The sequence below is a fragment of the Impatiens glandulifera genome, chromosome 6, assembly GCF_907164915.1.
Source record: "Impatiens glandulifera chromosome 6, dImpGla2.1, whole genome shotgun sequence".
Classification (NCBI taxonomy): Eukaryota; Viridiplantae; Streptophyta; class Magnoliopsida; order Ericales; family Balsaminaceae; genus Impatiens; species Impatiens glandulifera.
This window is the reverse complement of record NC_061867.1, coordinates 22,832,432-22,904,520: the sequence shown is the minus strand read 5'-3', so window position 1 is coordinate 22,904,520 and position 72,089 is coordinate 22,832,432. Positions and strand designations below refer to the sequence as shown.

The 72,089-nt window shown below is 36.8% G+C and overlaps 2 protein-coding genes across 3 annotated transcripts; both read left to right on the top strand.

The window, feature by feature from the left end:
* Window positions 1-11,793: 11,793 nt before the first annotated feature.
* Window positions 11,794-13,264, top strand: LOC124942520 (E3 ubiquitin-protein ligase RMA1H1-like). Its single transcript, XM_047483041.1, has 2 exons — window positions 11,794-11,910; window positions 12,267-13,264. Exon 2 carries the CDS (start codon window positions 12,328-12,330, stop codon window positions 12,916-12,918), a length of 591 nt encoding a protein of 196 aa, XP_047338997.1. The 5' UTR covers window positions 11,794-11,910; window positions 12,267-12,327; the 3' UTR covers window positions 12,919-13,264.
* An 11,829-nt stretch (window positions 13,265-25,093) lies between these two features.
* Window positions 25,094-28,269, top strand: LOC124942089 (pentatricopeptide repeat-containing protein At1g03560, mitochondrial). Of its 2 annotated transcripts, none has more exons than XM_047482506.1 (3): window positions 25,094-25,248; window positions 25,372-25,458; window positions 26,097-28,269. In XM_047482506.1, exon 3 carries the CDS (start codon window positions 26,137-26,139, stop codon window positions 28,054-28,056), a length of 1,920 nt encoding a protein of 639 aa, XP_047338462.1. In that variant the 5' UTR covers window positions 25,094-25,248; window positions 25,372-25,458; window positions 26,097-26,136; the 3' UTR covers window positions 28,057-28,269. The 2 variants fall into 2 exon arrangements, with proteins under 2 accessions (XP_047338462.1, XP_047338461.1); XM_047482505.1 differs by having other exon boundaries at window positions 25,104-25,260.
* The last annotated feature ends 43,820 nt before the right edge of the window (window positions 28,270-72,089 follow it).

The window sequence follows — 72,089 nt, the reverse complement described above, 5'->3', positions numbered from 1 at the left end:
TGTACATTTTGCAGGATCCAAAGAATCGGCTAGGAAACTCCGAATGGTTCTTGGACAGCGGTTGCTCCAGGCACATGACCGGAAACAGCAACTTGTTAACCAATATCAGAACAGCAACCGGTGCTCTAATCACCTTCGGTGACAACTCAAAAGGTAGAACTGTGGGCAAGGGTAAGATTGTCCATGGTAACCTAACTATTGATAATGTACTTTTAGTTGAAAACCTAAGTTTTAACTTACTTAGCATTAGTCAGATGTGTGATGCTGGATACACGGTAGAATTCCTTAAACATGCATGCTTAGTTAAGAATTCTCAAGGCATCGTACTACTAACCGGAAATAGGATAGGTAACATTTACAAGGTAGACTGGAAAACTAGAGTAGAATATCCTATATGCATGATAGCTAAGACTGATCAAACCTGGCTGTGGCATAAGAGACTAAACCATCTAAACATGAAAACCTTAAACTACATTCGCGGTAAAAAGCTAGTTGAAGGTATTCCTGACATAGTATTTAACCAGGATAAGGTTTGTTCAGCATGCCAAATGGGTAAACAAACTAGGTCATCTTTTAAGAGTAAAGGAAATATTCAATCTAGCCGATGCTTAGACCTCCTTCATATGGATTTATTTGGACCGATTCAGGTCATTAGCCTAGGAGGTATGCTCTACACCATGGTAGTTATTGATGATTATTCTAGATATACATGGGTAATATTTCTACCATCTAAACGTGAAACCGTATCAAACCTGATCACACTTCTTAAGCGCCTGCAAAATGAAAAATCAACTCGTATTAATAGCATTCGAAGTGATCGAGGTACCGAATTTACCAATAGTACATTAACTGCATATCTTGATGAATCCGGCATTATACACGAGTTGTCTAGTGCTAGGACTCCTCAACAAAATGGCCTGGCCAAGAGAAGAAACCGGACTCTCAAGGAAGCCGCACGGTCCATGATAGCCGACTCCGGCATTGCTCAGAAATTTTGGGCTGAGGCTATCAACACTGCATGCTATACACAAAACCGCTCTTTGATAAACAGATTTCACAACAAAACACCGTATGAGGTTTATTTTAACAGAGTTCCCAAACTCAAGTACCTCAGGATTTTCGGTTGTAAATGTTATATTCATATAAATGGTAAAACCCAACTCACCGTTTTTGATGCAAAAACCGATACCGACATCATGCTAGGGTACTCGGCAGTAAGTAAAGCATATAGAGTATATAATAATAGAACTGCAACCATGGAGGAAACAATTCACGTTGTTTTCGATGAATCGGTTGAAAGCAACACTGCTTCATGTTTTGATCTACACAACAGATTGGAAAATAACGATATTCATTCTGATAGTGAAGATGAGACTCCGGTCTTCAGGCGGTTTGTCCATGACCAAATGGGTAATATTGAAACCCAGCCGGATCAAGCTGTTCCACAACAGGAAGCTGACACTTCGGTCCAATCCGAGGGAGTCGGTCGGTCTGACAATCTCGGTCAGCCTACCGACATGTCTAGCCTTGATCAAATAAACGGTAATTTGGTAGACATCCCTGAATTGAATCTCAGAAGAAACAGTAAACATCCTCCTGAGCAAATTATAGGTGACCCTTCAGAACCTGTTCGAACTAGGAGTCAACTTCTGGAAGGCTACTTTAACTCAGCCTTTATATCCCAGATTGAACCGAAAAGAATAGATGAAGCATTGTCAGATCCGGATTGGATCTTGGGAATGCAAGAAGAGCTAAACCAGTTCGAGAGTAGTAAAGTCTGGTACTTAGTTCCCAGACCGAAAGATCAATCGGTCATAGGAACAAGATGGGTATTCAGAAACAAACTCAATGAGGACGGTTTGGTCACGAGGAACAAAGCCAGATTAGTGGCTCAAGGTTACAAACAGGAAGAAGGCATTGATTTTGAAGAATCATTTGCTCCTGTAGCCAGGATTGAAGCCATTAGGATTTTTCTGGCTTTTGCAGCTTTCAAAAACTTTAAGGTTTTTCAAATGGATGTTAAAAGTGCATTTCTGAACGGTGATCTACGTGAAGAAGTGTATGTTGAACAACCACCCGGCTTCAAAAGCGCTGCATTTCCAAACCATGTATACCGGCTAAATAAAGCTTTATACGGTCTAAAGCAAGCACCTAGAGCCTGGTATGATACCTTAACCGCATTTCTATTAAAACATGATTTCACCATCGGTTCGGTAGATAAAACACTGTTCAAATTTGAAAAGAAGGAACATATCCTACTTGTTCAAATTTATGTAGATGACATTATTTTCGGTTCCACCGATCCTAAGCTATGTGACAAGTTTTCAAAAATGATGACTGACAAGTTTGAGATGAGTATGATGGGAGAATTAAGTTTCTTCCTAGGTCTTCAGGTCAAACAACTCAAAGAAGGAACATTCATCAGTCAACCTAAATATATCAAGGAGCTGCTAAAGAAATTCGAGATGGACACCTGCTCCTCGGCGGCTACTCCAATGAGTTCATCCATTAAACTGGACAGAGATGATGAGGGCCAATCGGTAGACCAGATTGCATACCGGGGCATGATCGGTTCCCTACTATACCTGACAGCGAGTAGACCGGACATCCTGTTTGAAGTTGGTGTTTGTGGGAGATTTCAAGCAAATCCAAAGCAATCCCATTACACAGCCGCAAAGAGGATACTGAAGTATCTAAAGGGCACACCTGATGTCGGTCTGTGGTACCCAAAGGACTCGTCCTTCAATCTAACAAGTTACTCAGATGCAGACTATGCAGGGTATAAGATTGACAGAAAAAAGCACCAGCGGAACATGTCAGTTCCTTGGTGACCGGCTCGTTTCATGGCACAGCAAGAAGCAGACATCTGTGGCCACATCCACTGCAGAGGCTGAATACTTGGCGGCCGGAAGTTGTTGTTCTCAACTCCTCTGGATCCAACAGCAGCTGAAGGACTTCGGTGTCATAGCCGAAGAGTCCCCGATCTTCTGTGATAACACGAGTGCCATAGCGATCACCTACAATCCGGTTCTCCACTCCAGAACCAAGCACATCGACATAAGGCATCACTTCATCCGGGAGCATGTCACGCTGAAGCATATCCGGCTGGAATACGTACCGACCGATCAACAAGTAGCCGATATCTTCACAAAGCCGCTACATGAAGCTAAGTTTTGTCAATTCAGGCTTACTCTCGGCTTAACCGACATTAGCCAAATCCTTCCAAAGGATGCTTAAAGGGAAACCGGTTCAGACAGACAAAACCGGTAATTCTTCCTAAGCTGTTGAATTTCGAATCCTCAGGGTGTCTATGGAAGAACCGCCCAGTTTATCAGATAGAGTAAACCGACCGGCTACTTGGTGCATGCATCAAATAACCGCATCGGGATAAACAACTGATGACTGACCGGCTCGGAAGCAGGTCACCCTAGATTATTTGAATTTCAAACAGAAGAGGAATAGTTATCAGGGATTAAGGATATCTGTTCTGCAACATTACCCTCTCAAAGTAAAATAGGTCGCGCCTAAAAAGACGTGAAGATCTTTTGATATCTTTCACAGTTCAGGCCTATGACCGACACCTAGGCTGCAAACCTGCCTATTTCATGCAAAATCTTTTATCATGCGGTTAATACATATCATCTCATTTAATGCCTGGACAATAGGATAGTCCCTAAACTAGTATTTAAGAGAAGCAAACACTCACCACATCATTCACAAGACAAAAGAATACTCTCTCACTAAGGCAAAAATGTCTCAGTATCCCAATATCCTTCAGGTTGATTTTCAATCCTGCTCAACCACAGATCAATATGAGATATATAAGATGATTAAGTCTCTAGAGGAAACCGGCCTTCAGTGTTTCCTAGACGACAAACATACCATCTATCCGGAATCCGTTTTGGAATTTTTCTACCACGCAAAGGTGTTTAGGGGCACCCCCCATTTTGAAACCCACATTCAATCCAAAGTGGGAGGCATTGTCTTTGATTTCACCGAACGGGACTTTGCGCGGTGTCTTAGCCTGCCAAGGCACGGAATAACAGATCTAGACATTCCGGCAGATGTCAAGGCCGAGATCTCCATCGCCTTTTCTCGGTCTGACGAACCAGTTGAAGACCATGGAGCAAAATCACGTCTGAGAGCTGAATATCAGCTTCTAAATGATGTGATCGGCAAAAGCATTTTTGGTAGGGACGTCACAAACACCTACAGTGTCTCGAACTTCAACATGATGGCGGCCATAATCACCGGCACACCAGTAAACTGGTCTAGGGTGCTCTTTGACACCCTTATCTGGATGGTCGGCATCCGATCAGTTGGTTTCATTCCTCAAATAAGCAGCCTCCTTGTGGAGCTTGGAGTCCCAACCTGTCCCGGCGAAGGTTTGAACCAAGCTCAGGTGCTCACCAAAGAAGTAACCGACCCATTCTATAGGCGGTTCGAGAGGGCCTGGAGGAGAAGAAACCGCAACAACGGTGATGTCAACCCCTATGCACCCTAAGTCACTCCTTCCTACACCCGGTCGTTTTGCTTCATGCACCGGGTGTACTCTTAACCAACTCAAGTTTGATCATTTCGGCCTCTTCTATGTCTCTTTCGGCTTTATGTGTCTTTCTTGATTTCATGTTTTCTTCATCGCTCTTTATGCCATTTTCGGCATTGTCTCTGTTATTTTCGGCCTTCAATCTAATTAATCTCGGTTATGTTTAAGTGCATTTAATGAGATAATCCTAATTAATGAGATAACCCCTAACCACCCGCACATTTAAAATTCAACTAACCTGGTTACTTCCCAACTAACACTTACCTAGGGCTTTGCAATTTACCGCTTCCCCATGCGCCCTAAAAAGGTAAAGATTCTTTTCCTTAATAAAACAAAACTGACCATCAATGCTAAGATTTTCCCTCCAAAACTGATCCTATATAAGGAGCCATCCTCTACTCATTTTATCACATCCGAAAGCACAAGATCACATCTGATATTCTTGAATCCCGTCTCTCTCTCAATACCGAAATCATGCCGAGCAGATATCTGGGAAACTTCCTAAGCATTGATTTCAACTCCTGCACGGGCGAGAGGGACTGTACTTCTGAGCAGAAACTCATGTATGACGCTCTCACTGAAACCGGTCTTCAACCATTTCTTGAAGAGGTCGGACCTATTCTCCTAGACGATGTCAAGGCCTTCTTTCGAAGCGCCTGCATCAGAGGGAAATATATCGTCTCTACTGTCAGAGACCATACGTTCTGGATCGATGAGGTTGAATTTGCCTCACTATTCGGTCTACCCACTGAAGGTTTCTCTGATTTTCCGACTATTCAGGACCTTGCGGGATTTGAAACCGCGCAATACCTTTCGGCCACCCATGCTCCGGTGGAACACTTTGGGCCAAAAACCCAGCTTGCTATTCACGGTCAGCTACTGCTCGAAATCGTGACCCGATCGATTCTGTGTCAATCACCGAATCAACGGTATTCTAGGAACACCTACAATCTTATGACCCACATTCTTTGCGAATCGGCCATCAATTGGTCAACGGTCATATGGGAAAACCTAAATAATATGGTGCTGACCAAGAAAGGTCTCGGGTATGCACCGCATATCAGCAAACTGATTCTTGGGTACCGACCAGAGTTCGGACCGGGCACACCGGCTTCTTCCTCAAACATCCTCGACAAGGATTCTGTAATAGACCGAATCTGTAGAATGTCTTTTCAATAGGCTGTACTTTGCATTATTTCTGTATGCCTATCTCTGTACCGAATCCTATGCTGGTTTCCTCTCTCTACTATTTGAATTTTAATATCACTTCAGTTTAAATGACCGGGTCTTCTTAACTCTTTGAACATTTATCTAAGTAACCGGTTAACATCTTCAAACTATAACCGCGTTATTATCCGGTCACATAAACTCTGCTTAAAATAATCTGTTAACACTGATCACTCAAAATAACCGGTTAGACTTCGAAACCGCATCATCAATCGGTTTCAAGAAGAGTGCGTCATCAATGACATTAGCAAAGGTTTTTGGAGGGAGATTTCCCGCCCAAAATTGCCGCCCCTCTGTTTGCCGCCCTTTGTTTGGCGCCCTTTGTTTGGCGCCCACGGTTTGGCGCTCATCTCAATTCGGAGGGAAAATTCCCGCCTTTTATTGATGGGACGGTTGGGCTTCCAAACCGCATCTATAAAAGGGATTTTCGGTCATTTTACTTCATTCTCACGCGAATCTGCTTTCTCTCTCTAAGCTCTCTCAATCTCTTAAGCGGTTATCTCTTATATTCTCAAATTCTTAAACATGGGGCGTGATTCGGCTTTGTTCAGACTCTACTCTCAGGTGGATTTCGAGGAAATCCGGTTGAATGGTACGCCCGAGGCGAAGGAAGTTATTGACCGGCTAATTAAAACCGGTCTGGAATATTTCCTCGGCGGTCCCCATATTATATACAAAGATGCGGTCGAAGAGTTCTTCAAAACCGCAAACGTCGCCTACGACAAGATCACCGCGACTGTATGCGGTTCACAAATAGAGCTCACCGAAGCATTGGTGGCCGAGAGCTTGCATCTTCCAACAACCGGCCAGGATGCAACAGCAGAAATAGAGCAGGACACCTTTGAGACGGCCTGCCACATTCTATCGGCAACCAATGAGCCGATCAAAACATCCGGGAGTAAACAAATGTTGAAGCCGGAGTTCATCCCGGTGTGTGACATCTTCGCAAGGGCAATTCTGGCGAGGGGAGGAAACTTCAGCAACCTCACCAAAGACAAAATCAAGATGTTGATCGGTCTGATGAAGGGAAAAGAGGTCAACTGGGCAAGATCGGTGTTCAGTAACCTAATGGACATGGTGAAACCGGATTCAAACCGGTCGTGGGGATACGCTGTGCCACTCGGTAAGATCTTCCTCCACCTAAATCTCGACGTCGGTCCCGGCGTTGCGGTAGCAGAACGCTGCCTCATCAGATCAAGGCAATTCCTTGAAAGGACGCAGCCGGCCCCCAGTTCCACAGGTGGCCAAAAGAAGAAAACCGCCAAGAAAGCTGCCTCAGCCAAAGCAAAGGCCGAAGGGAAAGGCAAAGAAAAGATAACCTTCTCAGAACCACCTCAGCACACAGAAGATGAGGAGTGGGCCTCTGAGAGAACAAACACCGAAAAGACGGAGGATGATAGAACGGTCCTCAATGAAGACGGCTCGGCCCAGAGTCCTAAGGATGCCGCACCGAACACCAACCCTGAGACCACCGAGGGTGGAGAAGAGGTTGATAAGGAAGCCGATGATGAAGGCGACAACACAGAGAGGGAGGAGGCCGAAGAAGCAGAGGCCGATAGGTTAACTGGGAAACTCCTTCAAAGCATCAGAAGAAAAGCCGAGTCGGTTGAAGAACTATACCTGGAGTGGCACGAGCACCGGTTTGATACACCGTATAGACAAATCCTACCGGGCCACACAGATGAGCAATGCATGAACAGACTGGAGGAAGTGGAGGACCTGATGATGAACGTTACGAACTCCAACACACTCCAGGAGGTACAACACCGAACTTGTCTCTTGTTACCGAAGGTTCAACTTCGGAAACTTACGACAAAAATCCGGAAAATTAAGGAAGAGCTCAACAAGATGGAATCGGTGTACACCGTAGCACCGCGGGTGTTAGCAAGGCTTGAAAAAGCCAAAGGGGAACTAACTCAAGAAGTCGAGCGGCTGGAAGCCATATGCAGCCGAATGCAGGTACCGGTCTATACTGCTCCCAAGATCGAAAGGTTTCCGGCTAACTGCCCAACACCTCCACGGGAGAATGCGGCACCGATAGAATCCAGTGAAAGAGCCGATCCAAATCTCACCGAGCAATCACCTCCCCCACCACCGGAAGTCACCGCTTCAGACATCACTAAAGAATGGGTTGAAGACCGCATTAAAGAGTTCGACGAGACCGCGGTTCAGCCGTTCAAAGATAGATACGGCAGGATAGTTGATTCGGCCCTAAAATTCACCGAAGTCACAAAGAATCTACTGGAAAGACATCAAGAACGGTTCTCAAACCTCGGCAAAGGTCTGTGGGACGTGGCGGTTCAGCAAGATAAATGTGTTCAGCGAACCACAATTCTGGAGGATGTGACCTCCGAGTTAAAGAAAGACCTAGACCGGCTTGAGAGAGATACCGATCAACGGCTGAATGCGATGAGTGAGGATCTGATCGGCACGACACTTAACCGGGTCTCCGAACTCGAGAAGATAAATGGGAGTCTCGTGGGCGAAGTGAAGGCGCTTTCCGAACAAATGGCCGAAGTTCTAAGGGCTAAGGTGAACGCGGACGCCGCGGCTGTAGCGGCTGATGCTCAAGTAGCTAAGAGGGTCCAGGATGCGCTGGATGCCGAAGCAGGAAAAGATAAAGAGGCACCGCGCTCATCTCAGCTGACCGAAGCGAAAGAGGAAGCCGCGCGGATTAAAAGAGAAGAGGCCCTGTTCCCAGGGTTTGCTGAAAAAGTAGCCACTCTAGCAGCAGAGGATGCTGAACGGTTGGAAAGGGAGGCACGGAGGCTGGAAAGCTATGCAAAGGAAAACGAGAAGAAGAAGAAGGCCGCCTCCGCCTCAGCGCCGAAAAAGCGGAAGAGGGAAGCTCCTAAAAAGGAGGCTCTTAAGAAGGTTCAGATTGCCGAGCTGCTCAGAGAGGTCTCTGAACCGGTCATCCCGAGTACATCGCAGCAGGACGACCAAATCGAAGATGAAGTCGAAGCACAACTGCGGTCTCGGTCTACAAGACGACGATCTTCCGAACCGACCGGTCGACAGCAACCAAAGAAGAAGAGAATATATGAACTAACGGACTCTAAATAGGGACTACCTTTCCTCTTATTGCCTTAGTACTTTTATATATATTCTGTCTCTTTCGGTTACCTATATATATAAAGTTACTTTTTGAAACCGGTCATTCTTTGCATTTCTACTTAGTTTTGATAATTTTAAGTAAAATAATCAAAAAGGGAGAAATTGATAAGATAAAAGATAAAGATTCTTATAAAAACTCTTCCAAAATTTTTTTCTCAAACATTTTTCGAAAAATTCTCCCAAGTCAGTTTCAAAAATCCGGCCAAACAAAACAATCGGCCTACGGTTGCAAACTTACATGATTTTGATAATTTTAAATAAAATAATCAAAAAGGGAGAAATTGTTAGATAAAATAAGACTGGTTCAAATAAACCTAACTTAAAATAAACTTTCTATGCAGGAACAAGGAACCGGACCGGATGAACAAGAGAACCGACTAAACAAACCTAACCGGTCAAGCTACCAAACCGATCAAGAGTATTCGGAACGTGACCGCACAAAGAAAGGATCGGCCAAAGCTCAAAACCGGAATCATCAAATAGCCGATCATCCAAAAGGCAGAGAAACAACCGGAAGAAGTCCGGTTACATCACTCATACCAAAAGCCTTTCGGCTAAGTCAAGCGGCCGACCAGTACAAGAAGACAATTTGGGTATCTGTTGAGAACGATACCAAAGGAACAGACTGAACACTTCCATATTCATGCAAGTCTGAGGAAAGACTGTAGGCTGCAGAAGACAGTACTACCGGATCCTTCCACTTCGGGATAAGCCAGAAAGGAAATCTTCCAAGTATAGACAACTGTCCAACAGACAGTGCCTACATCAAGTAAAAGACAAACCCGACAGGTTTGTCTTACAGACCGGCAGGTCTGAGGTTGACCATCAGGTCTGAGAAAACGACCGTAGGTCTGAACCTCTGAAACACTGAATCACTACACCTCTGCTCAGCCAATCAGATTCAAGGAAGTGAAATATGACCGTTGGCATATTTCACCTATAAAAGGAGGCAGTTGCAGAAGAGTAAATGCGGGATATTAAGGGACAACAGTGTGATATTGAGATAGCACTAAGAGCATTTACTACAAGTGATAAGAGTGTGCTGTTTTAGAAAGCCTAAGTGTTGAAAGTTAAAGTGTGTTTTACAATTTCGGTGTAAATTGTAAGAGTGTTATCGAGCAGGAAATAAGTCTCGATCGGCCTGTACTTGTATTCCTTAGTGAATATCCTTCTCGCGGTTTCGAGAGGAAGGGGTGACGTAGGAGTTTTATCTCCGAACATCCATAAAATCTGTCTTGTTATTTACTTTCTGCCGGCTTCATTATCTAACCGACTAACCTAACCACACCGCTCCAAACCGACTCTATACTAACCATACCGAATATCCAGATTACCAAAACCGACCCACCATTTCCAAATCTCCATCATCCGAAACCGGCTTTGTCTATCAAACAAGCGTGCCGCTTCAATCTGAAAGCAAACCTCTTCCGCGCTTGAACCTAGTTCAAGGGTTTGTGACAGGTTGTGTAGTATTGAAACCCCAGTGTTAATCTCTAACCAGATTAACCACCACCCTTCGAGTGTGAACCGCTAACCGGTCCAACCCCCGGTTCCCCAGCGGCGACCTAGATCCTAACAATATATAATGATAAAATAATTATAAAAAAATATATAGTATTTTTATATTTTAATTAATGAATTAAATAATAAAATAAATAAAATAATTTTTTATCATAATTTGAATTAAAAAATGCTAACTTTCCTACCAATTTCAATCTTATCAACATATGATATGTGTATCCTTCTAATTCTTTTGTTTATCCTCCATGTCATCATCTCTCATTCAAATATCTTATATTACCCTATTTAATTTTTAATATTATCTTTTCTTTTATTATATATTCTATTTCGGTTCATTTCCATAAACCACATTGTCATCATCTCTTTAAAAGCAAATTTTTAATAATGTTGAGATGATTCAAAAGCTTGTTTGAGTTACTCTTTAATCACTTTCTTTCTTCATCTTCTTGATATGTTATTACTTTACAACTAAATAAATGCAAATAAGCTTAATCAAATTAACTCTATAAGATAAAAATTATTATGCTTAGTCTATTTTAAAAATACAATTCCAAATTAGAATTTTAATAGAATTAATATATATATATATATATATTTATAACAATTTACATTTCAATAATATCTGAATTTCTTTTAACTACTTATTAGTTGACTACAATAAATTTAAATAAAGAAAGTAAAATAATTCTCTTAAAAATTACAAAAAATTGTCTTAAAAATTACAAAAATTTGTCTATTTGATTGAATTATAACATATATCAACTCTTATAAAATTAGAAGTAAAATTAAGGATTATTTAGAGAAAAAAATAAATAATAATTAGTGATAATTTTGAGTAGGTAAATATATATATTTTGTTAAGATGTATTTATATATTAATAAAATAAAAAAATAATTTAAAATAGAAGACATTTTAGTATTTTAATTAATGAATTAAATAATTAATTAATAAAATAAGTGAAATGTTGGTGGTTTAAGTTATTTAATACCTAAAATATGAATTCACTCCTATACATATAATATTTAAAAGAGAAATAATTAGGTGAGAAATTTGGTGAGAAATGACTTGACATAATTTTATTTGCTAAAAAAAATCAAATAATTTCTCTATTTTCTCTCTTTTCTTCTACTTTTACATTTTCCAACCAAATAAGATGATGCCAAATCATTCCCTCACCAAATTCTCTCTCTATTAAAATAAGAATATCTTACTAACCAACCAAAGTAAAAGTGATATGTTAGTTCTCCTTTATTTGAAAAGGTATATTAAAATAATAAATGAATTATATGAATAACTCAAACAAGACCTAATAATAAACCGTGTACGCGTATCCAAGCGATTATATAAATGCGTAACTATCTCAGTGAATATTCATTTCTGAACCATCTTTCTCTCTCTGCAGTCTGCACAACTTCGTATAGACGACGACTAGTCCGAACTCCGAACCAATGGAGGATTAACTCATTATTCAGATCGAGGAAGTTATCGTTGATTCTAGGTAAGAATCAATGCCTGCATTTGATTTGCGAATCTTTCATTTATGAAAATGTTATTCCATCTTGTTAGACCTTTTGATTTCAGTATTCAGGAAGGATTATACTGTGCTGTGATTAAGTGCTGCCTCTTTCTGTCATTGGGTTTGTTCCTTCTTTGATTTTTAGGTTGGAGTTTACTTTGTAGGTGATTCAGATTAGGTGATGATTACTGGTGTTTGTTTAGATACGCGCTTTGTAGGTCTGAAATCTAAGGATTGATTTGATACATGTTTCGTTGGTTATAATAGAGTTTACCCACATGAAGATGAAGGATCTGCTTATGAAATTTGGCTAACTGTTTTCTATTATTTGCTTATAGGAACTTGTTCGTTTATGATTGATTAATCATATGTAGCAGTATTAATTACCAAGAGGAATCTATGACGTGCTTTGCTAATTATGAAAGAAGAGATGGGGTTGCCCAAGAAAAATGCAAATCATTCTCATCTGGAAAGGAAGAAGCCAATTTGACCTGTGGTGGTGGTGGTGGTGGTTTCGAATGCAACATCTGTTTAGACAATGTGCAAGATCCGGTGGTAACACTCTGTGGTCATCTCTATTGCTGGCCTTGCATTTACAAATGGATCAATTTCCAAACCTCTGATCAGAGGCCGGCGCAGTGCCCTGTATGCAAATCAAACATTTCTGAGAGAAAGTTAATCCCTCTTTATAATAGTACTCAAGAAGGACAAACTGAGAAACCATGTATGAGAAATATTCCTGATAGACCTTCTTCAGGTCCAACTACTTCAATGGTGCCTGTTTTGGAAAGAGATGAACCTGTGTTTGGAATGTATGGGCAAATGGTGTATGCTAGAATATTTGGGAACTCTGAGGCTTTGAATTCTTATCAACTTGTTGAAAACAGTAATCCAAGGTTGAGAAGACATTTGGTGGAGATTGACAGGTCTTTAAGCAGAGTTTGTTTCTTCCTCTCTTGTTGTGTTATATTTTGTTTGTTGTTGTTTTGAGATAGTAATAATATAGGAAGAATCATCATAGGAATGATCAAAAGTCAAAACAATACATACAATAGTTTAGATTGTTGCTTGTTTGGTGTGATATGCTCACAGAGAGGCCTATTGAGTTGTAATTGAAAGATGTTGAGTTTATTCAATACCATGTTTCATGTTAAGTTGTTTGCTGGAAGAAGAGAAATTGGCTACTTTTAATGAAAATTAAGGAAGAAGAAAGGTGTAGTTGTAGATGTTGTTGAAATGTCATTTCAATCTTGTGTCATTTTCTGTTGTTGGGAAGAAAAGTTGGCAACTTTGAATAAGTTTTTGTAAATGCAGATGGCCACAATTTCAGCTGTCATTTTTTTTTGCATTTAAGGTATGGGATTTGTGGTGATTAGTGTTAGAAATGTCTATTTAGTGGAGGGATTTTATTACAACCAACTCCAAACAAGGCCTTACCTTGGATGGTTGTGAAAGAGACATGGAACTAACCTCCCACATTGAATGACATAAGTTTTTTTTTTATTCATATTTATGCAAATGTGTATATCTGATATGAAAATAACCCAACATAAATAAGACATTATAAGGGTTGTTATGACTTAAAGTAAACAACAAATGAACAAAGCAAAAAATAGAGAACAAATCAAAATTGTTGAAAAGAAAATGAGTGGACATGACTCTATCTTCGTCATGTTGTTCATTTTTTTTATCACTCAAATTTGAGTTAATTTTGTGTTTTTGTTAACTATCATATTTGTCGTCAATTTTTTTTTAAAATTCTAATAATACTTTAAATTTTTTTCCAGAGGTATACCAACCACCGTATTTGAATGAAGAGCTCAAGGAGGAATTTAGATATATAATTTATTTTAAGAAATAACTGGCAGAGATTAAAAGGAAACTCAAAATATTGTAACACAAAAATAAATAAATAAAGCGGGCAGACTAAATATTGAATTGGTAAGAGAGGTGTTTGAATTCATAATATTTATGAATAAACAAACTAGTGTGAAGACAAGACAACTTACATATTTCTAATTTTGTTATCTTCATTTTGCAGATATTATTTTGCATAGTTTGTAGATTAAAATTTTATATTATTATACAAATTATAAGGTATGTAAATCTCTAATTTTTGAGCCCTCACTATTTTGGCCGGGAGAATACTATATTTTCTATTTTGTAAAGCCTTTAAGGTCAAACATCTTACTCAAATGTAATTTCAATCATGAAATATTTTTGAATGACTTTGAGATTCATTTTAATATCCTGAATAAAAATAAAAACAAAATAAATAGTATTGAATTGGCCAACTCCAATTGGTTTAAAGGTACCTCAAGATATACAGTTGATCCATAAGAGCATTCTTATCCATGACAAAAAATGGTTAATCTTGTGAATTTATCATGACCAAATGAATGACCAAATGGTTGGTCATTCCATAACCAAAATCACAATCATGTCATTGGGTCTTGGTTTTTGTCAAATTATGACAAAAATCACAACCAAACTCATCCAATAAAATGCTGTCATTTGTCAGCATCTGATTGATTGCCCAAATTTTCTTTATCTCTTATCTTTAAAACCCGATTTTAGTATTATTTATAATTTTAAAAAATAAATAAAATATATTAAAATTCATATTTTTTCGAGAACTATAAATAGAGACCACTCTTGTTATATTTCGGAGCACAAAAAAATCACAATTTTCTCCATTTTTACTAATTATCCTCATTTGTTTACAATTATTCATAATTAATACTAAATTATTATGGATAACTATAATAATAATCCAAACACTTCCGCTGATTTTGATCCCGAATATGAAAGTTTTCGACAGTTCAAGCATAATAATTCAACCGGGTGGCAAAATATGACGTCGCCGGGAGATAATTACGGTATATCTCAGAATTCGTCCCAAAACTCCTAACAAAATTTTGATACCTACCTACAAAATTACCATAATTCTGAAGATAGCAATTATATGGAGCAACTGATATGTGAAATATAGTTGTTGGTGTTGTTCTCTTAATTATCGCCGCCTGTTTTAATTTCTACTTTCGCTATGTTAAAAATTAATTATTATTTTTAATTTAAAAATTAATTATTATTTTTAAAATTTAAAAAACATTATTATGTATAAAAATTAGAAATTAAATATTATTATTATATTTAAAAATTATTTATTGTTTTTTTAATTTAAAAATAAAAATAAATTTTTTTAATTCATGATCAAGATTTTGTTGGTCATGAATAAGCATAATGACCAAAATCTTGATCATAAAGCTGTTTTCATGATCATGACTATAATCATGACCAACAAATGGGTCATGAATAAAAATACTCTAAGAAAACCTTGCAAAAAAAAAAAAAAAAAATATTAGTGTTGACCCACATAATTATGTTGTTTTTAATAAACTTATTTGAAATTGGAATAAATTGATTGTTTAAACCAAAACTATTAACATCTAAAAACTATAGTCTGTTCAATTTAACATTTTAAAAAATTCATTTCAAATCAACTTTTTAATGAATCATTTTTCAACCATTATATCATTAATTTCATTAACCAAAATACTAAAATACCTTATATTTTAAATTATTATTTTTTTATTTTATTAATATATCAATACGTTTTAAGTCTTTTTACCAAAAATAATAATCATTTTCTCAAAATCATTACCAATCATAATTTTTTTTCCTCTCTATATTTTTCCAAAAATTCCAATCCAAACATGCGTATAGGTTGCTGAACTTCCTAAGATCTGTTATATATAACAAGTTCTCACACATTTCAAGTAAATTATTTGTTGATTTATTTATTACTAAGAATGTCAGTACGGCGTGAAAAAAGAAAAAGAAAATCATAACTCAACTAAATAAATAACTTACTTGTTTATTTATCAGTTTTAACGGTTTCAATTTGTGATTATGAAAATTTAACATGTTCTAAATTATAATAGTATTATTAATTTATAATAATATTAAAATAATATTTTAAGTTTTTCCATTTAAAATAATTTCAAAAAGAAGTTAAGAATAAATTAAGGTTAATTATTGTGATAAATAAACCTTAATTAGAAAAATTAATTAAAAATTAAAAATAATTTGAAATTAAACTATTGTATTTATTTTACTAAAATTAAACTAAAAAAGATTAAATAATTTAATTATGATTTTAAACATAAATTATGTATAACTTATAGTTTAAAACAATTAAATAAATACCCCAAAATAAAATAAATGAACATCATTTTATTATGTTGTAAAAAATATTTGTGTGTATTAATTTGGTGAAGAAAAATGTTAAAATTCGATTTCAAATAACTTTTTTATTAAAAATAAAAACTAATAATCAAGTGTGGCAGAAATTATGTTTAAACTTTGCAGCAGGATCCGTAGCCATCAGATGAGCGTCTGACCTTCATCAACGCACTAGGACGTTACACGCATCCGGTTGTAACTAAGGAATCGTGTGCCCGGAACCACACAAGATTAGCTAACGGGACGCTAACCCCGTTAGACCAATCGTACGATTGCTGACGGGCCGCCAACGAAACACAACAGTGTGTTTCATATTAAATGAAACGGCGTCGTTTTGTTCGTCTTTCCCGATCGATAAGACGAACGCCGGAGGCTCGTGATCGATGTTGACGATGCTTCCAGATATCTCTGCCATCTTCCATCCTTATCCCTTCAAATTTCACCCATGTGCACGTCTCTCCCTCGCCATCATTTCCCCTAGGCTAAGAATTCAAATCCTACTCTAGACCATAACCATAAGGACAAAACATAAATGAGAAAGAAGAAATTCAGAAGAAAAATTGAAGTTGAATTTAATCTCAATAAAAGACCTAGCTTAGTATAAATAGTCCGAGTTTTTCTTCCAATCCATCGAACACAATCTCAATATTACAACCAATTCAAAGAATCTCTAAGAATTACGACAACTGTCTTTTTGAAGAAATTGTTTCGGCGATCTAGTCTTCGATCTAGAGCTTAAGAAAACTTCCTACATATCACTATAGTGTTCTCCATTGTAATTCGAATTGTGATTCAAAATTGGATTTTTCCAAGTTCGATCATGTTGATCTTATTTAGGGCTCAATTTTGTTCTTTTCTATAGTCGAAATCAATCCCTAGATGTTTTCTATGTTTTCTGTCGAAAGAGATTTCATCAATTCAACCTTAATAAAAAAACTCAAATTTGATTTGAAAATCTGGAAATTTCGAATTTGGTGTTCTTTAGTTTTTAAGCTTGAATTTTGATTCAAATAGTTGCATAACATGTTAGGATGATTTCCAGATCATAAAACAAACATTCTGATCATGTTTGATCCAACTGAAATTAAAAAAAAAAGTTTGAATTTCAGTTTTAAAAATTGTTACCGAGATTGATTGATAATCTTATTTTGGTTGTGTTCGACTATAAACACCATTTGAAAGTTATAAGAATAAGAATTAGGCCATGAGATAACCTAAATTTAAAGTTTCCAATTCTTGCCCTAGAAATCGGGTTGAGAAATTGATCAACTTAGAGCTCGATTGGAATTATAAAGAAAAATTAATTTTACGGAAGAGTGTTGAAAATTAAATTAATTAATAAATTGAAGAGTCATCTAAAAGTTTAAAGTCTAGTTAATATTAGAAGTTATTATCCTTTGTTTAATAAGTTTTTTAATAAACATTTATTCTGAAAGTTTGAGAGTCATGCAAGTTTTAAAAGATTAAGAGTTTTTGTTCTATTATAAATAGAATAACTGTACATGCAAAAAAGATGAAATGAAATAAAATCTCTTTTCACTTCTTTTGAATCTTATTATCTTGAGTTTGTGAGAGAATACGTCGATTGTCCAGTAATGTTTTCAACATTATATCTTGGTTGATGATTAATGCATCTATACAAGACATTTGTGTCTTAGTACTAAGAAGATATTATTTTGAATCAAACGATGATTTTAATTTTTTAAAAGCTTAATATTATTTATCTTTTATTTCTGGATCCAACTTCAAAAATATTTCATTTTCTTATTGAGCATTGTGGATCATCCCTTTATATATATATATATATATATGCTTTTTCGGATAAAGATCGAAACTAGACAAAAAAGATTACGGGATAAACAAAGATTATATCTAGACTAGCTGGTAAATCAAGTTAAACTCTTGTCTGCATAACAATATAGAGAGTATGTATTAGGAAATGAATGTTTTTTGTTGATATGTGACAAGAAAATTGTTGAGGTGTTCCTTGCCATTGCGGGCGGGTTTTAAATTCCGGGTAAACGGGTCAGAGTTTTCTTTTATGAAAACGGGTTAGAGTATAAATACTTTTTTTGAGTATTTTTCTCATAACAGAGCAAAGTTGAGAGAGAGTGAATTACAGATCTAGGGTTTTCTGGTTTCCTTCTTCTTCTTTGGATGATCTAGAGAGAAAGATTGAGGGAGCTTTTGATTGTGGAGTAGTCCAATCATTCCTAGTGTAATCACTTCTTTCATTTGAGAGTAGGGCATGTAAGTTTCTACTATTGATATTTCTTTGATTTTGTGAAACTTATCCCTCCCGTGGACGTAGGTCGATTTTGACCGAACCACGTATATTGTGTTGTCGTTTATTGCTTTGTGCTATCCGTCTTCGTAATCTGTTTGTCGTCATAGACGATTTGGAAACTGATTTGTTACAGGTTTGATTTCGAAGAAGATCCATAGTTTTGTTGTTACAAAATCCAACAGTGGTATCAGAGCAGTATTGATTGGTTATCTGTTTTAACATTGGAGCAGAGTGTTCTGCTGGTTATTTGGCGAAATTCATAGAAGAGATCAACTAGTTTCTTTGCTGGGGGTTTTGTCAGTTGTTAAGGCAGTAATAATGGGGAAATCTAGACCTGATATGGTGAGTATGAATGGTACAAACTACAGGCAATGGAAACTGATGATTAGTGATCTATTAGTTTCAGATGATTTGAATGAAGCAATTGAAAATGAGGGTGTTAGACCTGAGACTACAAAAGAGGCTGATTGGAAAAAGACAGATAGAAAGGCCTGTAGCTTTATTCGTTCTTGGGTTGGTGTAAATGTTGTGCACCATGTTGAGAATGAGACTACGGCGTATGGTGTGTGGAGCAAATTTGAAGCTCTCTATGCTGGGAGGTCAGCAGGGAATAAAGTAGCACTGGTACGAAGGCTGGTGAATCTGAAGTACATTGATAATAAATCAATTGTTGAGCACTTGAATGAATTTCAAAATATTTTGAATGAGCTGAGTAGTATGAAGATAAACTTTGATGATGAGGTGCAGGCACTTTTAGTCCTTGGATCTTTGCCTACAAGTTGGGAGACACTTATTATCACTCTTAGTAACTCAGCACCAAATGATAAAGTCAATATAACATTTGTCACCAGTTCCTTACTTGATGAGGAGAATCGAAAGGGGGATAAACCATCTAAGTCTGAAATGTTGGTGGCTGATAGAAGAAGATCAAAGGATAATAGAAGTGGTTCGAGCATGGGCAAGTCTAGAAGCAAGTCTAGAGCTCCAAAGAAGGATGGTGCTTGTCATTACTGTGGAAAATTGGGTCACTGGAAAAACGAGTGTTGGAAATTTAAAAATGATAAAGTGAAGGGTACAGTGAAGCCCAGAGAAAAGAAAGAACAGAGTGCAGATACATCTGCTTATGCTTCAGATAGTGAACTGACATATGCTTCTAACTGTCAAGACTCTTGTCTTAGCACATCTTCAAATGAAACAGCATGGATTGTTGACACAGATGCCTCATTCCATATTACTCCACACAAAGGTTACTTCTAGTCCTACAAAGCTGGTGATTATGGTGAGGTTCGCATGGGTAACAGTGGTGTTTCCAAGATAGTTGGTCTTAGTGATGTTAGAATCGAGACAAACATGGGTTATTTCCTGACATTGAGAGATGTAAGACATGTTCCTGATTTGAGAATGAATTTGATTTCAGCAGGTAAGCTCGATGATGGAGGCTACCATAATGTTATCAGTGGTGGAGCATGGAAGCTAAGCAAGGGTTCATTGGTTATTGCACGAGGTAAGAAATGTTGTTCCTTATACAAGACAAATTTGAAAATTGTCTATGATGTGGCATATTCTGTTTTGATGGAGTCATCCTCTGAGTTGTGGCACAAAAGACTAGGTCACATTAGTGAAAAGGGGCTGAATATTTTGATCAAGAGGAATGAGTTGCTGAATCTCAAGGATGCTCATCTTGAAAATTGTGAGCATTGCTTGAAGGGTAAGTAGAACAGAGTCTCCTTCAGTAAGTAAAAAGTTGAACTAAAAAAGAATGTCCTTGAACTGGTTCATACAGATGTTTGTGGTCCTATGAAGATTAAATCCATAGACGGTGCTTCCTATTTTGTAACCTTCATAGACGACGCATCTAGGAAGGTTTGGGCTTATGCTATAAAGTCCAAGGATGAGGTTGCAACAAGGTTTGAGGTCTTTCACAAGCTGATTGAAAGAGAGACAGGAAGAAAACTGATGAGGGTGCAGTCAGATAATGGGGGAGAGTACATAGGCTCATTTGATGATTATTGCAAAGAGTAGGGTATTCGACATGAATAGACTGTGCCCAAGACTCCACAACAAAATGGTGTGGCAGAGAGGATAAACAGAACAATGTTAGAACGAATGAGGAGTATGCTCTCCCATGCCAGGTTTGCTAAGCATTTCTGGGCTGAAGCCATGAGCACTGCAGTGTATGTGATCAACCGTTCTCCCTCCAAGCCATTGAATAATAAGTGTGCAGAAAGCATCTGGTCTGGTAAAGATGTTAATTATGACTATTTACGTGTTTTTGGTTGCAGAGCTTTTGTGCATGTTCCAAAAGATGAGAGGTCTAAGCTAGATGCAAAAACCAGACAATGCATATATTTGGGGTATGGTGATGAAAAGTGGGGATACAGGTATTATGACCCAGTTGATAAGAAGGTTTTGAGAAGCCGAGATGTGGTATTTCTTGAAGATCAGACTATTGAGAATTTTGAAGATGGTGAAAAGCTTGATGCATACACACCTTTCTGGTCTTGAGCTGTCACATGATGTTGAGGAGACAAGGCCACATGTAGCTTCAGACTCAGATAGTGATGATGATGTTCCTCAGGGTCAAGTTGTAGGCCATGGAAATGATACTAATACTGAAACTGATCTTGGTGATAATGTTGAGGTTGATTTTGAAGTTCAACAAGAAGATGGAAATCAACATAATCAACAAACAGAGGTACTTAGGAGGTCTACTAGGGAGAAAAGATCAAGTTCTAAGTACCCTGCTACAGAGTATGTCCTTCTAACTGATTGTGGGGATCCTATATGCTATAAGGAGGCTCTTGAGGATGCTCATAAGGAAGAATGGATAACTGCCATGGATGAAGAGATGAAGTCATTGATGAAAAATTGCACATATGAACTGGTTCAAAGACCAAAGAACAGAAAAGTATTACAAAATAAATGGGTGTACAAGATCAAGCAAGAAGGTGATGATAGCAAGACAAGATACAAGGCTAGGCTGGTTGTCAAAGGTTTTGGCCAGAGACATGGAATCGATTATGATGAGATTTTCTCACCGGTAATGAAGATGACTTTTATCCAGGTGGTGTTAAGTCTAGCTGCTTGTATGGATCTTGAGGTTGAACAGCTAGATGTCAAGACTGCATTTCTCCATGGTGATTTGGATGAAGATGTTTATATGGAGCAACCTGAATGTTATAATAATAAAGGTAAGGAAAACAAGGTGTGAAAACTAGTCAAAAGTCTGTACGGTTTGAATCAAGCACCAAGGCAGTGGTATCTTAAGTTTGAGTCGTTCATGACCATCCATGGGTACATGAAGACGTCTATAAATCATTGTGTCTTTGTGCAAAAGTTTGCTTCTAATGATTTTATTATACTTCTCCTATATGTTGATGACATGCTGATTGTTGGGAGAGACAAGCTCAAGATTGCCAAGTTGAAAAAGGATTTGGCTAAGTCTTTTGAGATGAAAGACTTGGGTCAAGCAAGACAAATTCTTGGGATGTAGGTCATTCGTGATCGGGTGAAGAAAAGGCTATGGTTGTCTCAAGAGAGATATATTGAGAAGATTCTAAAATGATTTTGTATGGACAAGGCAAAGCTAGTTGCTTGTCCATTAGCTACACACTTGAAAATAAACAAGACAATGTCTCCCAAGGATGAAGAGGAAAGACAAGAAATGTGTAGTGTTCCATATGCTTCAGCAATAGGCAGTCTGATGTATACGATGGTCTGTACAAGACCGGATATAGCTCATGCGGTTGGAGTAGTTAGTCGTTTCCTTTCAAATCTCGGTAAGATACACTGGGAAGCGGTTAAGTGGCTAATGAGATATCTTCGAGGGACCTCCAAATACGCTTTGTGTTATGGTACTGGAAAGCCACATGTTGAAGGGTTTTCTGATTCAGATATGAGTGGTGATATTGACACTATGAGATCAACTTTAGGGTATTTGTTTACCTTTGGAGGAGGGAGGAGGAGCTGTATCATGGCAGTCTCGTCTACAGAAATGTGTTGCTTTGTCTACTACAGAAGTTGAATATATTGCCATTACTGAATGTTGTAAGGAAATGAGATGGATGAAAGAATTGTTGAAAGAAATAGACATTACACAAGACAGGTTTGTGGTGTTTAGTGACTCACAAAGTGCTATACATGTGAGCAAGAATCCAAGTTTCCATTCACGTTCAAAACACATCCAAAGAAGGTACCATTGGATCCGTGAAGTACTCGAGAAGAAGGAGTTATACTTGGAGAAAGTGCATACAGATGAGAACGGGTCAGATATGATGACAAAGGGCTTGCCAAGAGGCAAGCATGAGATATGTTGTGCCAAAGCCGGAATGGTTCTAGTAGAAGCGTCACGATGATGAATGTTTATAGCAACATTCTCCCATGGCTCGGAAGGGGGAGAATTGTTGAGGTATTTCTTGCCATTGCGGGCGGATTTTAAATTCTGGATAAACGGGTCAGAGTTTTCTTTTATGAAAACGTGCTAGAGTATAAATACTTTTTTGGGTATTTTTCTCATAACAGAGCAAAGTTGAGAGAGAGAGTGAATTACAGATCTAGAGTTTTCTGGTTTCCTTCTTTTTCTTGTTCTTTGGCTGATCTAGAGAGAAAGATTGGGAGAGCTTTTGATTGTGGAGTAGTCCAATCATTTTTAGTGTAATCACTTCTTTCATTTGAGGGCAGGGCATGTAAGTTTCTACTATTGACATTTCTTTGATTTAGTGAAACTTATCCCTCCCGTGGACGTAGGTCGATTTTGACCGAACCACGTATATTGTGTTGTCGTTTATTGCTTTGTGCTATTTCAGTCTTCGTAATCTGTTTGTCGTCATAGACGATTTGGAAACTGATTTGTTACAGGTTTGATTTCGAAGAAGATACATAGTTTTGTTGTTGCAAAACCCAACAAAAATTATGTTAGCTTGGAAATTGTTGATGATGAATGAAAAGTTTAATTTATTATGTCAATATTTAAAGATTTTGTTAGCCTAGCATGTTAGGGGTATGACATGCAAAGTTACACGCCTTAAGGGGCGTGACATTCGTTATTAAGATAATCTCCTCTCACATGTTTATAACTTAAAATCACAAATTGAACTAAAATTACACTATTTCGATCTTTTAAGTGTTATGAAGGAAAGTTAAATTTAGTTTTCATCAACTCAAAACAAGATTATTCCATTCCCCAATTGGTTAAAAAATAAAAATAAAAATTTTCCTCTTTTTCTTATTCATTCTATCTATATAAACTATTGGTTAACTTAGATCTATGCTAATGTTTTATACAAAAGTAAATTAGATCATTCAATAATAAATATATAGGAAATTTAGTTTATTATAATTGAACATTGTTGTATATGTGATCATCTAAACTCAACAGTGATTCAAATGAAATTAGTGGCGAAGCTTTTTGTACACGATAAGGGATAAACTGATCAAACATCCCAACCGAATTGAATATCAAACTGAATGTTTAAAACATAAGGTGGTAAATAATTAAGTTGTGAATATGAATCAAATTTTAAACTAACAATGATGAGTCATGAATTACAACGGCTAAGTCACACCACATTTAAATTAAAAATAATGATAGAGCATAAGAACATAAATACATATTAGTAAATTATAAAAAAATATTAGCTATAATTAGTAATAGATAATAGATAAATAATAAAACTTATTAAAATATAAATGCACATGCACAATTTGGGAGGTGACATAAAATAAATTCTCTTTCGCGTTCGCGTTTAATTGCATTTTCAAATTGTTCTTAAAAATATGGATTGAATCTACAATGAAATAGAGTAAAAAGTCATTTTGTTCTTAGCTCTTCCAATGAATTTTTTAGCATCGAAGGTGCCTCATTTTTCATTTTATCACGATTTGTGTTAGTGTTGTATTTTGTTCGATCCATCATCTTATTTAGTCGATTCGGATTTTTCGTCCCAAAATTTTATAATTCGAATAATACTCACGACTTTTGGTGGGTCGTTTGTTACTCATACCCGCCAATTGTCTTAATAATGTTTTCTCGAGTTTGTGTATATCCCTTCTTAACAACAAATGAGATAAAGTTACCAAATCTGAAGTTATTTCTCTTTTGTTCAATAAAGAGTTATTGAAATTAATCTTCCGTTTTAAGCCATCTTATAATAATTGTTTTGAATTGTATATGTTTTTTTACTATATATATGGTCAATTATTATTTAACAAAAACCTTTTTTTACGTTATTTATCAACTCACGAGTAAAGACAAATTTTACTATAACACAAATTATTTGATAGAGATTCTTTCGATATCTCATGATTAGTTTGTTAGGTTTTCTCTACTTCTTCACTCACAGTTATAAAAACTTCGAATTTGATGTCATGTTAAAATAAATTTAAGACGGTTAGATCTACTTCTTTAAAATTTTAATTTTTACAAATTTATCATAAATTCTCATCTAGTTATTTTGTTATGTTATTTTATATTATTTACAAGTTAATATTTTATATTTAAATTTTTATTTAAAAAAATAAAAGTGATTCTCTGACATTTTTGTTGATAGATCAATTTAAAGTATTTGAGTTCAAATTGAACTTTGGGCCTTTGACGAATAAATGGGCCACACTTTTCAAAATCTTTGCCTAATTCTTGAATGAGATGGAAAAAATGGACCTGCTCTGTAAACATCAGTATCTGATTTTGGAGAGGAGAAACGCCATTGACAGATCTTCAATTGGCGGTGATTGAAAGAGAGAAGGAGATTCCACCCACCTCAGTCTTCACCGCGAAGAATCAGTCTTTAGTATAATTTAGTGTAAATTTGTGCTTTATTTATTTAGTATAACCCAATTTTATCCCCAAATCGAAACCCTAATTAAAATATGTAAACTTGATTTGATTTGGTGTGTTATAATGCTCAATGTAGAAGGGGAGATGGGGACATGGAGGTCTACGAAGAAAAGATGAGATCAGGCAACTTCCACCATGCCTGTCTCTCATAAACTCCAATCCGGTACTCTTTCCCTCTTTACTGTCCTTTTGAACCGTTAACTATATCTGCATTGTTCTTCATCACTTATAGCTTCTTCACATATGTAAACAGGAAAAAACCGAATGGACCATCAATCTTTATATGTTAATTTGCTCATCATCTTTCAATTTATAGTTATGAATAGATAGGTAGCGAGTTTCTAACCAAAAAGGCTGTTGGTAACATTTATGCACTCCAAATGGAGTTAGTAACAGTTTTTAACCAAAGAGTGGCACTTAATTCAAACACAACAACCCTTTATAGGAAGTTCATCTGTGTATTGTAATTCTGAAAACTATCTAGAATGGGGAAGTTGTATTGTTCTCTGGTGCAGATGATAATGGCAGAATCTGAAATGCATATGGTCTTTTACTAAATTTACATTCCAATCTTCTTATAGAATTGGTGTAACCGCAAAGACTAAAGATAACTCTTGTCTACATCCTAATATTCTTATGCCTGAAATGTGCATGATAATGAAAAAAGGGTTTCTTTTGTCTACTAAACATCCTTATAAGACTATACTATGCAGTTTTTGTCCAAGGAAAATTAGAATTAGAATTCAAATTTATGATTTTTTTATTCATTGGTTATCTTTGTTGTGTTTCCCATTTTTGCAGAACTAGAGCTTTGAAATTATTCATATGCTTTAAACCCCCGATGAAAAAAGCCCTAGCCAAATCTCTCTTCTCCCTCACAACACTCCGATGGCGCCATCTTCTTCCATGCCACGACAGCCATTTCTACGGTGCTCTTCTCACAAATCGCAAGTGTGTTTTCACTTATGCTCTCCCCCCTCCCGAATGGGTGCAACCGTTTTCCAACCTATCCGATATCGTCAAAGATCCGAAAAATCTTCAGCCCTCGCCATGGGTCAACGAAATTCTTAACCTCTTGAACAATTCCTCTGCAAACATGGAGCACGATTTGGATTCCTACTGTCGCAAATTTCTGATTCGTCTGCCCCCAAGTTTCGTCGCCGTTGTTTTGCATTCCGACGAAGTCCGTCGTCAGTTCGATGCTGCAACGAGGTTCTTCTACTGGGCGGGTAAGCAAAAGGGTTATGCTCATAACATAGAATGTTTTGTTGCTCTATTTGAAATCTTGGCTAAATCCAAAGATTTGAATAGGATTCAGCCTTTGTTTAGTGAATTCGTGAGTAAGGGCTTGTTAATGAATGTTTCGGCTGCAAATTCTCTTATTAGAACATTTGGGAATCTTGGTATGGTTGAGGAATTGCTTTGGGTTTGGAGTCAAATGAATGAGAATGGAATTGAACCTAGTTTATACACCTTCAACTTCTTGATGAACGGGCTGGTGAACTCCATGTTCATTGAATCTGCAGAGAAAGTTTTCGAGGTTATGGAAGTAGGAAAGATTAGACCTGATGTCGTAACCTATAACATCATGATCAAAGGTTATTGCAAAGTTGGGAAAACCCAGAAAGCCGTTGAGAAATTCAGAGACATGGAGTTGATCGGAAATTTGGATCCAGATAAGATCACGTACATGACGATAATACAAGCCCATTACGGGGAAGGCGATTTCGATTCTTGTTTGAATCTTTACCATGAAATGGACGAGAAAGAAATCGAAATACCTCCTCATGCTTATAGTTTAGTGATTAGCGGACTCTGCAAGAACGGGAAGCCTAACGAAGCCCAGGCTGTTCTCGACAAGATGAACCAAAGAGGCTGCAAGGCTAACATCGCAATCTTTACTTCCTTGATCGATGCTTTCGGGAAAAACAACGATACAAACGAGGCCTTGATCGTATTCGAGAAGATGAAGGATTTAGGGATGGAACCGGACGAAGTCGCGTACGGTTCAATCGTTAATATCCTAATAAAGTCGGGTCGATTGGACGAGGCGATGAAATGTTTCGAATCGTGTGAACGAAACAATGCCGTCACCTACTCGATCGCGATCGACGGCCTAGGGAAAGTGGGGAGAGTTGAGGAGGCAGAGAGTCTTTTCGAAGAGATGATTAAGAAAGGATGTACTCCCGATTCGTATTGTTACAACGCGATCATTGATGCTTATACCAAAAATGGAAGGATAGAAGACGCGATTCAGCGGTTCGAGGAAATGGAAGGTTTAGGATGCAATAGATCAGTGTATACTTATACGATAATAATAAATGGATTGTTCTTGGAACATAGGAACGAAGAGGCGTTGAGAATGTGGGGTGAGATGATCGATAAGGGCATTACTCCAAACGATGCTTGTTGTAGGGCGGTTTCGATTGGGCTATGTTTATCGGGGAAAGTGGGAAGGGCATGTAAGATTTTAGATCAATTGGCACCGATGGGTGTAATTCCAGACAATATGTTTGAAGATATGATAAAGAGTTTATGTAAAGTTGGACGAATTCGAGAGGCTTGTAAATTGGCAGATGGGATTGTCGATAGGGGAAGAGAAATACCGGGTAAGGTTCGAAGTATGTTGTTGAATGCATTGAGGAAGAGTGGTAATGCGGATTTGGCCTTGAAACTTATGCATAGTAAGATAGGGATTGGGTATGATAGAAGAGGAAGCGTTAAGAGGCCAGTTAAGTTTAGGATTCTATTAGAAAACTGATTGTCGAGTTTGATCTGGCTCTTTATAATCTTGCAGATTTTTCTGTTATGGACGACCGCAATGGTTCCAACTGAAATCATAGAATTTTGTAGAATAGAATGTCATCTCGAATGGGTTTGTAATTACTGGGAATGTATTTTTTTTTAAAACTAAGTTAGCATAACATCCACACTTCCATTAAAGTGTATTGGGAATGTATTTTATATTTTAAATTATTTGTCACAAAAATTTGAAATATTAACTTGTAGATTTTGTTTATAAACACAATATTAATGCTTAAATAATATTAATGCTTAAATTTAAAGTGATGTAAAGTGGAGAAATGTGATTAGTTTAGATGTGAGACAAAATATATACTTTAAGTCGGATTGTTGGTTGACACGCTTATAAACTTAAAACGGTTAAAAATAAAATAAAAAATGCTATTCATATGTTTTAAACTTGCAACCTAACAAAAACATGTACAACATTTAACCAAATATGATTGGGATGTGATTTGTCGAGAATTAATAGGCTAGTAACAATTAAGAGTGATTAAAAAATATAAATCAAATATTTGATTGATCAAATTGTAAGGTCATGAGATTAAATGTTAATTAAGATTAGTGATTTATTTTCTTCGAGATAAGAGATGTGTAAAAGTGTGATTAGGATATGTTTTGTCAAGAGATAAGAGATCGGTAACAAATAATCGTGATGTCATGATATTAAAGATCTATTGAGATTGATGGTTGGTTTGTATATATAATAACTCTTAATTAGAAAATTTTGAAGTCTAATACACATTTATTCACATCCATCAACCATTTCTATTTCCTAATTAATTATTTTAAAATTTTCTCTCTCATAATTTTTTTTAATATATTATCTTCATAAGTAATTCAAACAACTAATAATAATTAATTTTTTTTTATTACTTTTATATTTTCTTTCACATTTAAAAAAAAATGTTATGAAAACAAATAATATCTCCCATCTTAATTTTATATAAATATTTTCTTCTTTTATTATATATATATATATATATATATAAAAGTTTAACATATAACTTTTTTAAATTTTTTTTTTTAGTTAAGAAAATTATGACGAAAATATTTATATATATAAATATGAATATATAAAAATAAATAAATAAATAAATATGTAACATAATATAATTATTATATATTATTAAATAAATTAGGAAAGAGATTTTTTAATTAGAATAACATATATATATATATATATTTATTTATTGTATATTGAAAAGAAATAAAATTATTTTTATTAATAAATTTATATAATATATTGAAAAAATTTAGAATAAGAAATTTAATAATTTTTATTATATATTAAATTATATATATATATATTAAATTATATATATATATAAATAAATTATTATATATTAGTGTGGCATGCATAGTTGATTGATTCTAAGATAATGAAATGAAATAACAAAAACTGACTCTGAGTAGCAAGTAAACAAACAAGTTGATATTATATTTTTATATATATATATGGAAAATGGAAATGGAAATTGAAATACTAAGAATATTCAACATGTTACATTATTATTAAGTGGAATTAGTTATGATATTCTTCTGTCTTTCGGGGGCGGCATCAATTCTTCTTCTCGTCGATCGGCCATGTAGGAAGAGTGTGTGTCGTGGATTCATCAATCGATATCCCTTGGATTCATCACTGTAGCCATTGAACACAAGTTTTTGGTCTTTTTCTTCAAACTTCTCCCGACTTTGAGATGAGATTAGAGCATAAGCAGTACTTCCAAATATTATAAAATGATCAATGATGAGCTTTTTATCATAACAAGCTTCAAATGGAGACTTATTTATGACATCTTTGATTGGTGATCGATTGAGAATATATATAGCTGTGTGAACAGTTTCGGCCCAATATAGATTTGGAATTTCCTTTCCTTTAAGCATGCTTCTCGCCATCTCTACAATCGTACGATTTTTCCGTTCAGCTATTCCGTTTTGTTGTGAAGATCTACTGACGGTTAATTATTTTTTGATACCATTATCTTTGCAATATTCAATAAAGGAATTTGAGAGATATTCTCCTCCACGATCAGTTCTCAAGCACTTCATTATATGGTCACTTTCTTTTTAACTATAGACTTGAATCGCAAGAAAATAGAAAATGCTTCGGGCTTTTGATTAAGGAAATAAATCCACATCATTCTTGTATAGTAATCAACAAAGAGAATGAAATACTTCTTATCTCCAGGAGTAGGAGTTTGCATCGGGTCACATATATCAGAATGGACAAGTTCAATTGGTGCTTTTTCTCGCCATTTGTTTTAGGAAATGGGAACTTGTGCATCTTTCCATAAATACAACCTTCACATATATCATTCATCACTTGAATAGAAGGAAGTCCAAGCATCATATTTTTCTCTTTTAGCAACTGAAGTCCCCGTTGATTTAAATGAGCATACCGAAGATGTCAAAGTTTAAACAAATCTTCATTTTCCACTTTTAATGCACAATCATTTTTCAATGGAAGCATGAGAGAAAAAGTCTTATTTTTCATTTCGACAGTTGCCAAAACCACATTCTTCTTTTTTTCAAATATTTTGTATCTTCCATCATCAAAATATACCGAGAAGTTCTTTTTAATAAGTTGTCCAATACCAAGAAGATTATATGAAATATTAGGGACATATAGAACATTTGTGATAAGTTTTTTTGTTACCTCCCAAAGTTGGAACAACAATGGTTCATTTTCCTGTCACATCTTGATAAGAACCGTTTTCAAAAACAACGGTTGAAGTAATGTCCGAGTTGAGCTCTACAAACATATTTTTATTGTTTTCATGTGGTTGCTAGCCCTGCTATCAAGATACCATTGAGTTTTGACTTCTCTTCACCATTTAGAGAAACAAACATAACATCATAATCTTCTTTCACAAATTTTGCATCATCTACTTTCTTCTCCTTATTTTGAAATTGACAATCTCTTTGAGAATGATTAGGGATCTTGCATCTTTTACTTATAAAATAACAATTTTTTGACTCATGATTTGATTTCTTACAAATGATACAAGAATAAGAATCACCAGATTATTGTGGTGCTTTGCCTTTCCAACTGAATGTCTTCTCATTTTTCTTACCAAATTTGTTGTGATGACTTCTTGAAAACGTTTCTAGTACTTGCTTGGATTTGAAGGCTTGATTAGTTGATGGAGTACAAGAGCGATTAATCATTTGCTCATGTGTTAGAAGAGATCAGTCAACTCATATATTGTCATCTTTGACAAATTTTTTGATTCTTCAATCGCAACAGCAACATGATTGAACTTTTGAGGAAGGCTTCGAAGAACCTTTTCAACAACCTTTTTATCTTTGATTTCATCTCCGCTGTTTTTTATTTGATTGAAAATAGTGGAAACACGAGAAGAAAAATCTTGTACCTTTTCTCGATCCTCCATCTTTAGATTGTCAAAATTTTTCCATAAGGATTGGAGTTTTAATGAGATCGTTTTCTTCGTACCTTGTAATTTCTGTTTCAATATCACTCAAGAATCTTGGGCCATTTTTACTCCAAAAATACGGGGGAATATGCTTTTCCCAACTCCTTGTTGAATATAGCGCAAAGCTAGTGCATCTTGTTTTTTGAGATCCTTTTCAAATTTCTCGTATCCTTCGTCGTCTTCATCGGGCACATCGAGTTCTTCTTAATATATCATATCCCAAAAACCTAGGGATATGAAAAATGCTTCAATTTGGCTGCTCCAGAATTCATAGAATTCGTCTTCAAAGATAGGAACTTGACTTGGAGAGTATGAGAATAGAGTGGATGTCATTTCAAGATTGAAACGTAACCTTGCTCTGAGATATTTAATACTTTGTTGCTCATTGTCCAATGCTAACATGTTAATACTCTGTTGCAAATTCAAGTTGTATGAGATATTTACTAACTTGAATTTCAAGTGAATAAAACCAAAGTTGTATGAGATCGTTACTGATTTAAAGCAGTTAACAAGCATACTTAGTGAATTCATAATAAAAAAATGCAGGTTTTAATTCTATATTAATTCACATTTAACTATATTTCTTTTTTCAGTATTAAGAGTAGGAGATGATGACTGTTCATCTTTTTCCCAATGAAGAGACTATTAAGAGATCGAGGGGATGATGATGAATTTTCTTCGGTCAGTTGTATTTGATATGCAGTCTCTCAGTTATCCCGACCTGAACTTTCCTTGCAATTTTTGCAGGCATTTGCAAGAATTGAAAACCATTACTTTGTTTACATGGATTCATTCATTGTGGTTCTCTTATGCTGGACAATATTGACAACACAATAATTATACAGGTATGTATATATGCACCTTTCTTTTTTTTTTTTGAAATTTGTATAGTTTACCCAAGAAATCTAGCTGACCTGTTGTGTATAATTTTAATTTTTTTTTCTTTTCCAAGGAAAGGTATGAGATCTTTGTAATTTGTAAACTGTTATTTGATTTTACTATTAAATTATGTAAGTTTGGGAGGATTTTGAGTTGTATATATATAGACATTGCAAATTTCTGGGTCTGGGTTTGGGGGACCCGAATCGGTTGGGGCCACTGGCATGCATAGTTGATTGATTCTAAGATATTGAATGACTAATGAAATGAAAGAACAAAAACTGACTCTGAGTAGTAAGTAAACAAACAAGTTGATATTATATATATATATATACATGGAAAATGTAAATGTAAATTGAAATACTGTTACATTATTATTATTATTAAGTGGAATTAGTTATGATTTGGGGGCGGCGGGGGCGGCGGCATCGAATCTTCTTCTTGTCGATCGGCCATGCAGGAAGAGCGTGTGTCGTGGTGGACGGTGCTTTGAGGACGACACCAAAGCAGAGTCTGCGATTGCGTTGGTCAAAATAGAGCCCAATCTCATCGCGATGAAGCAATCCCCTGCGCCTGACAAAATCCTTCCCCCAGTGGCTGGTGAAAACGAAGCTTCCCGTCTTCCACTTCTTCAAAGTGAGGGTAAAGGCTTGCTGTTTTTGCACATCAAATATTCCGATCCTTATCCCCTCGGCAGGAGACCCCAACAACGACTTTACCTCTTCTTCGTTCAAGTAGGGGATGACGTGGGTTTCGATCTCTTTCTTCTTAACTAGCAGGCGAGACGAACTGTCCACATCGCTCTTGAAAAGCTTCTTGGTAATTGTCCATGGATTCTCTTTTTCTTCTTCTTCTTCTTCTTCTTTGGTAATTGTGTCGCTACTGATGAAGCTAGTTGATAACTTGAGCAATGTCGAGACTTCCTCCTCATCCTCCAGATGAGGGTTTTGTTGTTCTTGTTGTTGTTCATGATCAAGAATCCCCATGGCCATGGTTTGTGACAACTTGTCTAACAGGGGAAGTAACTGAATTGATGATGATTTGATAATAGATGTTGTTTGCTCCTCCTCCCAACAGATAAGAGTACTGAGTATTTTCGCCTTTTTCATTGGCCTTTGATCATTACTGTCTTCTTCTTCTTCTCCGATCAAACGTTTCTTCATGACATTTCAGGTGAGTAACTTGGAATTCAAGCTTAATACTGTTTCTTATATATTTATGGAATTTAGAAGCCTAGTAATAGGAATACGGCCGTATTAGATATTCCTAAATTAAATTCAATATAGACGTGATATCATTCAACAAAATGGATATTAAAAAAAATATTTTTAAAAACACAATTATATAAAGTAATTTTTTTTTAATAAATATAAAAATATGAAATTTCAAAAAGAAAATCAAAATTTATATTTAATAGATATAAATTAGAAACAGATTTTGAACATGTTAATTAAATAAAAAAATTTATATTTATTTATAGTTTAATTTTTTTAACACTTTTTTTTTTCACATTCTTTTTATTAATTCATGGGATAAATAAATTTAATTTATATATTTTTTAATATTATGAATTTATTTAAATAAATAATAAAAAATGAACAGACTAAAATAATATAAAATTAATAATATATATTTCTTTTAATTCTTAATATTTCATTATATATTTTAATAATATACTATATAAATAAACATTTATAACTATTAATCGTTTTTGTAAGATATTTTATTCTAAATTATTATTATTATTGATATTCGGATAAAAAAAATGTGTTCAGATGATTGTGCGCAAAATGGTCGAAATGTGGTTACTAAATTAGTAAAACTAATGGTGCTCCATTGGTTGACCGAAGTGAGGGTAATGTTGAGATTGTTTCGTGCAAAAATCTTGAAATAAGGTCACATGATTAGTAATATCAGAGATCCATTGAGAACAAAAAGATATATTGATCATTAAAATAAATGAATGATATGGTTGATTTAACCGAAGTGAAAGTGATGTCTCATCTAGGTTGATTCAATTGAAGAAAAAATATGATAAAATGGTTGGTCAAGTTGACCGAACTTAGGTCACAAAATTAGTAATAAGAAGTCCATTGGAGAACAAAAGGTATTGGTGATTTATACAACTAATACTTTATTTTAGAATTTGAAGATGCACTAATAGAGATAAGTAGAGGAGAATATAAAATTATTTCAATCTTGCCCAAAAGAATAATGGATTAGGGAGACAAAATCTATGTATATTAATCTGGAATATGAAACTTCAAAGAAAGAACATATTTCGAATCAAATATTTTTTAAAGCTATTGATAAGATAAAAGATAAAGACTCTTCCAAAATTTTTCTCAAAATTTTTCGAAAAATTCTCCTAAGTCAGTTTCAAAAATCCGGACAAACAAAACAACCGGCATACGGTTGCAAACTTACATGATTTTGATAATTTTAAATAAAATAATCAAAAAGGGAGAAATTGTTAGATAAAATTAGACCGGTTCAAATAAACCTAACTTAAATAAACCTTCCATGCAGGAACAAAGAACCGGACCGGACAAACAAAAGAACCGGCTAAGAAAACTAGTCGGTCAAGCTACTAAACCGACCAAGAATACTTGGAACATGACCGCACAAAGAAAGGATCGGTCAAAGCTTAAAAACGGAAACATCAGACAGCCGACCGGCCACAAGGCAAAGGAATAACCGGAAGAAGTATGGTTACATCACTCATACCGAAAGCCACCCGGTTAAGTCAAATGACCGACCAGTACAAGAAGATAATTCGGGTATCTGTTGAGAATGATACCAAAGGAACAGACTGAACATTTCCATATCCATACAAGTTTGAGGAAAGTCTGCAGGCTGCAGAAGACAGTCCTGCCGGATCTTTCCACTTCGGGATAAGTCAGAAAGGAGATCTTCCAAGTACAGACAACTGTCTAACAGACAGTATCTACATTGAGTAAAAGACAAACCCAGCAGGTTTGTCTTACACACCGGAAGAATAGACTGCCAGGTCTGAGGTTGACCGTCAGGTCTGGAAAGGTGACCGCAGGTTATGAATCAATGAATCACTGAACCTCTGCATCTCTGCTCAACCAATCAGATTCAAGGTAGTGAAATATGACCGTTGACATATTTCACATATAAAAAGGGGCAGTTGAAGAAGAGTAAATGCGGGACAAGCGCGACACATATAGCAAGCATTTAATTTACAAGTGAAAACAGTGTGTTCTCTCTCTAGAAAGGCTGGTGTTAAAGTTGAAGTGTTTAACTTACAATTCCGGTACAAATTGTAAGAGTATTATCGAGCAGGAAATAAGTCTCGATCGGATTGTATTTGTATTCCTTAGTGAATATCCTTCTCGCGGTTTCGAGAAGAAGGGGTGACGTAGGAGTTTTATCTCCGAACATCATAACATCGGTCTTGTTATTTACTTTCTGCCGGCTCCATTGTCTAACCGATTTACACTAACTTAACTACACCGCTCTAAACTGACTCTATATTATCCATACCGAACCACCAGGTTACCGAAACCGACCCACCATTTTTCAAACCTTCATCATCCGAAACCGGCCTTGCCTATTATACAAGTGTGCTGCTTCAATCTGAAAGCAAACCCCTTCCACACTTGAACCTAGTTCAAGGGTTTGTGATAGGTTAAACCCCGGTGTTAATCTTTAACCGGATTAACCACCACCCTTCGAGTGAGAACCGCTAACCGGTCCAACCCCGGTCCTCCAGCGGCTACCTAGATCCTAACAATTGGTATCAGAGCAGTTAGTTTCAATACTCAAGCAAGCATGTTTCAAGATAGGCCTCCAATGCTAGAAGGTGATGACTTTGCCAATTGGAAGGCACGCATGCACCTGCACTTAATCACCCTGGATGATGAAATGGAGTCCATTCTGACCGAAGGACCGATATTCATTGATAAGGACAGAAAGGAATGGACGGCTGAAGATAGGAGAAGAAACAACCTGGACAATCATGCTAGAAACCGGATCTCCAACAGTGTGGACAGAAACACATACTGCAAGATCAGAGACTGCAAAACCGCAAAGGATACATGGAACACGGTTATCCAGATTTTTGAAGGAAATGAAAGAACAAAGGAGAACAAGATAATGGTGGCTACACAGAAGTTTGAAAGCATCAAAATGAAACCGGGAGAAACTATGAAGGAATACAGTGACCGGTTCACTGGTGTGTTAGATGAGTTAGCAACTCTGGGCAAGAAGTATGACAACAAAGAGGTTATTATGAAAGCTTTGAGATCTCTTCCAAGTACTTGGGACATAAAAACAATGGTAATGAGGGAATCAAAGAGCCTACGTAAGATGAAACTACACGATGTATTCGAAAATCTTAAGGCATATGAGTTCGAAATGAGATCTAGGACCGAAGAAGAAGTCTCGGCCTCAACATTAACTAGAGCACTAATCACATCTACAGAACGAGTTGCACTTGCACCTGCACCGGCACCGGCTCCTGCACCTGTACCAATCAGAACCGCCGAACAGTTCACCGAGGATGCCATGGCAATGCTTGCACAGAAGTTTGGGAGGTTCATGAAAAGAAGCCAACCGACAAACAACTACTATGGTGATAAATCCAATGTAAGATGCTATAACTGTAACTGTTTGGAACATTTTAAGTGGGAATACAAGAAACCGAGGAGGGATACCCAGAAACCGGATTACCAAAATAACCGGAACAACTATCAACAAACCGGTGAAGGAAGTGAGGTACCGAAAGCACTGATAGCCGACGATGGAGGAAGTTTATGGGCTCACAGTGACAGTGATGATGAACTCACGTGCCTCATGGCAAATGAAGAACAGGTATTTGACTCTCCTTGTGAAGAATTTACTAAAGATGAATTATACAATGCATTGAATGACATGGTAGAAGAATATAAGAACCTACTAGCCATGCTGCCTAAGCACCTGAACATTAGAACCGATCATATAATACCTATTCCGACAGAACCAGAAGAACCCATCATAACCGAACCAGAGGTAGTAAAACCTGATGATACCCACACTTTAGAAACCGAGTTAGATCCTAAGACCGAACAATATAGTGAACCGGCTAGAGAACTAACCGAAGAAGAAAATGCCCGACTTCAATATAAGATGGCCGCATATAAGAGATCTAGTGATATAGTAAAGAAAATGTGTAGTCATTACAGACATCCTCGTTGTAAGTTTGGCCTAGGATATACAGAGGATAGCTCCAAAGATCCCCGTAGAGAAAGTAAGGCTTACAAGAAGTAACCTTCCCCTTATAAAATTCATTAAAATCTCCTGGACCGCTGAAGAAGAGCTGACCGCATACTATAGGGAAAAAAAGCTAAAGTACGACTATGTTGGTCCAACCGACTCTGAGAAATGGCTTGACCCTGTGAAACGAAAAGCCGAAATCCTCAAATATATGAAAACCTATCCTGAACCGAATATGTCAAACCCACGATCACCAAACCGAAGACCCCCACCATTTAGGACTTTTGTAGAAAAACCGAGATACACGAGACCGAGTGCCAAAAAGACGGTTAAAACCTTAGAAAAGAAGGTTGTCCGGATTGTCAAGGTTTGGATACTGAAGGGACTAATTGCATGTGGACCCAAGTAAATGTGGGTACCAAATAGTTGTAAATATGTACATTTTGCAGGATCCAAAGAAACGGCTAGGAAACTCTGAATGGTTCTTGGATAGCGGTTGCTCCAGGCACATGACCGGAAACAGCAATTTGCTAGCCGATATCAGAACAGTAACCGGTGCTTTAATCACCTTCGGTGACAACTCAAAAGGTAGAACTGTGGGCAAGGATAAGATTGTCCATGGTAACCTAACTATTGATAATGTACTTCTAGTTGAAAACCTACGTTTTAACTTGCTTAGCATTAGTCAAATGTGTGATGCTGGATACACGGTAGAATTTCTTAAACATGCATGCTTAGTTAAGAACTCTCAAGGTATCGTACTACTAACCGGAAATAGGATATATAACATTTACAAGGTAGACTGGAAAACTAGAATAGAATATCCTATATTCATGATAGCTAAGACTGATCAAACCTGGTTGTGGCATAAGAGACTAAACCATCTAAACATGAAAACTTTAAACTACATTCGCGGTAAAAAGCTAGTTGAGGGCATTCCTGACATAGTATTTAATCAAGATAAGGTTTGCTCAGCATGTCAAATGGGTAAACAAACTAGGTCAACCTTTAAGAGTAAAGGAAATATCCAATCTAGCCGATGCTTAGATCTTCTTCACATGGATTTATTTGGACCGATTCAGGTTGTTAGCCTAGGAGGTATGCTCTACACCATGGTAGTTATTGATGACTATTCTAGATTTACATGGGTAATATTTTTACCATCTAAACGTGAAACGGTATCAAACCTGATTACACTTCTTAAGCGCCTACAAAATGAAAAATCAACTCGCATTAATAGCATTCGAAGTGATCGAGGTACCGAATTTACCAATAGTACATTAACCGCATATCTTGATGAATCCGGTATTAGACACGAGTTGTCTAGTGCTAGGACTCCTCAACAAAATGGCCTGGCCGAGAGAAGAAACCGGACTCTCAAGGAAACCGCACGGTCCATGATAGCCGATTCCGGCATTGCTCAGAAATTTTGGGCTGAGGCTATCAACACTGCATGTTATACACAAAACCGGTCTTTAATAAACAAGTTTCACAACAAAACACCGTATGAGGTTTATTTCAACAGGGTTCCCAAAATTAAGTATCTCAAGATTTTCGGTTGTAAATGCTATATACATATAAATGGGAAAAACCAACTCACTGCTTTTGATGCAAAAACCGATACCGGGATCATGCTAGCATACTCAGCAGTAAGTAAAGCATATAGAGTGTATAATAATAGAACTGCAACCATGGAGGAAACAATTCACGTTGTTTTCGATGAATCGGTTGAAAGTAATACTGCTTCATGCTTTGATCTACACAACAGATTGGAAAATAACAATATTCACTCTGATAGTGAAGATGAGACTCCGGTCTTCAGGCGGTTTGTCCATGACCAAATGGGTAACATTGAAACCCAGCCGGATCAAGCTGTTCCACAACAGGAAGCTGACACTTCGGTCCAATCCGAGGAAGTCGGTCGGTCTGACAATCCTGTTCAGCCTACCGACATGTCTAGCCTTGATCAAGTAAACGGTAATTTGGTAGACATCCCTGAACTGAATCTCAGAAGAAACAGTAAACATCCTCTTGAGCAAATTATAGGTGACCCTTCAAAACCTGTTCGAACTAGGGGTCAACTTTTGGAAGGATACTTTAACTCCGCCTTTATATCCCAGATTGAGCCGAAAAGAATAGATGAAGCATTGTCAGATCCGGATTGGATCTTGGGAATGCAAGAAGAGCTAAACCAGTTCGAGAGTAGTAAAGTCTGGTACCTAGTCCCCAGACCGAAGGATCAATCGGTCATAGGAACAAGATGGGTATTTAGAAACAAACTCAATGAGGACGGTTTGGTCACGAGGAACAAAGCCAGATTAGTGGCACAAGGCTACAAACAGGAAGAAGGCATTGATTTTGAAGAATCATTTTCCCCTGTAGCTAGGATTGAAGCCATTAGAATTTTTCTAGCTTTTGCTGCTTTAAGGTTTTTCAAATGGATGTTAAGAGTGCATTTCTAAATGGTGACCTACGTGAAGAGGTGTATGTTGAACAACCACCCGGTTTCAAGAGTGCTGCATTTCCAAACCATGTATACCGATTAAATAAGGCTTTATACGGTCTAAAGCAAGCACCTAGAGCCTGGTATGATACACTAACCGCATTTCTATTACAGCATGATTTCACCATCGGTTCGGTGGATAAAACATTGTTTAAATTTGAAAAGAAGGAACATATCCTACTTGTTCAAATCTATGTAGATGATATCATTTTCGGTTCCACTGATCCTAAGCTATGTGATAAATTCTAAAAAATGATGACTGACAAGTTTGAAATGAGTATGATGGGAGAATTAAGCTTCTTCCTAGGTCTTCAGGTTAAAGAACTCAAGGAAGGAACTTTCATAAGCCAACCTAAGTATACCAAGGAGCTTCTAAAGAAGTTTGGAATGGACACATGCTCCTCAGCGGCTACTCCAATGAGCTCATCGATTAAATTGGACAGAGATGACGAGGGCCAATCGGTAGACCAGATCGCATACCGGGGCATCATCGGTTCTCTCCTATATCTGACAGCGAGTAGACCGGACATCCTGTTTGCAGTTGGTGTATGTAAGAGATTCCAAGCAAATCCAAAACAATCCCACTACACAGCCACAAAGAGGATACTGAAGTATCTAAAGGGCACACCTGATGTCGGTCTATGGTATCCAAAGGACTCCTCTTTTAATCTAACGAGCTACTCAGATGCAGACTATGCAGGCTGTAAGATCGACAGAAAAAGTACCAGCGGAACATGTCAGTTCCTAGGTGACCGGCTTGTCTCATGGCATAGCAAGAAACAGACATCGGTGGCCACATCCACTGCAGAGGCTGAATACTTGGCGGCCGGAAGCTGCTGCTCACAATTACTTTGGATACAACAACAACTGAAGGACTTCGGTGTCACAGCCGAAGAGTCCCCGATCTTCTGTGACAACACGAGTGCCATCGCAATAACATATAATCCAGTTCTCCATTCTAGGACCAAGCACATTGACATACAGCATCACTTCATCCGGGAACATGTCACACTGAAGCATATCCGGCTGGAATACGTATCGACTGATCAACAAGTAGACAATATTTTCACAAAGCCTCTACAGGAAGCTAAGTTCTCTCAATTCAGACTTACTCTCGGTTTAACCGACATTAGTCAGATCCTTCCTAAGGATGCTTAAAGGGAAACCGGTTCGGACAGATAAAACCGGTAGTTCCTCCTAAACTGTTGAACTTCAAATTTTCAAGATATCTATGGAAGAACCGCCCAGCTCATCAGATAGAGTAAACCGACCGGTTACTTGGTGCACGCACCAAATAACCGCATTGGGATGAACAACTGATGACTGACCGGTTCAGAAGCAGATTATCCTAGATTATTTGAATTTCAAACAAAAGTGGAATAATTATCAGTGTTTATAGATATCTGTTCTGAAACATTGCCTTTTCAAAGTAAAATGGTCGCACCTAAAAAGACATGAAGATTTGATGATATCTTTCACAGTCCAGGTCTATGACCAACACCCTATACTGCAAATATACCTATTTCATGCAATACATATTTATCTTGCAGTTAATAGACATCATCCCATTTAATACCTGGACAATAGGATAATCCCCAAACTAGTATTTAAGTAAATCAAACATTCACCAAAACATTCACAAGACAAAAGATCATCCTCTCACTAAGGCAAAAATGTCTCAGTTTCCCAACATCCTTCAGGTTGATTTTCAATCATGTTCAAACACAGAGCACTATGAGGTGTATAAGATAATCAAATCTCTGGAGGAAACCGGTCTTCGGTACTTCCTCGACGACAAACACACCATCTATCCTGAATCCATTATAGAGTTCTTCTATCACGCCAGGGTGTTCAGAGGGACCCCCCACTTTGAAACTCATATCCAATCTAAGGTGGGAGGCATCACCTTTGACTTCACGGAGAGGGACTTTGCGCGGTGCTTTAGCCTGCCAAAGCAAGGGTTGACGGATCTAGATGTTCCGGCCGACATAAAGGCCGAGATCTCCATTTCCCTCGCACGGTCTGACGAACCGGTTGAGGATCACGGTACAAAATCACACTTGAGAGCTGAATATCAGCTCCTCAATGATGTGATCGGTAAGAGCATCCTCGGGAAGGATGTCACAAATACCTACAGTACCTCGGCCTTCAACATGATGGCGGCTATAATCACCGGCACACCGGTGAACTGGTCAAGGGTGTTGTTTGACATCCTTATCTGGATGGTTGGCATCCGATCAGTCGGTCTCATTCCCCAACTAAGCTGCCTTCTTGTGGAGCTTGGTGTTCCAACCTGTCCCGGAGAAGGTTTGAACCAAGCCCAAGTGCTGACTAAGGAAGTAACCGACTCCTTTTATGAGCGGTTCGAGAGAGCTTGGAGGAGAAGAAACCGCCGCAACGGTGTCGTCAACTCTTATGCACACTGAGTCACTCCTTCCTGCACCCGGTCGTTTTGCTTCATGCACCGGGTGTATCTTTATTCAACCTATCTTTGATCGTTTCGGCTTGATCCATGTCCCCTTCGGCTTTATTTATGTTCCTTTTGATGTTATGCTTTCTTCATTGTTATTCATGCCTTTTCGGCACTGTCTTATGTTACTTTCGGTCTCCATTGATTAATCTCGGTTATGTTAGTATAATTAATGAAAAAAGAATCCCTAATTAATGAGATAACCCCCAACCACCTGAACATTTAATATCCAACTAATTTGGTTACTTCTCAACTAATACCTACTTCGGGCTCCGCAATCTGCCTCTTCCCCATGCACCTTGGAAACATAAAGATTCTTTTGTCTAATAAAACAAAACTGACAATCAATGGTTAGGTTTTCCCTCCAAAACCGATCCTATATAAGAAGCCATCTTCTAATCAACTTACCACATCCTAAAGCATAAAACACTTCTGAAATCTTTTGAATTCCATCTCTCTCAATACCGTAATCATGCCGAGCCGAACTTTGGGAAACTTTTTGAGCGTTGACTTCCACTCTTGTATGGAAGAGTGGGATGGAAATCTTGAAAAGGAGGTTATGTTTCAATCTCTAACTGCAACCGGTCTTCGACCCTTCCTCGAAGAGGCCGGTCCCATTCTCTTGGAATATGTCAAGGCCTTCTTTCGAAGCGCCTGCATCAGGGGAAATTATATCGTCTCTACCGTCAGAGACCACACCTTCTGGATTGATGAAGCCGAATTTGCTTCACTATTCGGCCTACCCACGGAAGGATTCTCTGAATTTCCAACAATAGAGGACCTTGCGGGATTTGAGCACGCACTATACCTCTCGGCCACCATTTATCTGGTGGAACACTTTGGGCCAAAAACCCAGCTCGCTAGTCACGGTCAACTTCTTCTCGAAATCGTGACTCGATCGATCCTATGTCAGTCACCGAATCAACGGTACTCTAGAAATACCTATAATATAATGACTCATATTATTGGCAAGACGGCCATCAACTGGTCAACGGTCATATTCGAAAACCTAAAGAACATGGTGCTGACCAAGAAAGGTCTCGGTTATGCACCACATATAAGTAAGCTGATTCTCGGGTACCGGCCAGAGTTTGGACCGGGTACACCGGCCTCCTTCTCGAACATACTTGACAAGGATTCGGTGGAAGAACGGATTTCCAGAATGTCTTTTCCATAGGCTGTACCTTTCCATTGCTTATGTATGCTTATTTCAATACCGATTTATTTGTCGGTCTTCTTTCTGCAACGTTTCTTGAATACAATCTCATTTCAGTTTAAATGGCCAAGTTTTCTTAACATTTAAATATCTAAGTAACTGATTAACATTATCAAAACAACCGCGTCCTTATCTGGTTTCAAAGAAAAACCGCTTAAACTCAAAAGATTGCAAAACTCTACATAACCGGTTAACTTTAGAAAACCGGTGCGTCAATCGGTCTCAAACAAAAGATTGCATCATCGATGGCGAAAGCAAAAGTTTTGGAGGGAAGCTTCCCGCTCAAAACCCCCCGCCCATGGATTGGCGCCTACTCCATTCCCGCCCATGGTTTGCCGCCCTTTCAGCTTGGAGGGAAATTTCCCGCCCAATGTTGATGGGACGGTTGGGCTTCCAAACCGCATCTATAAAAGGGACTCTCGGTCATTTTATTTCATTCTTACGCGATATTACTTTCTCTCTCTAAGCTCTCAAACTTTCTGAAGCGGTTATCTCTCAAACTTTCCCAAACTCTCTAAGATGGGACGCGATTCGGCTTTGTTTAAGCACTTGACTCAGGTGGATTTCGAGGAAATCTGACAAAAAGGCACGCGCGAGGCAAATGAGGTTATTGACTGGGTAGCCGAAACCGGTCTGGAGTATTTTCTCGGCGGCCCTCATGTTCTTTATAAGGATGCGGTTAAGGAATTTTTCGATACCGCAACTATCTCTGCCGATAAAATCACCGCAACTGTGTGCGGTACTAAAATAGAGCTCACCGAGGCATCGGTGGCAAAGAGCTTGTGTCTTCCAACGGCCGGCCAGGATGCAACGGCGGACATCGAGATCAAAACTTTTGAGGCAGCTTGCCAGATTCTCTTGGCGACTAAGGAGCCGATAAAAGTATCCGGTAGCAAATCTATGTTGAAACCGGAATATATTCCGATCTGTGATATCTTTGCAAGGGCGATTCTTGCACGGGGAGGAAACTATAGCAGCCTAACAAAGGACAAAATCAGGATGCTGATCGGCCTGATAGAGGGAACAAAGGTTAATTGGGCGAAGGCAGTGTTCCACAATCTGATGGACATGGTGAAACCGGACTCAAACCGGTCTTGGGGATACGCCGTTCCTCTCGGCAAGATCTTCATTCATCATAATATCAACATCGGTCCCGGCGTCACCATCTCCTCTCGAAGCCTGATACGGTCCAAACAATTCCTGGAAAGGAAGCAGCCGGCCCCCGGTTCCACAGGTGGCTGAAAGAAGGCAACCAGTAAGAAAGCGGCCCCAGCCAAAGAAAAGGCCGAAAGCAAAGGAAAAGAGAAAGTAACTTTCTCGGAACCGCTGCAGCAGACGGAGGATGAGGAGTCGGCTTCCAATTCTGAAAGAACCGATACAGAGAAGACCGATGACGAAAGATCGGCCAATGAAGAAGAGCATTCGGGCCAGAGCCCCAACAATGCCGGTCCTGACACAAATCCTGAGACCACCGAGGGTGGTGAAGAGGGTGGTGAAGAAGTCGATGATGAAGGCGGCAACAAAGATAATGAGGAGGCCGAAGAAGCAGAGGCTGATACGGTAACCCTGAAAGTCCTAAAGGGCACCATACTGCGAGCCGAGACGATTGAGGAGTTATATCTGGAATGGCACGAGCACCGGTTCGGCAAACCGTATGGGCAAATCCTACCGGACTACACAGACTTGGAATGCATCCATAGACTGAAGAGGGTGGAGGTCGTGATCATGGACCTCACAAAATCCAATACAATTGAAGGGGTACTACACCGGACCTACCTCTTAAAACCACAAGCACAACTACGGAAGCTAACCACACGCATCCGGAAGATTACGGAGAAGTTCGAAGAGGTGGGACCGGAAGACACATTAACACCGCGGGTGTTGGAAAGGCTTGAAAAACCAAAGAAGACCTTATTCAAGAAATTGACCGGCTGGAGGCAATATCCAGTCAAAGGGAAATACCGGTCTATACAACTCCCCGGATCGAAACGAGTCCGGATCACTGTCCAACACCTCCAAGGGAGAATGCGGCATCAGAAGAATCCGATGAAAGGGCGGATCCTCATCTCACCGGGCAATCTCCACTTACACAACCGGAAGTCTCCGAATCAGATTTCACAAAGGAATGGGTTGAGAGCCGCTTTCAAGAGTTTGAAATCTCCGAAGTTCTCCCTTTGAAGAAGAAATTCCATAGAACCGTTTGCTCGGCACTCAAGTTCGCCGACACCACAAGGTATCTTTTGGATAGAACTCAGGACCGGTTCTCAGAAATCGACGAAGATCAACGGGAAGAGGCGGCTCTGCGCGGTAAATATTTTAAGCGAACCGTGATTCTGGAAGATAGGACTTCCGAGTTACAAGAAAACTTTGACCGGCTTGAAAGAGAGACCTATCAACGACTGACGGAAGTTGCTAACGATCTGGTCGGCACAACACTCGGACGAGTTTCCGAGCTTGAGAAGAAGAATGTCGGTCTCGAAGACGAACTCAAGGCGCTCTCCGCTCAAGTTACCGAACTACTCCAGGCAAAGATAAACGCGGACGCGGCGGCAATAAAAGCTGATGCCCAAGCGGCTAAGAAGGTCCAGGACGAGCTGGACGCCGAAGCAAGAAAAGAAAAGGAGGTACCGCGACCGTCGCAACTTACCGCAGAGGAAGAGGAAGCCGAGCGGATTCGAAGGGCAGAGGCCAAGTTCCTAGGACTTGCAAAGAAGGCAGCCGCTCAGGCTGCGAAGGATGATGCGCGGTTGGAAAGGGAAAGACGGAGGCTGGAAAGTTTCGCAGAAGACAACAAGAAGAAAAAGGCGGCCTCCTCCGTTTCAGCTCCGACAAAGCGAAAGAGGGAACCTTCAAAGAAAGTTCAAATAGCCGACCTGCTCAATGAGGTCACTGAAACGGTCATTACGAGTATACCGCAGCAAGCTGCTCAAGTCTAAGAGGAGGTTGAAGAACAACTGCAGCCCTGGTCTACAAGACAACGTGTCTCCGAGCCGGCCAGTCGACCGCAACCGGTGAAGAATAAGTGGAACATATATGACTTCTCGGACTCGGAATAAGGACTCTCTTTTCTCTTTACTTTACTTGTCTTAGTACTTCAATATATTATTTTCGGTCATCTATCAAATATATAAAGCTATTTTTGAAACCGGCCTTCTTTTGCATCTCTACTTAGTTTTGATAATTTTAAATAAAATAATCAAAAAGGGAGAAATTGATATGATAAAAGAAAAAGACTCTTCCAAAATTTTTCTCAAAATTTTTCGAAAAATTCTCCTAAGTCAGTTTCAAAAATCCGGACAAACAAAACAACCGGCCTACGGTTGCAAACTTACATGATTTTGAAAATTTTAAATAAAATAATCAAAAAGGGAGAAATTGTTAGATAAAATTAGACCGGTTCAAATAAACCTAACTTAAATAAACCTTCCATGCAGGAACAAAGAACCGGACCGGACAAACAAAAGAACCGGCTAAGAAAACTAGCCGGTCAAGCTACTAAACTGACCAAGAATACTTGGAATATGACCGCACAAAGAAATGATCGGTCAAAGCTTAAAAACGGAAACATCAGACAACCGACCGGCCACAAGGCAAAGGAATAACCGGAAGAAGTCCGGTTACATCACACATACCTAAAGCCACCCGGTTAAGTCAAATGACCGACCAGTACAAGAAGATAATTCGGGTATCTGTTGAGAATGATACCAAAGGAACAGACTGAACATTTCCATATCCATACAAGTCTGAGGAAAGTCTGCAGGCTGCAGAAGACAGTCCTGCCGGATCTTTCCACTTCGGGATAAGTCAGAAAGGAGATCTTCCAAGTACAGACAACTGTCTAACAGACAGTATCTACATTGAGTAAAAGACAAACCCAGCAGGTTTGTCTTACACACCGGAAGAACAGACTGCCAGGTCTGAGGTTGACCGTCAGGTCTGGAAAGGTGACCGCAGGTTCTGAATCAATGAATCACTGAACCTCTGCATCTCTGCTCAGCCAATCAGATTCAAGGTAGTGAAATATGACCGTTGGCATATTTCACTTATAAAAAGGGGCAGTTGAAGAAGAGTAAATGCGGGACAAGCGCGACACATATAGAAAGCATTTAATTTACAAGTGAAAACAGTGTGTTCTCTCTCTAGAAAGGCTAGTGTTAAAGTTGAAGTGTTTAACTTACAATTCCGGTACAAATTATAAGAGTATTATCGAGTAGGAAATAAGTCTCGATCGGATTGTATTTGTATTCCTTAGTGAATATCCTTCTCGCGGTTTCGAGAAGAAGGGGTGACGTAGGAGTTTTATCTCCGAACATCCATAACATCGGTCTTGTTATTTACTTTCTGCCGACTCCATTGTCTAACCGATTTACACTAACTTAACTACACCGCTCTAAACTGACTCTATATTATCCATACCGAACCACCAGGTTACCGAAACCGACCCACCATTTTTCAAACCTTCATCATCCGAAACCGGCCTTGCCTATTATACAAGTGTGCTGCTTCAATCTGAAAGCAAACCCCTTCCGCACTTGAACCTAGTTCAAGGGTTTGTGACAAGTTGTGTAGTATTGAAACCCCGGTGTTAATCTCTAACCGGATTAACCACCACCCTTCGAGTGAGAACCGCTAACCGGTCCAACCCCGGTCCTCCAGCGGCTACCTAGATCCTAACAGCTATCTAAACATTTTCTTTTAAGATATTCATCTTTGGGGAGGATATTGAGACATAATATATTTAGAAAATATTTTATTTAAAGTTTTATCATCTATTTGTACAATTATATAGAATATTAGGATAGTTTTATATTTTTACTTTTTTCTTTTGAAAAAAATCCATTTATATTTAAAATGAAAAAAATCGTTTAAGCACAACAATAAAGCATGACATGAAAATAAAAAAATAAAAAAATATGAAAAAACAATACTTAATAAGATATCAAGTTCAAGCTCGTAAATTATCGAGAAGAACGATTAACTCCCGACAAACTCTATTGACTTTTCTAAACGAATCTTAGAAAACATCATAACAATAGTATTATGAATGATACGAATCAGACGACTACGATCATTGAAAGTTCGACAATTTTCTCCAACTAGATAGTCCACCAAAGAATAATTAAGATGGTAACCCAAATATGTAGATCTATCATATCAAACGCATCAATCTAAATTTTCAGCAAATACATAAAGACTCGGGTATCATCCAATGAATCAAAATAATACTTCACAAAAGAATCTAAATAATAGTCACCCCTCGACAATACAAAAGTAAGTGAGTTGGCGATTCAACAACTTCTTGACACATACGACTAGGCATAAAATAACATTATTTTATGCCCATATCATATGTTAAAATTCCACCATAAATAACTCTACATCCAAAAACAAAATCTTCGATGAAATTTTTGACTTCCAAAATTTTACTCAACAAATATTGAGATAATATTATATTTGAATAAACTTATAAAAGGAATATCATTTTTTAAAAACAAAATTTAATTGTATGAACGATTTTAATTAAAACCAGTAATTATTGTTGACTACTTAGTACTTTAGTACTTATGCATTGTTCATATTTTCTAAAATGAATTAAGATTTTTATTTATTTATAATTTGTGAATTTGTATTTGTTTGGAATAAACCAATCACAAATAAAAACGTTTAGAACTAAGGTCTAATACCACTATGTTGAGAATAAAACAGATTAATCACCATATTTGTGATAATAAATTATTCCCCACTTGATTAGATATTTAGGAGCGAGAAACAACAAATATAAAAGGAAATGTAAATGAACCAAGAATAACAAGAATTTGATGTGGAAAACCTCCTCAAATTAAGGAGTAAAAACCACGAGATTTTTGTCTTAAAGAAGCTTCACTATAATCAAATGTTAAACACGAAACAAATGAAGATAAGATGATAGGATCGGCTTTATCAATAGAGATGGGGGTCTGGCGATTGATGAAAGCTTAAGAAAAACGTTTTGAAAGAAATCTTGTTAGGGATTTAATTCACTTTCTATTCTACGCAAACCCTTATAATCACTTGATACATAATCAAGTGCGGAAATATTTACTTAGGTTTGAAGCTTAGTATCAAGAATGAGAAGATGAAAGAAAGGAACAGCACAACAGTTTGTTTATGGATGTTCGTAACAAACTCTCCTACATCACCCCTTCTTCCAACCACCGGAAGGATTCACTATAATATGCTTTGAATCAAATACAGTTCGCACGAATAGCTCACTATTGAACAGAACAGACTCTGTCCAACTTACAATATGATGAAGAATATCACTCAGCTAAAACGATTCTTTGATTCTAACTCTCTCTTGATAAATACACAGTAAAGCAAGAAAGCAGCTAACAGTTTCAATAATTTGAGTATCAATAATAATAGATTGATCGTTTGGCTTGTTCACTCAAAGTTTTGGCCGTTCGTCCGTTGTCCTTTAGATTCTTTAAATAAGGAACAGATACCAACGGTAGAATCTTCATAATGACACGTGGCGAGCTTCCATTGGAACGCCTCCATAGTACACAACAAACTCTAAATATAAGAATCGCGGCCGTACACAATAGGTAGTGTGCCGAATATTCTCCAGAAATGTACCTGCAAAACAAGTAGTGTGAAGGATATTCGCTTACGTGACATTGGTTGATTGGTTACAGCTGACTGTCGTACTAATCTTCACTAGAAAGTGGAGCAGGGGTAGAGTACAGCTAAAGCACGTGGGTAGGCGGGTGCTACCTTCAAGAAACTACTTAAGCATGGAATTAGACGTATTTCAATTAGACGACCTCGTCTAATGAAATGAAACGTCCCCGTCTAATAACATGATCCATTAGACCTCCGAGTCTAATAGGATTAGACTTCATGTCTAATTACAATCACTTCAGACTAATCTGAAGAAGTTAGACTGCACGTCTAACTCCACAAGTTAGACTGCACGTCTAATTACGGATCCCTTCAGACTAATCTGAAGGAGTTAGACTGCACGTCTAACTTTCTCGTTCCATTAGACTGCACGTCTAACTTCACGAGTTAGACTGGACGTCTAATTACGGATCCCTTCAGACTAATCTGAAGGAGTTAGACTGCACGTCTAACTTTCTCTTTCCATTAGACTGCACGTCTAACTCCACGAGTTAGACTGCATGTCTAATTACACTAGTTAGATTGCACATCTAACACCGCTTAGTTAGACTGCACATCTAACTTTCTTCAGTTAGACTGCACGTCTAACTCCACTTGTTAGACTGCACGTCTAACTTCGTGTATCTAATGCCAAAATCGGTCTAATGAACCTCATTAGAACCAAGTCTATTGAAATCTGATTTCGATACACCTGCATCAAAAACAATTAGACGCATAGATTATCCATTCATCATTTCATCATCAAAATTCCAATAGTCAAACTATTTCAACATTTAGTCAAAATAATTTGACCCAACATAAGAGATAAACAAAGAAAATATCTCATTATCTTTCTACAAGTGTATTCTAGATGACTATAAGGTGTATTTTGATAAGGTCACTTCCTCTATCTATTATAGAAGAACGAGGACAACTCAAGAGTCATTTTCTATTAAGACAACTATGCCCCTTTTTAACACAAAAGGACTCTTGTGCTTCTAGACTTCTAGCTTTTAGACTTATGAGCTTCTAAACTTCTGGGATTCTTAAATAGGATGGTTTTTTATTACATAGTTGGAAGCCCAAAAAAATAACCCAACAAACTCTCCCATCACAACTATGGAAGGGTTGTTGTCAAACCCACGGTTGAACAAAAAACTCAAACTTTCCATTTGGTAGTGCTTTGGTTAGCATATCAGCGTCATTATCATTTGTATGCACTTTCTCTAAAACCAACAATTTTTCATCTAGAAAATCACGTATCCAATGATACTTCGCATCAATGTGCTTCGATCTAGAGTGAAATATTGAGTTTTTCGCAAGATAATTTTCACTTTGACTATCACAAAAAGCACGTATTTATCCTGCACCAAACCAAGTTCAGATAATAATTTCTTAACCCAAATTACTTTACAAGCTTCAGTTGCTGCATTAAGTTTAGCTTCAACGGTTGATAACATAAAACATTTTTTAAGCATGTATGTCCAATAAATAAATCCCCCTACAAAAGTAATCAAATAACCAGAATCGGTACAACCAACTAAATCCGGACTCTCAACTCCAAGGCACGATCTCAAACTTGATGTACCTCGAAGATATAATATATATTTTACAACTTCTAATGTTCTTTTCCTGGATTGAAAAGGAACTTAATCACAGTGTCAATGACATGAGCAATATATGGTATTGTTCTAACCATGGCATACATAAGATTTCTAACATTAGAACCATAAAGATTATTCTTCATATCTTCTTTCTCATCATCGTTTGAAGGACAAAGATCAGAGCTCAATTTAAAATTTGCTGCAAGAGGTGTGAAAACACTATTGGGCTTCTCCATATTGAATCTCTGTAACACTTTTTCAATATATCGTTTTTGAGACAACTATAATTTCTTTGTCTTTCTATCACGAGTGATTCTAATTCCAAGAATATGATTCGCTGGTCCAAGATCCTTCATCGCAAAAGACTTCCCTAAGTTTTGTTACAACCTATTAATTTTGACAAGATTCTTTACAACTAGATCATATATTCTGTAGTTGAACTCATCTTGGTCATAACCCAAGAAGATGTACTCGCGACTTTTCACAACCAACTTTAATTTTTCATTCTTTGGAATTCGAAAAAAGCACATGCATCCAAATACTCGTAAGTGATCATAAGAACATGTTTATTTGTCCATACCTTATTTGGAACTTCACCGTCCAAAATGACTATAAGACTCCAATTAATAACATGTACCACCGTGTGTAATGCTTCACCCCAAAATGTCGGGGGCAACTTTGTTTCTGAAAGCAAGCATCTAATTCTCTCAACAATTGTCCTATTCATCCTTTTTGTAAGGCCATTGAACTCAGAAGTCTTTGGAGGTTTTTTCTAGTGTCTGATCCCATATTGTTTGCATTATGTATTAAATGAACCACAATACTCACTAACATTATCATTGTGAATGCACTTGTTCTTCTTTTGAGTCTCTCTTTCAACTAGAGCATGAAATTCCTTGAACTTGTTTAAAATTTCATCTTTAGTTTTCAAAACATAGATCCAAAGTTTCCTGGAATGATCATTGAACGATACTCAAGTATGCTTTCCACAAGACAATGAAAACAATTCTCCAAATATGTCTCACTCAAACCCAAAATAGCATTTTCCTTAACTAGAAAATTCAACCCCTTTTCACTAATATGACCATGTCTTCGGTTCCATAAATTTTGAAGCTTCTTTACTTCGTACAACATTCATATTATCTTTACTTGTTAAAGATTGCATTAAATATAAATTTGAAAACTTATCACCTCGAGCTATAATGAGGCTACCTTTCGAAAGTTTGCATTTTACAAAACGAAAAGAGCTTAAGAAACCATCATCACCAAGCTTTCCAGTTGAAATCAAATTCAACATAATGTTTGGAGCATGTCGAACATCTTTGAGAAGAAACTTCGACTCATTGCTAGATTCTAGGCAAACATCGCCAATACCAATAACATTACTTACGGCATTATTACCCATCTTCAATACTCCAAAGTTACCAGAAGCATAAGATTTAAAGTAATCTTTCTTTTGCTTACATCCGTTTACTTCATTTTTGAGCTTGTAATAATTTTTCTTCATATGTTCACGTTTGGAACAATGGTAACTTTTAGTTAGCTTGTATTTTGACTTAGACTTGTTCCGACTCTTATCTCGAATTATGTTTCTCACCTCTATTATCCTGTCTTCATCGATTTTCAATAACAAACACATTTAACTATGATGAAGAGCCTTGTGATTTTCGTCTCAATTCTTCAATTAAGACACCACTTTTGGCCATATCCAATGTCACAACACCATTAGAAACATAGTTACAAAGAGAAACTTTAAAAGTCTCCCATGAATCAGGCAGAGTAGTCAATAACTAAAGCTCTTAAATATAATCTTCAAAGTTTATACACATTCCTGACATCTGATCAAGAACACCCTAAAACTCATTCAAGTGATTATCCATAGAAGCACTATCACTATATCTCAAATGAATAATCTTTTGGAGCAAAAATAATTTTTTATTCCATGTCTTTGAAGCATAAAAATTCTCAAGTTTACTACACAAAGTAGGTGCATTTGTCTCATGTTGTATGGGGTTATAAACATTCTCTTAAACAAATTGAAGAATGAAACCACATACTTGTTCATGCTCAAAAGCCCATTCCTCATCAGATTTGGAGATGGGTTTCTCACTATCAAAAATAGATAAATCCAAAGACTTCACAAGTAGAAGATCTTTCTTTTTATTCTTCCAGATATGATAGTTTGAACCATTCAATAAAATTATTTTGTTTGTATTAATCTTCAAAAACCAATCAAAAATAAAAATGCTTAGAACCAATTCTGATACCACTATATTGGGAATAAAACAGAATAATCACCACACTTGTGATAATAAACTATTCCCACTTGATTGGATCTTTAGGAGTGAGAAACAATAAACATAAAAGGAAATTCAAGAACACCAATAATTTAACTTGAAAATCCTCCTCAAATTAAGAAATAAAAACCACGGAACTTTTGTCCAAAAGAAGCTTCATTATAATCAAATGTTAAACACGAAATAAATGAAGATAAAAGCTAAAAAAGAAGAGATCTCACTATCTCTATACAAGTGTATGCTAGATGACTTTCTGTTTTGTTTTTCTGTTTTGAATTACTTTGTATTTTGATCTTGGATCTAAAATCAAATTCATAAACTATAAATAAAAAATATTAATTCATTTTAGAAAATATAAACAAATGTATGAGTACTAAGGAATCAATAATCTCATATAAATAAATTTTGTTTTTAAAAAGTGATATTCTTTTATAAGTTTATTCAAATATAATATATTATCGTAATATAATGAAATGGAAACAGAATATTAAGTTCTTTTTATTTTATTTTTTAAGTTACTTATATATTTCTTTAAAGATGAATTAGGAAATTGGGTTACATAATATCTGGTGATATATATATTTGTACATTGTTTTCATCCTATTTGAGAAATTTGTGTTGAATTGAAATTTTAAGTTATTTAATAATTAGATTTATTTGTAGTTTGGATTTATTTACCGAATTTCAAATTATCTCAATTCTTTTCAATAAATAAAGAAGGAATAAACTTAATTTTTAATTTCAAGTTACATAAAAAAAATTAAAATTCGGGTAATATCTGTGAAAAAATATATCTTGAATTTAGTTAATTAATTATGACGGAATTGGATTTTGAAAATATTATGTTATAAATATTCAATAAGTTTGGCAATATAAATGTGATTATATATATAATTGTTTAATGATTTAGTGTCTAGATTAAGTAATTGAATTTCAAAATATGTGTTGAATTTTCAAAAGAAAACTAATTACCATTGTAAAGTAAAATATTTTTATAATATATTATATCATTCCTATAAATTTTTTCTGCTAATTTCTGCTTTCAGTTTTAACAAACTGTTGTGTGATTTTTAAGTAATGACAAAAATAGTAAACATTAATTTTTTTATAAAATTATAATCAATGTGAGATAATCAAGTATATAAAACCAAGTGTGTAAAGGGTAATTTAATTACAAAATGTGTGGTCAAGGTTTGATGTGTTTATTTTAATTTATTTGATGTATTACAAGATATTTTTTTGGTATGGTTGTGGTGAATTAAGGCTTATTGACAAATAATCTAAATTAATGTATTTTTAACAAAAATTTATTTAAATAGTAGTTGGAGTAAATAACGATAAAATCAGATGGAAAATACTAAACAATTATAAAATAAATAAATAAAGAAGAGATGAGAAGAGAAGTGACAAAATTATTAACAAGACTCCATATCGGTATTTTGAGGTGTTTGACGAATAATCCGTGTGAAAAATAATTTTAATTAAGAGTATGAATTACCTTAAAATATGATCTCGATTAGAGCTCTTCAAAGAAGTGCATGAGTACCTTCTGCATGGGAGCTAATTCAACACTTGGTTTCTAGATATTCAATAAAATAATGCTTCAAAATCTTTTTATTACTCGAAATAATAATTGAATCGATTGACAAAGATGAAGAGAATGAAGAACCGGATATGTTTGGGAGATATTCCTATGAATCAAAACGCATTTTACATTTCGAATTTCGAATGTGACCTATTTATATGACTCGTTTTACACGTATTAACTGTTAAATAATATGATGTGTTAAATATGCCCTTAACAAATAAACGTAAAAATACATTGATCTTCCAACTAAATTTTAGACAAAATTATTTACAAACTTTACCTCCTTACAAAAATGAAAATTTCTCAAGTTCACCTTGAAGAGTAAATTTGAAACTAAATGTATTCAAGGGCCATTTTGAATATATTTGTTTGTTAAATTTTTTAATATACATGTATGAGAATAATGATCCTTCCATTAATTTGTATAAGAAAGTCTAATAATAAATATTCAAAAAATTTGTTTGTTCGTGAAAGACCATTTTATAAGTAATTTAAATTAAAATTTTATTATCTCATCACAATTAAATTTTAATATTTAATTTAACTCTTAAATCTTAAATCTTAGTTTAGATAATTAAATTTAAAATTTATAAAAGGCTTTTTTTGAGGAGCTGAGTAAATTTAGCGAGATTAAAAATGTTAAATATTTGTGACAATTGTGCAGACCACAGGGTAAAAGTTGAAGTCAATAATTTTTCTTAATTACAGTTTTTTTAGATATCAATGTATAAAAAAACATTGATATCTAAAAAAAATTATGTTGTTTGAAACGTTTATACATTTTATCTTTCTCTTAATTATTTTTCAAATCCACAAAATTAAATTTCAAACTTCTATAAATGATTTTTTATAACTTTAGATATTTGATATATTTAAAATATATATTAACATTAAATTGTAATTAAAATTACTTTTTATAAAAATAAAATTAATTCAAAATTAATTAGATTTGAAAAATATTATTTTTCTCCAAAATATTTATACATAGATAATATTTTTTTATATGTATTTATACCGTACAAATGCAAAAGATTATTTATCGGGTCGAGAATTGTGGTTAATTTGGATATATATGTGAGAATAAATGGATACTTGGGTCGGATTTTGGGTTCACCCGTCCACAAACTTAAAACGATTAAAAATAAAATTAAAAATTCTATATGTATTTTTCGAACTTGCAACCTAACAAAAACAAGTACAATCTTTAACTAATTATGCTATTTAAAATTTATATTTTAAATTTTACACAAAATTTTATGAACGCGCTACATATATTAGTTCAACTTTTAAACTAACTAATATATATATATATAATATGATGCTTAATTTTTAAAGTGTTCGGATTGTCGGGTCGAGAGTTGTGATTAATTTGAATAATGAACGCGGGATATTTTAACAATATAAGTTTAACTTTTTAACTAATATATATAATAATAATAATGTTTAATTTTTAAAGTGTTTGGATTGCCGGGTTAAGAGTTGTGTTATATTTAAAATCACTATATAACTTATTAAATTGTAAATTATCTTTTCATTATCTCCTTCTTTACAGAAGGCGTCACCGATGCAATTTTCTACGACTCAGACGGTCCTTCCCTTTTCCTATCCTTTCATAATCTACGAAGGCAAATTTTGTGGTACGTGGAGATCAATTTCGAAAAAATGTTCATGGAATAGTGAATAAATTGTTTATAATTATATGTTACCTTCTTCCTATTCGCAGGTGATAAGTATAGTTCTTAGAGAAATATATCTGTTACGGAAAGAAATTGATTGGTTTTATGAGGGTGTAGCTGCTATATTTCCCGATGGTGTGTTCTCATCTCAATTTCACTTGTACTCATCTCTCCTACCTATTTAGCTTGTTATGGTAGCTACATATTTGATTTCATTTTTCATAGCTAGTCAACTATGAAGCAAAATCAATTTAAGTTATTGCTAGCTTATTTAAATAGTTTTTTATGTTAACTGAAATAGTAATATTCACTCATCAAATTTGAAATTTATATAGTTATCCTCATTAGCCATGAATAATAGCATCTTCTATGCATAATCTAGCTGCAACTCCTAAGTAGTATACTTTTTAGTTTTTGAATTTCACTTGTATAGTTTACGTGCTAAAAAAATAATTCTACGTTGATGTTAAGATGCAAAAAATTGTAAATGGAATGAAGAAAAGGAAATATGAGTAAATGAAACAAAACCCATGTTAGAGTTGTGTGAAATATTAGTATCTTATATGTCCTTGAGAAAATTTTAGTGAATGATCTTTCTCTATCTCGATGCAGCTTGGGAGCCCTTTAAAGTCCATATCCCAGAAAATGAAAGGGGGAGTTTCATTAATGCCTACTGGAAAAGATTAAACTCTGATAACAAGGAAACACAAGTAAGAATTTCTTATTAAGTTCATATGGTAAATTCCTTACTCCATTTTGTTTTCTCTCATTGACCATTTCCTAAGTTCATTAGAGACGATTGAGTTTTATGTTATAGAAAACAAATAAAAGCACTTGTTTAGCAATCCAATTAGACAAGCTACAACAAAGGCCTAGAGTTTCATTAATGCATACTAGAAAAGATTAAACTCTGATAACAAGGAAACACAACTAAGAATTTTTATTAAGTTCACATGGTAAATTTCTTACTCCATTTTGTTTCCCTCATTGACCATTTCCTAAGTTCATTAGAGACGATTGAGCTTTATGTTAGAGAAAACGAATAAAAGCACTTGTTTAGCAATCCAATTAGACAAGCTACAACAAAGGTGTAGGCCTGGAATTTCTTTAATGCTTATTGGAAAAGATTAAACTCTAATAACAAGGAAACATAAGTAAGAAGTTCTTATTAAGTTCATATGGTAAATTCCTTACTCCATTTTGTTTACCTTCATTGACCATTTTCTATGTTCATTAGAGACGATTGAGCTTTATGTTAGAGAAAACGAATAAAAGCACTTGTTTAGCAATCCAATTAGACAACATACAACGAAGGCTTAAATCTTCTTTTTCCCCTTCTGTATAATCAAATGAGCAGACAATTTAATTGAGCAAAATAGTTTTTCAAATAATCAAAGAAACAAGACATTGAGATTTTACATGGAAAACACAATTAAGGTAAAACCACGGAACTTTAGTCAAAATAATTTGATCCAATAATTTCCCCCTTTTTAATGATGATCCAAAAACCAATGTTCAGAAACCAAATTTAATGAACCAAGTTCATAAACTAACAGAAGATAGTTTAAGAGAAAAGATATTATTGTTCTTCCCTTTTCACGAGTGGGTCAATTAGGAAGCGAGATCCTTCATAACTGAGTTCTTCACCAGTTAGAAGGTTGTGAAACGGAGGAAGAGAACGGCCACCACGAACACTTCCACCACTTCGGCCACCACAATCACCTTCAATACTTCTACCACCGCGATCGCCGTTGCGACCTACGCCTCTTTTGATTGGTCTGTCGCTATTATCACCGGCTGGCTTTCGCTTTGATCTGGTCTCAATTGAAACACCACCACCTCTTCTTTCGCTATTGTCCTCGCCTTTTGTAATGAGATTCTTCTTTCTCTCGGCAATAACCTTAGCATCTTCATCAGCCTGAATCTTCTTTGCAAAGGAATCATCCTGTTCTAACCTCTCAGCATCAGCTCTGCTCATGTTGCCTTAAATCTCAACCATCTGATCTCGAATCAAGCTAATTCCATCCATAACTTCATTATGCAGATCAACGACATTTGCTCTTTCGCATTCGAACAACTCGATTTGCCATTTGAAGAAGTTCTTTTCAAATTTGGTGTATGACTTGATGACGATATAAACCTCGTACGTGTTCTTCTTCAATGTCCGCTCCATCTCATTATGGGTTTTAAGAAGATCGGCAATTTCCTTCTTGTTTGCTGTCTGAGTCTTCATAATCTTCATCATATTTGATTGCATTTCAGCCATATTCCTCTAAAGTGTTCCCATCAATGCAGTCATCAACTTCATAAGCTTTGTTCCATCAACAGGAGATGATCCTTCATTAGATGAAATCTCTTGAGAATCTATTGGAGCGGTCTGAATGGGAATTATATGGGTGTGAACTTGCATGGACTTCTCGGGTTCATTCTTCTTTGAATCACTTTCATAATTTTCTTCTTCTTTATCTTCCAAAATTTCTTCACATGCCTTGTGAATCTTATCGGACACATCTCCTGAATGATGAGGAAGGTTTACAATATCATCATGAACATTCACAATATTGATATCAGGAAATGGTCGAGGCTTGGGAGATCTTAGAATAAGACATTGAGACAACGGGAGCCCTTCTGAGGATTTATCATTTTTGTCTTATTCCTCCTCAGATGAGGAACTATTCTCTGATTCCTTGTCTTTTGAGGGTCCCCCCTCAGATCGAGCAATATCAGGCTGTCTAACTTCAGCCTCATTCTCTAGAGATGCCTCTGCTTCGAGAACAGGGGACTCCAACACTTCCTCTTCCTAGTTAACCATAGATTGAACGGGTTCCTTAATAACTTCTTCTTCTTCGATAATCGAGTTGGTTTGAATGGGTTTCACATATTCTCAATTCTGGGTTGAGCCATTAGACATTTTTCTTCAGCTGAAAAACTTCCCAATTTTATAAGAAGAGCAACAACTTTCTCATCTTCATCAATACCACGATCATCGGTCAGATCCATAAGTTCATCTTCTTTAGAGGAACGTTCAAATGGACTAGCCCTTAAGAAATTTGCTCCATGAACATACCTAGTAACTGTAGAAATGTAATCTTCCATAATCTCGTCCAATCTTTTTAGAGCTTTCTCCTCTACCTTAGCACTTTTCTCAAGAGGGTTGAAAATGGCTCTTTTGGCTTGAAGAATTGGAAAGAGGGCTCTTCCTCTCAGATTTGCTTCAACTAGCTCTTTTCTCTTAAGAGCTTGATAAACCTCCTAAGGACTCTATTGGGACAAGATTTGAAGCAGGGGGCTCTACGACTGACATAGAGAGGGCTTTTTCAGATATATCACCAGCAGCAACGGTAAGAACTGCACCTTGCTCTGGTTCAAGAGACACTGTAGCATAAGCAGCTACAAGATCGGGTTAACGGACAAGAGACAGAACCCTGTCAAGATTTTCAGTATTTGGACCAACTGGCTCAACAGTTGGCCCGACAGCAAATTCCTCAACACGAATAAAAACAGAATTATCTTGTTCCAACACATGAACAATAAATTTAGGCACTTCGGCCTGAGATTGGGAAGGGGTTACCTTTGATGATGCTTTAACAGACTTAGACGCCCTAGGCGCCTTTGATTTATCTCCTCTTAAGATAGAGGACCTGGAGGGCTTTCTTAACTGACTCACAACTGGAGACAGGGGAGACATGGGAATGGCAGCAAGTTTGACGGGACCTTGCCTGACTCTGGAAAAGACTATTCTAGAGTCCTTCTTCGAAGAACTCTTAAGACTGGTAGAGCTAGCTTCTGATTCATTGACAGTTTTTAATCTCCTGGCTCCTGTAGACAATACAGAAGCCGCTGGATGTTTGGAACGAGTAACAGACCTTCCTCCTGTTTGTTGGCTTTATGCTCCCGAGAGCGATTCTTTGTTATTCTTTATTTAGACGAGGGTGTTGGCCATAGTGAAGACAATGAACACCCGGGTCGAGTTGATCGGCTCCAAATCCCCCATGGGAACCCTAAATATTCCAATAAACGACTCAGTTGAGTAGCAAAGTTCACACTTTCCTTGTTCTCCTAATTTATCGTAGAGCATAGATTCTGGTACAAAGTAGAGGCCCAATTGACCTGAATCCCTTTAGAAATAGTCGGCATATAGTAAAAACGATCTTGACTATTTAGATGAAAAGAACCCGCCTTCTCTTGAAGCGCTTTAGCCACTACATTATTTAATAGAGTAAACTTGGGTTTAAGAGCATTCTTACTCCCGTTAAGTCGAATCTCCGAGCCATCGGCGGAGAAAACCGTCTTCATCTCTTCCGTGACTTTCGATGGTAGATGCAAGTTGAAAGTGTGCTCCTCCGACGGAAGTTCGAAGAACTACGCATAGGATGCTTCGTTGAAGGAGACTTCGGTATCATTCACGGTTGCAACAATGGAATCGCCGACCATCGTCGCCGATTTGAAGAACTCCCTGACTTCTTTTTTCGTGGAATATGAACGTCCTGCCAAGGTACTTCCTAAGACCGGAATATTCAAGGGTTTTGAACATCTCGACCACATCTTGCTGATTGAACGTGTGGACGGAGGGAAAATCGACCTGCAGAGTACAATGACCAAGTGTGATTATCTTGTTTCCCATCTTTGAAAGAATACGAACACACACAAGATGAACAAGGGTTTCTTAGAGAAACAATCGAAGAAATCTAGGGTTCTTAGGAGATTTGAGAGAGAAAAAGCTTTTTCAATCTCTTGCAGAATGTCCTTATACAGACTCCAAAGAGTCGCATAGTATAACCGTCATATTTCCTAGGGGTATGGCCCATCAATTAATATTAGACTTCCTTTCCAAATAGTCATCATTATTTTGAGGGTATATAAGTCTTTTTCTCTTAACTTGAAAGACACGTGTCTTCATGTTATTCGGAGATGACTATATTTTTGTTTGAACGGGAAAATTAGATATCACCTCACATGGGACAGTTGTCCTTGATCAGTCTAATACACGCGTAATTAGACATTTTTCTTACTCACACCAACCTATAAAATCTAAACGTCTATTAGACGCATTGGTCTATTAGACGCAAGCGTCTAATCACGTGTCTTATAAGCGTCTAACGTCTAATTACGCATGAACAACACGTGTTAGACGTGTGTTTGGTTAGACGTGAGCATCCACTTGCTCTTGTCGTAAAAACGTCTAACATCTATTATACGTATACGTCTAACCGTGCAGGTTATTAACCAAGACACATAGACTTAGATGCATAGAGTGTGAGCAAAAATACGTTTAAGTACATGCTTTTTCTCTTAGACGACCTCGTCTAATAGACCGATTAAGGCCTTTTGTCTGAGTGTATCTTTATTTCCAAGATAAATTTTCCCTCTCATTTTGTGCATGTATAAAATGAATAAACAAATGTTTTGAGGTCCTTAGGACCAAAAATATTTTTAAAACATAAAAAAAACTTAGTCCTCTGGAATGGCAAAGGCCATTGTTGATCTCCTAAAATGTATACTCAGAAGAGTATGCTCCATGCTTCCTTCCTACAGCTCTCCTGCATCACCTACACAATTAACTATTTACAAACTTTGGTACCCACATTCAATTGGGTCCTCGAGCAATTAGTTCCTTAGGAATCCATATTTGAGATACTCTAATGGATTTCTCATTTTGTGTTGTGATTAATGCGTATGATTTTGACTTAGCAGACGCCTTCCTGCTAGCCACTGATCCCTTAACTTTTGAAGATGATTTTCTTTTAAAACTCCTTCACTTTGAGTCAGGTTTTAGATTTCCAAACTTGCTGTCTGCTTCTAACTTATTTTTCAGCCAACTAACAGTCGGCGAAACATAAGTTATTTCATTCTTCAAATCTACTTCTTCATGAATGGGGTCAGATTCAATATCACTTAAACTCTCTTTAACAAAGCATATTAGTTTAAGCTTGTTGGTTGCTGAGTTTGACTTTTTGTAGGATCGATTTGGGTTATTGCCATCAAATCTTAAATCGGATCTAGATCCAGCAGGTTTTAACAGACTAATCTGATATTTGATAGCTTCTCTAGACCTTGTCCAAGCACTAACAACATAGTTTAATCTTTTGTTTTCAGAAGAAAGTGTTTGGATTTGTTCCTTGAGCATCTCATTCTCGGATGAGATCTCTACTACTATATTTTCAAAAACATTTGATTCTTGAGTTTGAGATAAAACCGGTTGAGACTCTTTGGGTAAAGATTTTGTTTCATTTAGGAATTATGCTAGCTTTCTATACTCTATGACCATGTCATCTAGTGCAGCTACTAGTTGTTCCATTCAAAACTTTTCAGAAGAGAAATCAAATACCTCAGTTTCCTGAGTTTCTTCTTCTTCTCTTGTCATGAAGCAAGCCATCTCGTCTTCATTACTATCTCTAGATGAGAAGTAAGAATCACGGTGGTTTCGTCTGTTCTTCCCGTCCTCTACCATAAGAGCCTTCAGCTCCTTTTTATTGTCATTTTTCTTCTCTTCACGTTTTGGCTTTTGACATTCCGATTAGTAATGACCTAAAATGCCACAGTTATAACACTTAACATTAGATTTGGATGTCTTATTATCATTAGAATTTGAAGAGCTTGAGTTAGAGTTGTTTTTTTCATGAAGTCGCCTAACTTCTTCACGAAGAGAGACATAGCATCGTTGCTAAGCTGTTGAGTTGTTGTCTGCACATCAGGAGCGGCAGGAGGCTCTTCAGAAGTCACCAACGATTTGGAAATGATAATGGACGATTTGACAATGATAATGTATGTAGATTGATCTTCTTCAATGCTAGAGTTCAACTCGAACTCATAGGCCTTGAGATCAGAGAACAAATCAAAGAGCGAGATCTTGTTGAGGTCTTTGGATTCCCTCATAGACATCATCTTTATGTCCCATTCCCTTGGAAGAGCACACATGACCTTGATAGCAAGCTCCCAGTTGCTATAGGTCTTGCCAAGAATAGATAGAGTGGAGACAATTTGGTTGAACCTTGTGTTGAACTTGTTCATCGTTTCTCCGGGACGCATTTTGAAACTTTCAAACTGTTGAGTGGCAACCATAATCTTGTTCTCCTTGGATTTCTCATTTCCCTCACACAGTTGAGTGACTCTGTCCCAGATCTCCTTAGAAGTATCACGCTCGATGATGTAGTTGAACATTCTGTCATCAAGAGATCTGTACAAAACATCTAAAGCCATGTTGTTGATATTGTTCTTCCTCTTGTCTTCACTGGTCCATTTAGATTTCTCCTTATCGATCTTGATAGAACCACCTGTGATAATACTCCACATGTTGTCATGAAGAGAAGAGAGATGAGCACGAACTCTCTTCTTCCATACGATATAGTTTTCTCTAGAGAAAGTGGGGATTATAGTAGCACTGGAATCTTTGGTTATGGTTGACATTCTTAGTGAAAGCTTGAGAATATAAATAGTGCTCTAATACCAATTGATAGGATCAGCGACACTAATAGAGACAGGGGTCTGGCAATTGATGACGGCTTCGGAAAACCGGTTTGATAGAAATCCTATTAAGGATTTAAATTACTTTATATTCTTCACAAACCCTTGCAAACTCTTGAAAGATTCAAGTGCGGAAACGTCTGCTCAGGTTTGAAGCTAAGAACCAAAGAATGAGAAGATGAAAGAATGTAAATGACACAACAGTTTGTTTATGAATCTTCGGAGTAAAACTCTCCTACGTCACCCCTTCTTCCAACCACCGAAAGGATTCACTATACGTTTTTTAGAATCAAATACAGTTGCGCGACTAGCTCACTGTTGAACAAAAACAAACTCTAGTCAATTTACAATATATTGAAGTATATCACTCAGCTAAACAATACTTTGATTCTAACTCTCTCTTGATAAACACACAGTAAAGCAAGAAAGCAGCTCTTTCGTATATCAACTTGTATGTTCGTGTATGATTCTCTGAGTATCGATAGATCGATATCTTTCTGTGATTTCAGTAGTTCACTCAAATTGTGGCAGTTCGTCCGTTGTCCTTGAGAATTTTTAAATAGAGAGCAGGTACCAACGATCGAAACTTCTATAATGACACATGGCTAACTTCAATTAGAACGCCTCCATAGTACACAGCAGACTCTAAGCACCAGGATCGTGGCCGTACCAATCTAGTAGTGCGCCAAATATTCTTCTAGGATATTCCTACAAGAAACAAGTAGTGGGAATAATATTTTCTTACGTGGCATTAATCAATTGGTTGCAACTGGCTGTCGTACTGATCTGCACTAGAAAGTGGAGCAGGAGTAGCATAAAGTTAGTTAATCATGGGTAGACGGATGCTAGCTTCAAGCAACTGCTTAAACATGACATTAGAACGTTTTTCACTTAGATTAACAAGTCTAATGAAATTAGACGCCCACGTCTAATAGCAGGATTTATTAGACCACCTAGTCTAATGGGATTAAACGATACATCTAATTACGGTGCCCTTCAGATTAATCTGAAGGAGTTAGACTGCACGTCTAACTGTCATCTGTTAGACGGTACGTCTAACTACGTTTCCCTTCAGACTAATCTGAAGGAGTTAGACTGCACGTCTAACTCTCATTTATTAGACTGCACGTCTAACTACGTATCCGTTAGACTTCACGTCTAACTATGTCTGTTAGACTGCACGTCTAATTATGTATCCGTTAGACTACACGTCTAACTACGTCTGTTAGACTACACTTCTAACTACGTCTGTTAGACTGCACACCGAACTATGTTTGTTAGACTGTACGTTTAACTACATATCCGTTAGACTACACGTCTAACTACGTATCCATTAGACTGCACGTCTAACTACGTATACGTTAGACTGCACGTCTAACTACGTCTGTTAGACTACACGTCTAACTACGTATCTGTTATACTACACGTCTAACTACGTCTGTTAGACTACATGTCTAACTACGTCTCCGTTAGACTGCACGTCTAACTACGTGTCCGTTAGATTGCACGTCTAACTACGTGTCCGTTAAACTGCACATCTAACTATGTGTCCGTTAGACTACACGTCTAACTACGTGTCTGTTAGATTGTACATCTATCTACGTCTGTTAGACTACACGTCTAACTCAATGCATCTAATGGCCAATCAGTATAATGAACCTCATTCAGACTTAGTCTAATATAACATGTTTTCAATACACCTACACCAAAATCGATTAGACGGCTTAGATTAAGTTTTATACCAACACATCATCAATATTCCAATAGTCAAAATACTTATCCAAAGGACAAATTTTAGAAAAGCCTAAAAACAATCATCCAAAGGACAAATTTTAAAAAATGCTCGATTATGGGTCCAATCACCGTTTTTAAAACTACTCGATTTCCAAAACCTGTGACACGTTTCTATTGTAGGTTAAAAAAAACTCAAATGTTGAGTATAATGTTGTTGTTTTAAAATATGTGCATAAAATGCTCAAAAGAGGAGAAACCAAAAGAACGGGTCAAACTCGAGTCAAGTTGTCAACCGATGAGTCAACCTGGGTCAAAGAAGGGTCAAGTACAAGTCAACTGGATGTGGGAAGTGTATGACCGGCCTTTTGGAGGTTTTGAAGTTGAAAATGGAGTTAGATTATTTGAAAAGGAGAATTTGCACCTTTGGAGCCCTTTCAAGCTACCAAATAACCCAAAACTTCATAAATTCATTTCGACTTCTGTGTTTGATGGATTTCAATGATTAAGGATGTTTTGAAAAGATAAATGAGTCCTCTTTATTCGTGTTCATCCCGATTTCCCGATGGTGTCACCGAGCTAGGTAAAATGTCAGAATGAATGAAAGGTGTTCTTGTGAAGATCAGCCTGAACACCCATCCACTTAAAAATTCGTAACTTGAGTTGTAGTTGAAGGTTTTGGTTGATTAAACTTGGGTTGAGAAGCCGATTAACATACCGTTCGAATGGAACAATCTCCAGACCTTGGATTGACAATTAAGGCACTCGCCCGATCAGTAGAAGAGAAGAAACACTCTAGGTTCGAATCCCAGGATCTAAATGGTGGTATGCTACACTTTTAAAACTCATAACCTTTGAACCAAGGGTCTATTTTGAGTGTATGAGCTACTGTTGTAAATTCCTTTGAGTTATCTTTCTAATGATACCAATTTGGTCTCCTAGAGTGTCACAAATCTCACCCTAGGTTGCCCATAGTGAAACTGGTGCGTGAATCGACATGTTTTGGTACAACCATGTTCCTAGTCAACACGGATAGTTTTAGAATTTATGTAAAACACGAATGTTGTGGGAAAGACTCCCATACAACGATTACTCTCTGATCATAATAGGAGTATTGAATCCAAAGATAAGGGCATATGAAGTCGCGGGTACAAGAGTTGTGAAAGTGTTGAAGGTTAAATAAATGAAGAATTTTATAAAATTGTAACTCGGTCTAGGAAGGACCATTTAGGGTGATTCAAAAGGGAGATTCAAGTTTTTCATGTTAAAAAAGAGGCTTAGAGCGATTGATTCAAAACAGGATCACTAAAGGATGAAAGAAGGGTGTCTTAACATTAAAATTAAGGTCAAAGGGGGATTGGTTTTTTGGATTTATTTAAAAAAAAAAAAAAAAAGAGAACGAATATGCTATTGAATAAAAGGAGATTTCAGTTGAAGTGAGTTTCCGTTCAGATAGAATCCGGTGGGCTAACAAAGAGTAATTAAAAAAAATCTAGAAAAGTAGTTCTTAAGGGAGGAGGACGAATCGAGTTCCATTTTAAAGCTGATCAATAAATTAGGAAAGGAAGTCCGTTCTATCAGGTCTTGGTGGAGAACAGACTATTTGCAGCAGGAAGTTCGTTGTTTAGAAGACAGTATTTGAAGCGTGCAGAAGAGAAAGAGACGGTATCAGCGAAGACGTAGAGCAACGAAGAACATAAGTAAATTTCTGGCTGAACTTTTGGTTGACTTGATTCCTCATTCTCATTTCATCTCCCTTTTGCTAATTAGGTAAGTTCTTATCCAATGGGATGTTTATTCAGTGATTTGAGGCATCGATTTTGTACACTGATACCATTCATTAATTAGAAAGTTGATTAGAAGGTTTTGTTGCTGCTATGATTTGATTTGGTTGCTGGCTGAATATTTAGCTGATAGGTGTTGGTTTAAGTTAGTTTAGAACAGGATTAGAATAAGATTTCATTTTCGTTCTTGAATCAAAGGAGGATTTATTCTGCTGAAATGACTAAATCTGCACTCGCCAAGAGGAAGAAGAATGTGTTGTCTGCGCTCTTCGGTTGCTCTGCAGTAGGTTCTTCTGCTACAGGAGACTAGGCGCGACTCCAGCGCGCAGGTGAATCCCAGGTGGCTAAACGTATTGTCACGGTGAGTGCATCCGTAATCGGGAAGAAGGAGAAGATCTAGAATAGAACTGTTTGTCCTGTGCCTGTGGTTTAGGAGAACAACGTCGATTCGTTCGAAATGAAGTGACTAGGTGCAGCAGGAGGAAGAAAGAGCTTAGGCACGATGAACGGACCGGCGAAACATCGTCTTCGAGCGGCCTTCGATCTCAGGTGCAGGGGACCGTCGGAAATCGTCTTGGCCGGAGGACGGTCGGAGAACTGCCGGAGGCGAAATGGACTTTTTTTTATCTCTGATTCCTCCAACTTCTTCCGAAGTTGCAAATAGGGCCCTGGGCCTTTATCTTTATTAAATATCTAAATACTTTAATTTGGAATTAATTATTTAATTCCAAATTAAAGTAGTCCCTGGCCTCTTCCTTCTATTTTAATTGAACCTTGGAACTTTCTTTTCATTTTATTTTGATTTTAAATTTTAAATTTCAAAAATAAAATAATTTCTAAAGTTTGGTTTGTTTCCAAGTTTAACAAACAACTTTAAAATGATAATTGAAACATCCAAATCACTTTCAAATTATTTTCTTCAAAAAATATTTTGTTCCCGGAAGGGCCTGTTAAGAAAAAATCGAAACTTTAAAAAGCTATAACTTCAGTTTCATGAGTCCAAAAATCATGAAATTAAAAATGTAGATTCTTAAAAATATTTTCAATGCCCATAAAAAATTTCAAAATTTTTGGGATCCGTTTGGAAAAATGTGTATCGTTGCAGTATCATGTTCGGATTTCTATAATTCCGAAATTCCAAAATCGATTCCTCTAATCTTATAAAAATATTTTTGACCATCATGTATATCGTTTGTGAATTATTTTTGAAAATAACTCGTTTTAATGTTTTGCAGTCGGGGGGATTTTCTTAACTCAAAAGGGAAACCCCCATGACTTTGTATTAATTTATTCTCTGTTTTTCTTTTCAAAAGAATAATTTTCTAATCTTTGATCTGAATCCTTGTACTCCTCGTTTACACTCATTTGTTCTCTCTCGGGAATCATGATTCTGTTCTTCCTTGGGGAATTGTGCTATGTACTTTTTATTGTTACTAGAAGGTTGTCGTTGCCTACTAAATCTTTAATGAGTGATCCTTAATTTAAAGGATAAGATAGAAGGATCTATAACTCAAAATATACAATTCTTGACATTAAACAATGCATCTGTTTAGCTTCATCTTCCTTTCACACTTCATCTTCAACTCTTGAGCTTCATCTTGAGCTTCATAATCACATTTAATATTTTCATAAATTATTAATTATTTGTTATTTTTAACAGAGCTAACCAACACTTTATTTATCTACGAAGATATGTACACTAATTAAGATTCCCAAGATTCCATGGCATGAATATATTTGGGTTTGTCACCACTTATAATAGTTTTGGTTTAAACTCTAAAAATGTTAGGGTATTGGGAGAGATGGAATATCATATATGTAATTATCTGGCTATATGGAATCTGATATTGTATTAGTAATTATTCAGTTACATGGAATTTATCTAATAACAAAGTTCTTAAATTCTGTTGCTCATTGTCCAATGCTAACAGATGTTAATACTCTGTTGCAAATTCAAGTTGTACGAGATATTTACTAACTTGAATTTCAACTGAATAGAACCAAAGTTGTATGAGATCGTTACTGATTTAAAGCAGTTAACAAGCATACCTAGTGAATTCTTAATAAAAAAAATGCAGGTTTTGATTCTATATTAATTCACATTTAACTATATTTTCTTTTTCAGTATTAAGAGTAGGAGATGATGACTGTTCATCTTCTTCCCAATGAAGAGACTATTAAGAGATCGAGGGGATGATGATGAATTTTCTTCGGTCAGTTGTATTTGATATGCAGTCTCTCAGTTATCCCGACCTGAACTTTCCTTGCAATTTTTGCAGGCATTTGCAAGAATTGAAAACCATTACTTTGTTTACATGGATTCATTCATTGTGGTTCTCTTATGCTGGACAATATTGACAACACAATAATTATACAGGTATGTATATATGCACCTTTCTTTTTTTTTTTTGAAATTTGTATAGTTTACCCAAGAAATCTAGCTGACCTGTTGTGTATAATTTTAATTTTTTTTTCTTTTCCAAGGAAAGGTATGAGATCTTTGTAATTTGTAAACTGTTATTTGATTTTACTATTAAATTATGTAAGTTTGGGAGGATTTTGAGTTGTATATATATAGACATTGCAAATTTCTGGGTCTGGGTTTGGGGGACCCGAATCGGTTGGGGCCACTGGCATGCATAGTTGATTGATTCTAAGATATTGAATGACTAATGAAATGAAAGAACAAAAACTGACTCTGAGTAGTAAGTAAACAAACAAGTTGATATTATATATATATATATACATGGAAAATGTAAATGTAAATTGAAATACTGTTACATTATTATTATTATTAAGTGGAATTAGTTATGATTTGGGGGCGGCGGGGGCGGCGGCATCGAATCTTCTTCTTGTCGATCGGCCATGCAGGAAGAGCGTGTGTCGTGGTGGACGGTGCTTTGAGGACGACACCAAAGCAGAGTCTGCGATTGCGTTGGTCAAAATAGAGCCCAATCTCATCGCGATGAAGCAATCCCCTGCGCCTGACAAAATCCTTCCCCCAGTGGCTGGTGAAAACGAAGCTTCCCGTCTTCCACTTCTTCAAAGTGAGGGTAAAGGCTTGCTGTTTTTGCACATCAAATATTCCGATCCTTATCCCCTCGGCAGGAGACCCCAACAACGACTTTACCTCTTCTTCGTTCAAGTAGGGGATGACGTGGGTTTCGATCTCTTTCTTCTTAACTAGCAGGCGAGACGAACTGTCCACATCGCTCTTGAAAAGCTTCTTGGTAATTGTCCATGGATTCTCTTTTTCTTCTTCTTCTTCTTCTTCTTTGGTAATTGTGTCGCTACTGATGAAGCTAGTTGATAACTTGAGCAATGTCGAGACTTCCTCCTCATCCTCCAGATGAGGGTTTTGTTGTTCTTGTTGTTGTTCATGATCAAGAATCCCCATGGCCATGGTTTGTGACAACTTGTCTAACAGGGGAAGTAACTGAATTGATGATGATTTGATAATAGATGTTGTTTGCTCCTCCTC

Bases quoted from the DNA above. Each gene is read 5' to 3' on its own strand.
- LOC124942520 (XM_047483041.1), top strand. From the start codon at position 12,328: ATGACGTGCTTTGCTAATTATGAAAGAAGAGATGGGGTTGCCCAAGAA.
- LOC124942089 (XM_047482506.1), top strand. From the start codon at position 26,137: ATGAAAAAAGCCCTAGCCAAATCTCTCTTCTCCCTCACAACACTCCGA.